The sequence below is a fragment of the Lontra canadensis genome, unplaced genomic scaffold, assembly GCF_010015895.1.
Source record: "Lontra canadensis isolate GAN:19392208 unplaced genomic scaffold, GSC_riverotter_1.0 scaffold18, whole genome shotgun sequence".
In the NCBI taxonomy this organism is placed as follows: domain Eukaryota; kingdom Metazoa; phylum Chordata; class Mammalia; order Carnivora; family Mustelidae; genus Lontra; species Lontra canadensis.
Window position 1 is genome coordinate 5,056,477 of NW_022631012.1, and position 72,089 is coordinate 5,128,565.

At 37.0% G+C, this 72,089-nt stretch overlaps 1 protein-coding gene and 1 long non-coding RNA gene across 4 annotated transcripts; one reads left to right on the plus strand and one right to left on the minus strand.

Moving 5' to 3' along the window:
• Positions 1-6,366: 6,366 nt before the first annotated feature.
• Positions 6,367-28,446, minus strand: LOC116869065. 2 transcript variants are annotated; one of them, XR_004382953.1, is made up of 3 exons: positions 28,146-28,446; positions 26,600-26,682; positions 6,367-6,442 (listed from the first exon to the last, which is right to left on the minus strand). It is a non-coding gene; the product is annotated as an uncharacterized LOC116869065 (long non-coding RNA). The 2 variants fall into 2 exon arrangements; XR_004382954.1 differs by lacking the exon at positions 6,367-6,442 and adding an exon at positions 10,238-10,269.
• Positions 27,607-49,193, plus strand: MYL1 (myosin light chain 1). 2 transcript variants are annotated; one of them, XM_032859898.1, is made up of 6 exons: positions 27,607-27,764; positions 40,101-40,128; positions 44,035-44,178; positions 46,217-46,390; positions 46,848-46,925; positions 49,152-49,193. In XM_032859898.1, the coding sequence occupies exons 1-6, from the start codon at positions 27,645-27,647 to the stop codon at positions 49,178-49,180; spliced, it is 573 nt and encodes a 190-aa protein (XP_032715789.1). In that variant the 5' UTR covers positions 27,607-27,644; the 3' UTR covers positions 49,181-49,193. The 2 variants fall into 2 exon arrangements, with proteins under 2 accessions (XP_032715789.1, XP_032715790.1); XM_032859899.1 differs by lacking the exons at positions 27,607-27,764; positions 40,101-40,128 and adding exons at positions 38,927-39,032; positions 39,823-39,847.
• Positions 49,194-72,089: the final 22,896 nt, after the last annotated feature.

Below are 72,089 nucleotides of genomic sequence, written 5' to 3' on the forward strand. Positions count from 1 at the left end.
ACTCTTACTACATCCGAGGAAAACTGAGTCATGCCCAAAGCTTCACATTCTGAGCAAATTGTGCAGCTAAAAAAAAAAAAAAAAAAAAAAAAAAAAAGAGCGAGAGGGAAGCAACTCCAGAAGCAAGGCATAGGGAAAGCCAACTAGAAGACAAAATGGATTCTCTCTTGTCCTTCCATTCCCAGGAAAATCCTCTCATTCAGAAGACGAAATGGAGATGAGAAAGGGATAGAACAATAACTGTGAGAAGAAACCCAATCTTGGGCACCTGGGTGGCTCAGTGGGTTAAGCATCTGCCTTCGGCTCAGGTCATGATCTCCGGGTCCTGGGATCAAGCCCTGCATCCGGCTCTCTGCTCGGCGGGGAGCCTGCTTCCCCCTCTCTCTCTGTGCCTGCCTCTCTGCCTTCTTGTGATCTCTCTGTCAAATAAATAAATAAAATTAAAAAAATAAAAAGAAACCCAATCTTGCCTGAATCTCCACAACGATACAGGAGTATTGTCATTGAAAGGGGATCCAGGAACTTCGAACAACCCTTGTGCATAGGCTGTATGGTGAGATGAAATTGCTAGAAACTTTGTTTTTAAATTTTCATTCAAGGATGTGAGCCATCCAAATCAGAATAAAGAACTTGAGGAAGAGGAAATGTAAAATTTAAAACAAAGTTGAGAATTATGCAAATAATTATTGCCAATGTTAAGAAATGGTTTTCGAAGAAGATACATAATGAAAGACATAATAGTCTGAATCCAAAATTCCAGATTATATGAACAAATTCGAGGAAATGAGAGGGAGAAGGTGAACGTGTACTTAAGTGTTCAGCTTTCTTAAGGAGAAGCCAGTAGATACTGCTTAATTGTTGAAGTTCATAGTGAAATATATTTGTAACTATCCTGAAATTTACCCAGCAATAGGTGTAAAATTTCGAAGTAACTAGTAAAAAAGGAAAAAATTAAATGACGTAAATGTGATCAATTCTCAAAGACAGAAAGGTTTATGTACATTAGTTTCATTTTTGATAAAATTATAGAGAGATGAAATATACAAAGTTGTTACTAGTCATACTAATCTCCCATCTTTAATGGGGTTTTATTGGAAACACTTAACACTACCAGAAAGTACTACAAGGTTGGCTTTTAGAATATTTTACAATCCTGTCACTTAGCATAGGCATGTTCTGTGAATATTAATAGCTTGATTCCAAGTTGTTCATCAGCAGTGACCTTCAACCATGCTATGTACCCTTTGCAAAGCTTGAATTTAGAGAAAGAGATCTTATAGCTGAGAATCTAATTTCCTCCTTACAATACATAAATGAGGAAACTAGAGGGAATGAGGAGGTGCTTGATCTGTTCTATGGATCATACATTTAGTACTAAATGTTTTTTAATTTAATGATAACCATCAAGACACTTGAATATGATGTTTCTCCAAAATGACATCACCAGAAAAAATTATCCTTCTATATAGCATGGTTTTTATACAATTGTAGTGATCGGCCCTTGAGATTTTATTAGAGGCACAGAGAAATAGACCAAAGGAGCACAGCAGAAATTCAAGAAGCAGATTCTCAGATATATGGACACATATCATTTCTTAGCAATGTTATTACAAATCGGTAGGGGAAAAAATTCACTGTTCAATATCTAGTCTTGAGACATTTTATTATTAATCTGTAAAAAATTATCCCTATATCATATCATACTAAAAATTACAGAAATATAGAAGAAAAGACAAGAAAATATCTTAAAGAACTTGGAAAATAAAATAGTTTCTTAAAACATAGTTTCTTAAACAAATAAATAGTTTCTTAAACAAAAAATACAAACCATAAAAGAAAAGATTATTTCTTAAAACATAGTTTCTTAAACAAAAAATACAAACCATAAAAGAAAAGATTGGTAAATTTGACAACTTTAAAATTAAAAACTCAGGTATGACAACCCGTAAATGAAAAGATATGAATTTAGAGATTTAGAGAAGATATTTACAAGCCATATAAAAATTATTTATATTCAGAATACATAAGGAGCTCTGACAAAAAATCAGAAAAAGACAAAAAACCCAGTCATAAAATGGACAAAGGCTACATACAGACAAGTCACAAATGGTAAATCTGAATGGCCAATAAGCATATTACTAGCAACGCTCAACTTCATTAATAATTAAAATGCTAATTAAAATTAGAAGATATTTATTTATAACCCATTTAGATTGACATACATTTCCAAAGTCTGACTTTTTCAGTTTGGGGTGAGAAATTACAACATCAAGAACTCTCATCGACAATAAGAATGTACAACAGAGGTCCATCTTTGAAGATCAATCCAACAATATCTAGCAAAGTTGGATGCCTGTACCCTATAGACTAGCAAGTCTGTTCTAGATACCTTAAAGAAACTCTTACAGGTATGTAAGGACATATATACAGGAAAAATAATTTCAGTATCAACAGGAGAATCAGTAAATAAATTATGGTGTATTTGCACAAATTATATAGTGATGAGAAATGAACAGAGTAGCATGTACTAATATGAATAAATCTCGAACACAATGCTGAATGTATAACGTGAAGAAGTAAATAGTTTATTATGAGCCTCTATATTTTTACATGCATGAAATACTTTATAATTTTATAGGTAAAAAAAGAATAAAAACATTCATTATGAGTACAGCAAGCAAGCAACTGGGATCCCTTTTAGGTGTGCTCCACAGTCGCTGTTTGAAGCATGAGGTTGACTCAAAGTTCAGGATGGGTCTTATATGAACAAAAATTTCCTGGGAGAGAATTTATATTCCATGTGGCTATGTTCTTTTTTTTTTTTTTTTAAAGCTTTTATTTATTCACTTGTCAGAGGAAGAGAGATCACAAGCAGGCAGAGAGGCAGGCAGAGAGAGGGGGAGGAAGCAGGCTCCCCACCGAGGAGAGAGCCCGACTCGGGGCTCGATCCCAGGACCCCAAGATCATGACCCGAGCCAAAGGCAGAGGCCCAACCCATTGAGCCACCCAGGCGGCCCTCCATGTGGTTATGTTTTAAAAAAATCACCTTCCTTTAAATCTGCAAAATAACCCTGCACATTGAATCATGGCACTTATTGGCACAAGTAACCTGGTAGAGGCTGCATTCAGAAAGTCAGAGGAAGGACAAGAAGATAATCAGCTGGGCTAAATGTAGAAGCCCACTCTCCGCGTGAGTAAGGTTGCAAGATTCAGCAAGTAAAAATGCAGAACTCTCGGTTGAGGTTGTATTTCAGATAAAAAAATGATTTTCTACTATCAATGTATCCTAACATAAAGGTACTCTCCTAACTCAGAAATTCACTCTAAGCATGGCAATTTCTCTCACGAAGTAACCTGGGATAGCAAAGAAGAAACAAAGAGAGAAAGAAAAAAAACAGCACTTGGTTGTCTAACAGAGCTGCATTTGAACTGCAGGTCTCTAGCTCGGTGACTCCCAGCCAAACGCAGAGATCCATTTCCTCAGTTCTTAAGGGAGGATAATATTTATCTTACAAGAGTAACTGGATACAGCACGTGTGAGAACCTACCTGGCTCAAAGAAGTTGCTCAGTACGTAACTTTAAAAGACCAGTTGAACAATTATTAAATGCTTATTAGAACAGTCCCTTTACCTGGCTTTGGGGCTGTAAAGATGAATAAGAATGATTTCTTGTTCCAAAAGAGCTCAGTTTTTTTGTGGAAGACATTTACAAACCACACAAGCAAACAATTACAACACAGCATGCTATGTTCTGTAACTGAGCTGTGTGCAAATGATCTCTCCCTCTTCACTCGTCAAAATCCAACCCTGTCTCTGAGGTCTTATGCACAATGCACGTCTTTCTCAATGTGTCACTCATTCTCCCAGGTCAGAATTAGTCTCTCTGTCTTCTATTTGACCGAGCGAGTTCACTTAGATCACTGTTGTGGAACCTAAATTTCATGGCCTTGGACTATAATTACTCCCCTTTCCTGTCACCTGCCCTAGATCGTGGGCTAAAACATACTTTATTTATTTTTACATCACCCCTATACACAGCATATGGTATGTGTTCAGTAAATGCTTGTGTTGCCTTTCCAAATGGAACTAGGCTACTATTTCTATGAATGCAAATGAACAGTCATGTAACAAAATCCTTTCTCAGGCAATTGCCTGAGGTTTGGAATCCAACTGACACATGAAAATTTGACACACATTTTTTTTGTATTAAGTAACCCAGAAAGAGCAATATGACACACTCCAGGGTAGAAGAAAAGATATGGAGTATGTATTGTGAACAAAAATAAGGTTGTAGAGCAATATATAAAATATGATTTAATTTTTAGAATGCCAGCATTATTATTTATGTTAGGTCATATATAGAAAAAAACTCAAAAAAATATATGCTAAACTATTATTGCTGGGATTAAAATCATGGAAAATTTACCTTTTCTAAACTATGGAATTCTGCAGTATTTAAATGTTTTACAATGAGCGTTGTTAATTTATTAAGGAGAAAATAATAATTAAAAAAAAAATTACCCCAAGGACGTCTGTCATTGACTCTTTTGCCCATTTTTGTTTTCATGTCAAAAATTTTTCTTTTGCTTAGAATACAAATTAAGACTTTTCCTAAAATAAATAAGTGGCAGTAATTCTATTTTTAAAACGAAAAACCAAACGCGTCCCCTGCCTTTCTTCCCTTCTGTATTAGAGACCCAAAAGAAACAGCAACCTTGGATCATGACTCCAGGTCTCATAAAAGGCAAAAACAGACAAAATTATTTCCCACTTTTTTTCCCCCCCATCCTCGTTAGTCTGACATACTTAAGCGCTTCATTTTTTGGTCCGATCCTCTTCACTGTTAGCTGTCTTGCATGCTACACAGAAGCCCTCAACTGGAAGCCAGGGAAGTGCGGTGTTGATTTAGCAAAGGGATGAGGGAAGCAGGCACTTTAGTATTTCCCTGCCTCCCCTGGGAAGGTTAAGGGAGAACTTAATTCAACCTTAAGTGGTGTAAACATCCCCAGACGAAGCCCGGTTAACAGCACTGATGGAAGGGAGCTGGCCGCTGTCTCTCTCCGGCATCCTCCGTGAAGGAGCTGACAGCGGTTCAGGGCCGAGGGCAGCGGCGCAAGCATGGGGTCTGGGAAATGGAACGTGCTTCCCGGGCTGGTGGGGACATTAAAAATTGCCCCAGAACGATCATTCATCAAGGGGTCTTTTCAATACTTAAGGTACTGCTGAGAAAGTATTAAAAAAAAAAAAAGGAAACATATCTCCACTTGAAATGTCCTTGAATGTTCATGTTTAATTTTATTTTGAGAACCTCTTGATCTTGGGACAGCTGCAAAGACAGAGCTTTCCCTTTCTAGCTTCCTGGGAGGGAGCTCAGCGAGCGAGTGCAAACCAGAGCGGAGATGAGCAGCCGTCTCCACTCCCGTTTAGGATCGGGGAGAATCAACATTACCGAGACGTAGCTCCTTCCTACAGAAAATGCCAGGGGAATAAATAGAAGACAGACACGAAACTGTGAACCCCTTTCTTTCGGAAGTGTTCGAGACTTGCTGGGTGATGGCGGTTCTCCCACGCATGCGCGGCGTGTTCCGTTTTCCGTCACTCTTGCCTTCTTTTATTCATCCGTTTCTCTTCATGAATATGTATTAGGTGTTCACGATGTCCAAAGCACTGCTCAGGACCCATGACACCATTTCTCGGATGCTTCACATCCAGGATCACCATGAAGTGGTATTCTGCTTCCACTCACGTGAGAGCGAAGAAGGGACATGACTCCTCCCTTCATCCTGGCTGCGGGCTCTGCTTACTGTCCGCATCAGGCCGGGCTTTGGATAGAATTAGTCTTTAACTAGTTACCTTTAATCTGCACAAACGGATTCAACAGCGGTTAGGACTGTACATGCCTTAGGACTCAGTAAATTTTGAGTCACACTTTCAGGTTTTGTCCTACAGAAAAAAATTAAGAAACCATTGAAGGCAGTGGTTTATAAATGTCACTGGACATTGGAATCACCTGGACATTTCTTTAAAATCCTGATGCTCAGGCTGCATCCACATTACATAAATGAGAATCTCTGGGAAGGAGACTAAGCATCAGCGGTTTTTTTTTTTGGTTTGAGGTGTGTGTTTGTTTTTCACAACTCCTCAAGGGATTCCAACGTGCAGCCAAGGTTGAGAACCAAAGATTTAATGAAACTTGGGACAACTCTGTCTTTGCATCTGGGATTTAGTTTTCCTTATTCCCTACGTGTGTGTTTGTTTGCTATATATCTGATGGCTAGGATGCTGGAAATTTCACTCTGTGTCTATCGGGCTGTCATTTTCTAAAGATCACAGATATTTAGATATAATTATTGGAACTTACAGTGATACAGCCACTCCACGCTAGGAAATGCCAAGCATCAAGACCTGTATTTCTCCAAATGAGGGTAGATCCTCAGAAACTCTACAAGAGACATTCCAAAGCATTTATAGAAATTTAATGTGCAAACCTCCTAAGCACTTGGCTAGGGAGAAGGGTGTAGCAACTACACATGTACAGAAAGAAGCTAGTCACTTTCAGTCACCCTTCCTTCATCTCTTCCTCTATTCCTTTTCCTGAACTCTCTTGCAACACTAAAAAGGTAACCGAAAGAGCAGGAGAGCAAATAATTGAATGCTATACTTAAAGATTATTTAGAATATGTGGCGGAAGCAGTTGAGAAATCCTTAAAAGTCTAATTCTCCCTTTTATGAACCTAGATTTATTTCTTAGTGTCTTTATTTTCAAAAGCCAAAGTTATATACCTACATCAAACATTACAGCCGAACAATATACATCAGGCCAAACACAAATGACCTAATGTAACCAAATCACTTTTAGATATGAAAGTGAAGGAGGACTACATTTGATTTTTTTTTTAAGATTTTATTTATTTATTTGACAGGCAGAGATCACAGGTAGGCAGAGGCAGGCAGAGAGAGGAAAGGAAGCAGGCTCCCTGCTGAACAGAGAGTCCGATGCGGGGCTCAATCCCAGGACTCTGGGATCATGACCTGAGCCGAAGGCAGAGGCTTTAACCCACTGAGCCACCCAGGCGCCCCAGGACTACATTTGATTTTATACAAAATAACCACCTGGATAAAAGGTGAAGTCAATGTTGGAAGCAGCAGAGGTCTATACAAAAAAATATAGAAACTCCAGTAAAAAATATCACATAAAATGTTGTTTGCACACAAGTTGAGCATTGTTACAACTCAATCCTGGTTTTTACCATCAAGTAACCAAGCTTATAGTTCTCAGAAGATTTTAGCACTTCATTGGATTTTTAATTATGAGATATTCTATGCAGTATAAATAATAAAACTCATACATTCATCATCTCACACAAGAAATAACACATTACAACTATAATTATATCCCTTTATCTACCTACTCCAGACCCAATTCGTCCTCTCTCCTTCTCACAAAGAAAATTTCTATCTTAAATTTGGGGGTTTGCCACTTTCATTAATATCATACTTTTACTCTGTTTAGGCCATAAAAAATATGTAATACTGTTTTGCACATTCAAGCCATACAAATGGAATCATATGCTATGTATAACTTCTACAACTTGCTTTTTATCTTTCTCTGTAATGTTTGTGAGACTCATCTATATTGATATATGTACTATTTTATTCATTTTTGCTTCTAGAGAATATTCCATTGGATGCATTATATCAGTACTTCATATTTTTAATGCTTTGTGTTGTCATCCATTTGTGTTTTTACCTTTTCCACTTTCTAAATTTTGCACTATACCAATGCTCAGTGCACATTTTCATGCCATGTGGTTGAGTATTCCTAATATATGTACCCAGGACTGGAATTACTGGGCCGTAGGATATATACAACTCCAACTCCGCTAGATATTGGTAAATTGATCTACAAAGTGGTTATCTCATCAATGAGATATTAAATGGGAAATTTTCTTTAGCAAATCCTATCAGATCTCTTAAATGAGAATCATAATGAATGGTATTCTCATGATATAAAACGTCACTGATACTCCACTGCTAAATTTGGATCTTCCATTCTCTGAACCTTTTAAGGAAAAGCTGGAGTGTGGATATTTTAAAAAACCCAAAAGTATTTTACAGATAAGTAGAATATTAATTTAAAGTAGCTGTGGCCATAGGGATAATATTTATAGAACAGCTTTTGGTGATGAATTATGACTAAGGCAAGTAGGTACAGGATTAGAAATACCCATTCTGTGTATTGGGCATTAAATTTAATGATTGGAATAAACTCCACCAAATGCAAATGCTTTTCCTTTTTTTTTTTTTTTTTTTTTTAAACTCAGAGAAAAAGAAAGGGATAAAACCACCCATGAGTGAAAGTCTGGTTTGTGTTGAGTGGGTTTCGAGTCCGATAGGCATCTCTCAGACGATGCAAGTTAAAAGTTAATGGCATGTTTCATTCTTTTTGATTAAAATTGACGTGTATTTCTGGAGACCGGCAATTGTATACCCAAGTCACAGCACAAAACCAGCCCTCAGGTTCACGAGGGAGAAAATTGATCCCTTTGTTTGCTTTTTTCATCCTCACTCCAAAAAAATTATTTGTGGAGAACCTTTTACAAATTGTTGTTTATGCCGGCACAGGGAGAGGCCTGAGGAGATCTCTGTGGATGCAGATATTGATAATGAGAAGCACAGACAGTATTGTTTTCTGGCATGCAGCTATCTACTGTGGTGTCTCCGTGTCCTGGGAGATCTCTTTATTAGAGGGCTAATGTGCTTATTAGCTGACGGAGGAAAAGAAACAGGATGAAAAACCCCAGAAACCAAAGGACACAACCATGAAGCCGCTTGGGAAAGCCAGCCTCTACGACCTCCGGTGATTCTCGCCTCCTGCTAGTCACACCTTTACCAAGTCCCCTCCCGCAGCAAACAGGCTGACATGAACAACGCACAGTGCCTTGAGAAGAAACAGGTGTGACTCTCAGGGCTAGCTTAAGTCTGTTCTCTTGGATCACTTGCTCTAAAGGAAGTCACCAGCCATTTTGAGAAGACCTTCCAACGGCCGTGCAGAGAGACCCACCTGGCAAGCAACTGAGCCCCCCTGTCAAGATCCAGCCTCGACAAGCTGGCCAGGTGAGCGGAGCGCGTTGGAAATGGAGTGTCCAGCTCCAGCCAAGTCTGCAGGTGACTGTAGCTCGGCTGACGTGACAGACCCCATGAGAGTCTCTGAGCCGAGATCATGCCTTTAAGCGGGTCCTGAGTTCCTGACCCACAGAAACTGTATGACATACTAAATATTCATTGTTGTTTCAGGTTGTTAAGTTTTGAGATAATTCGTTATGCAGCAATAGATAACAAATACAGCGTTGGAAAGACGAAATGAGAGCAACTCCCTTTCTTCCTTTCTCCAAAACTTAATAAATACTTCTGTTTATTTATTTATTTTTTTACGGAAAGAATTAAAACCGTCCCCCTGCCAGGATGGGAGTGGGAGACCTCTAAGGCACCATCCCTTGGGAAAAAACCTAGTATAGCAAAAAGAAAAAATAGCAGCACTTATTCAACAAATATTTACTGAGCATACTCTATGTCAGATACTGTGCTAAGTTAGATAACTTCAACACTAAACAAGAGAGCTATGAATGCTACCTCGTGGAATTTACATTGTCATAACCAAGAGGGACAACAATCAAGCAAATAAGTAATTCAAATTCTTATAAATGCCCTGAGCCCCGTAAATGAAGTATTGCAATATGTTGTGGGGAGTATGATAGGTCAGGCCGCTTCAAGGAGATGACATCTAAGCTAAGATTTGAAGGACAGAAAGAAGACCATCATTGAAAGAAAGGTGGGAAGGGCGATCCAGGGAGAGAAAAGAGTGTATGCAAAGGTCCTGAAGTGCAAAGATGTAATGAATGGACTGAGGAAGGCCAGAATTAAGAGAATCCAATGTGTGAGGAGGAGGGTAGCATGAGATGAGACAGGAGTTCATCCACGTGTTTTCAAAATTCTGGGGAAAACACATCATTGTGAGGAGACCATAAAAATAATTTCACTCACATACAAGGCCTAATTCAGATAGTCGTTCTCCTTCCTTAAAGAAATATTTTCAATTTGATAGAAGAAATGAGCTCAGGGGCACCTCTGTGGCTCAGTTGGTTAAGTGTCTGCCTTTGGCTCAGGTCATGATTCCAGGGTCCTGGGATCAAGCCTCAAGTCGGGTTCCTTGCTCAGCAGGGAGTCCGCTTCTCCCTCTCCTGCTCTCCCGGCTTATGCTGTCTTTCCCTATCAAATAAATAAATAAATAAAATCTTTTTTAAAAAAAGAAACGAATTCAAACCAAACATCAAACTCGAGCACTCGGAACCTGCTGGTTCCTCATTCCTCCCAGTTCCAACCAAAGGTCTTTCAGGCTCCCTGCTCAGCGGGGAGTCTGCTTCTCCATCTGCCCCTCTCTGCGAAAATAAAATAAATTAAATCTTTGGAAAAAGATACCTTGGATTTCTAGCGGCGCTATGGGTTTTCTTTACAGACACACAATGGCAGAGTCTAGTCTTGAAGCTGGGAAAACATACAAAAATATGAATACATCTCAAAAAACGACATTGTAGGAAACACCGCAAGCATATTGGATTTAACAATTATTCCAGACAATAAAGTTTACTTGGAAAGTTTCTGGCACTTCTCAGGGGATTATGTGACTGCGTTGGAGTTTAAAGACCCAGTGTCCTCAGTGTCCAGACTTAAAATTCTGTCTCTGTGTACGACCTTTCAAACTCTGTTTGCCAAAGAGAGAAACTGCAATGTAAAGTCTTAAAATCACATTGTCACACTGCTGGCTGGCGAGGTGTTGAGGGACCTCATGCTATTTATTTAGTCCTGTCGTAATGCCCTTTCCAATCCCAAATTCATTCTTGCCTCCAGAAGATTATTGAGATGGAACTTGTGAAATATGCAGCCTATTTCAACAAACAGCAATCGCCTTCTTCCTCTGCGGTTTCCAGGGAAGGAACAAAACTCACTTCTCCAGCCAGGACACAGGCTCTTGTACACCAAAGCTGCAAGAATCCTAACTGCCAAAAAAGCACCGAGGGGATTTTCATTCATAGAGTGTGGAAGTGTCAGAAGATGCATTTTATGAGGAGTTTAATCTGTGCATTTGAAAGAGAATGGCAGGAACCGTCCCATGGGTCCCGCCTCCGGGGCAGACAATGTTCTCACTCTGTAAAGAATCCCGCTTGATGAGAATCGATACATGTTGTTGGTCTTGACTACAAATAGTTCATTACAAGCTGAGAAAAGGGCCGCTGCCACCCCATTTGCTTTCTGCTCTGCTGTAATGGTCCCAGCTCTCTCCTATGTCAGAAAAGCCCACAATTACTTAATATAAAAGAATGTATCCGGCAATTCAAAGGCTAGAAATCTCAGGCTGAGATTTATAATTAGAGGGGAACAGGTGTCTTGCCTTTTTTTAAGTCCCAGTGCCCGTTTACAGCGGGACAAGCATGCCCTTTGTTCTGTCCCCTCCTCTAGAACTCCTCCAAATGCACGGACTGAGGCTGCTGGTCCCTAGAGAATGTCTAAAGTGCCACAGTATGGCTTCCCCGGAGACATGGATACTCTCCCAAGCCTGAATTAGAAAACCTTGACCAGGACTAGAAGAGACAAATGCATCGTCAGCCACAGGCTATTCCTGTCCCTGCAGTTGCTGCCCATCCTCAAAGTTGGGAGACAGCTACACTCATGCTATCCGAGGCTCCTAAAACAAGCTTAAAACAGCACCCCTCTGACCCTTCAATTCCACTTAATGTCATGCATTCTAGTTTGGAGGATAGTATTACATCTGTCCCTTATTGAATTTTTTATTATAGTATGACATTCATTTGGAAGAGTGAAAAATCCTAAGAATACAGCTTGATGAAATATCACAAAATGAATATATTTGTGTAAACACTGGCTTCTTCACTCTCCATCTCTAGCCCATGCTCCTCTCAGGGGTAATGCCATCAGTCAGATTCACTGGATTTTGAACTTTATATGAATGGAATCATAGAGTACATATTGTCTTCTGATCTGAGTTCTTTAACTCAATACCAGATGACACTGATCCATCTCATTATACATGTATTTTGTCCATTCTTATTGCTGCGTAATATATTATCATATGACTATATCACGCTTCACTTTTCCTTTCCACTGTGGGTGGACATGGGAGTTGTTTTGAGTTTTGTGCTATGAATAGTGTTACTAAGGATGTTTAGGTACATCTTTATAGGTATACACAGACATTTTTGTAGGGTATATGCCTAGGAGTGGAATTACTAGCTTTTAAGGTATGCACACATTTAGAAATTGTTCTTAATGCTTTTGTCCTAAAAGATACTTTGTACTTTCTTTCTCAGAAAAGTATCAACTCCCAGAGCATCCTCTGCCGGTTTCTTCCTGGAGCTCTACTCTCTATCACAGAATGATAGTGGGTACGGGGACAATCATTGCCCTTGGCCCTTCTCAGGAGATGACCAAGAGGCATTCCTGAACAAGAGTCTGACCAATCCATGAGTGTTCTCTTGGTGCCACAACCCCTTTCCTTGAGGTAACATCAATGACCTATGCCCTTCCATGCCATCGTCTGGGATTTTCTGTCCCCTTCATACTCTCCTCTTGCCAGAATCACATACTACAGTATCAGAATTACACAATGAAGCAAGCTCTGAGCAATTTTAATCACTATAAATGTCCTTCCTTGAGAAACCCTATACCCCCTGCCCCTCCAAGGGAGGCAGCATGCTAACCATGTAAAGAATCACGCTGACTTCACTTCCACATGGCTCATCTTCTCTCTCAGAAGACAGGGTTCCAAAGCATGGGTCCTGGATTGCCCTGGAAGTGGCATGACCTCTAACAAGGCAACTCTAAGAGCAGAAGGAGGAAAGTAATACCTGTCTCCTACTTACACAAGGATGGGATTTATTGAGTGTGAAAGAAATAACACTGCTTAAAAACTTAGTGATGAAAGAAGTATAAATATTTTTAAAATTATCTTTATTATCCACTTCAAGTCCCTTAGCTAGCTTGCACTTAAACACCTATCTATCCTAAGAGGAAACAGCTTACGACATTTCAGAACACTTTTGGAGTATCTCATAATTTCCAATTGGTAAGTTATTTATTTGTAATGAAATATTTTCACTCATCCCTTTTAGTCTCATATTAAGAATAGCTGATGACTATTCTCTCGCTATGACACTTTACATAATTAAAATTGCTTTTAAGCCATTGCTTTTCCTTCCTTTGAGTAAATAACACCAAAGCTTTCATCTTTTCAGAACAGGTTCTAGCAGTCCATTCCCTACTCATGGGCATACTCCGAACTCAAATTTTGGAGTTCCAAACTGTCTTAGATCATTTAATTATTGGCAAAATAATTGGCCAATTCGCCAACACCAAAACACATAACATTCTTTCATTTATTAATTCATCCATTCAATAACTAGATCATTGTTTTAAGTTTACTGTGTGTAACCTTGTGATTCAGTATAGAACAAGACAGATGAGTCCCTCTCCTCTCCTCTCATGGAGCTCACTTCCTAAACATATTGGGAAAAAAAAGTAAAAATACACAACTTATTAAGACCATGAAAAAAATAAATCCAAATGCTGACCTCAAGAATGACTGGGACAGGAGCTACTTAAGATTGCATGACTGGGGAAGGTCTTTCTGAAGAGGTTACTCTTAGACTGAAATCTAAATGATCTTGGGAGATGCCATGGAGAGGTGTGTGAAAGGGTTTCTATGCAAAGGATACAGCAATGACAGGCCCTGCATAGGGAACATCACTGAGAGCACAGCATGATCTGCAGAGGGAAAGGAGATGTGTGGGGAGACTGGGTATCCAGACTTGTTGGCTGTCATTAGGAGTACATCTTGCATGTCTCATAGGTAATAATTCCATTGGCAAATGGTCATATATCTAAGTTGTTCTCTGGGTAATAAATCCAAGAGTATGATCCTATCACTATTGTATGCATTATTCCACTTTGTGGTTCCTGGGATTCCCATGGTCTCTCTGCCATCGGCACTGCAACCTCCTTTTCTATCTTAAAGCCTCTCTTCTTCTGAAACATAATCTTCAACTGAATCCTTTTTTACAAGCTAAAATTTAATTCTGTCATACCTGAAGAGCTGAGACATAATACACCTAGTTTTTCACATGTAATTAATCCCCTACCCCCGGCCAATAGGAAGCAATAGTCAAGAGTTTGGGCTTTAGCTTGCATCAAAACCAGGTTCTATTTCTGGGGTTTTTTTTTTTTTTTTTTGACACTTTTACTGTGTGTAAATAGCATATTAGTTCTACCTTCCTGAGTTTTTTTATCTGTAAAATGGAAATTACTTTTTATAAAAGATTTTATTTATTTATTTGAGGGAGAAAGTGAGTGATAGAGAAAGCAAGGGTGGGGAGGAGAGGCAGAGGGGGAGGGAGGGACAGGCACCTTCCCCCACCTCCCCGCCAAGCAGGGAGCCAGACCAGGGCTGGATTCCAGGACCCTGGGATCGTGGCCTGAGCCAAAGGCAAACACTTTACTAACTGAGCCACCCAGCCACCCCTGAAAAATGGAAATTAAACACCTACCTCAGAGTTGTTGTAAGGATTGATGGAGATAATACATATTAACCCCCAAGAGATGGTCATTAATAATAATGCTATTCAAAAAGCAAAAAGCATAGAAATTTGTAGTAAAATGAGAATTTAGATCTTATGCCATTTATTCTCTCATTTTGTGTTTAAGCCTCTGTGAAGCTAAATTAATTGTCAATGGTCACATAGTTAGTCAAAAGTTCACCAAATTTCCCTAGTCAATAGTCTAATAGAGGAATAATTCAACAATTCATCACTTGTTTTAGCTTTGAGATTGGACTTTATGAACTACATAATCATTATTTGAATAAATCACGAAAACATTCTGATACCTGAGGTGGCAAATCATGATTGGAATACTGTGTGGTTTAATAAATCTTATTTTTTAGGACTTGAGAGATTCAGACCCATGAATTCTACTTTTTATTCTATTTGGTAAGTGGAAAAAGTCAGTAAGAAGATATGGTTTTTATATAGAGTATATCTACCAAATGTGGATTGTAATTTATAGACAAAGCTCCGAAAGAAAATAAATTGTAGGTTATAGCCTAGCTCTGGTAGGCAAATTATTGGGTATAGTGGATATGTCAACTAAGGATGAAAATCTAGAAAAGTAGCTGTTCTGGCATGGAATTATATGAAACCCATTTATTTCAAGTGCCTCTCATTGGCAAGTTTTCACATAGTTATCACACAGACATGAACTGAGCTGTGTAAGTGTGACAGAAGTTAAGTCTAAGTCCTAAACCTTAAGTGTAAGTTCAACAAGTAGGCTTTTACATGAACTCTACTTGTTGTACTTCTATTTGACCTTTACCATTGGCTTTAAAATAATTTTATTGTAAAAAAAAATTTATTGTTTATTTATTATGTAAGTAAACTGCAATCACAGAAGAAAAATAGGAAATATAAATAAGCAAAGGAAATTCATCTATAATTTTACACTAAAAAATAACTATTAATTTCTTGCCATCTACACACACACATAAACACACACATTCTTCACATATCTAAAGTAATTCTTATTTTATCTAGAGAGATATATCAGTGAAATTGACACAAACTTTTTAAATGTAACATACTGAAAAGTGATTATTACAAATGAAAAAACATTTCATATGAAGAACTTCAAATTTTCACAATTATTGTTTACTACACTTAATTAATCAACAACCCCTTTTTTCAGGAATGTATAAGGGAGTTATGGCAACAAATTCCATTCTAATTCAACAAGACTTAGTTCCAATATTTAGACAAATACAAAACAAGTGTCTATGTTTTTAAGAAATTATATCTGCAAGGAGCACACATAATAAATTCAGTTACTTGAGCAAAATTGGAGGTGAAAAACAGGGCTAAATACCCCTTAAAAGACACATGGTATCAGATTGGATAAAAAGCAAGACCCATCAATATGTTGCTGGTAAGAGACTTATTTTAGACCCAAAGACACCAACAAATTGAAAGTGAGAGGGTGGAGATCCATTTATCGGACATCAAAAGAAAGCTGGAAATGAAATGAAAACATAATGTCAAAACCTTTGCGATGCAGCAAAGGTGATCCTAAGCAATACAAGCCTTTCTCAAGAAACAAGAAAGTTCTCAAATACACAATCTAACCTTACAACTAAAGGAGTTGGAAAAAGAGCAGCAAATAAATACTAAACCCAGCAGGAGAAGAGAAATAATAAAGACTAGAGCAGAAATCAATGAAATAGAAACCAAAAGAATAGTAAAACAGATCAGCAAAACTAGAAGCTGGTTCTTTGAAAGAATTAATTAATAATTAATTAATAAACCCCTGGCCTGACTTATCAAAAAGACAAGAGATCACAACCAAAGAAATATAAATAGTTATAAGAACATATTATGAGCAACTATATGACAACAAATTAGGCAATCTGGAAGAAATGGATGCATTCCTAAGGATCTATAAACTACCAAAACTGAACCAGGAAGTAACAGAAAACCTGAACAGACCCATAAACAACAAGGAAATTGAAGCAGTAATCAAAAAATCTCCCAACAAACAAGGATGGGATGATTTTCCAGGGGAATTCAAACAAACATTTAAAGAAGAATTAACACCTATTCTTCTGAAGCTGTGTCAAAAAACAGAAATGGAAGGAAAACTTCCAAACTCTTTCTATTAGCCAGCCTTACCTTGAAGCAAAAATCAGACAAAGACCCCAGCAAAAAGAATTACAGACCAATGTTCCTGATTAACATGGATGCAAAAATGCTCATCAGGATACTAGCCACTAGGACCCAACAGTACATTAAAAGGAGTATTCACCACGACCAAGTGGGACTTATTCCTGGGCTTCAACATCTGCGAACCAATCAATGTGACATATCACATAAATAAAAGAAAGGACAAAACCACCTGAACCTCTCAATAGATGCGGAAAAAACATTTGACAAAGTACAGCATCCTTTCTTGATTAAAATTCTTTACAGTTTAGGGATAGAGGGAACATACCTCAATATCATAAAAGCCATCTATGAAAAGCGCACAGCAAATATCATTCTCAATGGGGAATAACTGAGAGACTTTCTTCTAAAGTCAGGAACATGACAGGAATGTCTCCTATCATCACTGTTGTTCAACATAATACTAGAAGTCCTAGCCTCGGCAGTCAGACAACAAAAAAGAAAAAAATGTATCCAAATCAGCAAAGAAGTCAAACTCTCACTCTTCATAGATGACACGACACTCTATGTGGAAAACCCAAAAGACTCCACCCAAAATTTCTAGAATGCATACAGCAATTCAGCCATGCACAGAAATGCAATGAAATGGAATGCACAGAAATCAGTTGTATTTCTATATACCAACAACGAAACAGAAGAATAAGAAATTAAGGAGTCAATCCCTTTTAAAATTGCACCAAAAACCGTAAGATACCTGGGAATAAACTAACCAAAAAGGCAAAGGATCTGTGCTCAGAAAACTATAGAACACTCATAAAAGAAATTGAGGAAGACACAAAGAAATGGAAAAACTTTCCACACTCATGGATTGGAAGAACAAATATTGTTAAAATGTCTCTGCTACCTAGAGCAATCTATACATTCAATACCATCCCTATCAAAATACCATCAACTGTTTTCACAGAGCTAGAACAGATAATCCTAAAATTTGTATGGAACCAGAAAGACTCCAGATAGCCAAAGAAATGTTGAAAAAGAAAACCAAAGCTGGTGGCATCACAATGCCAGACTTCAAGCTCTATTACAAAGCTGTCATCATCAAGACAGTATGGTACTGGCACAAAAATAGACACATAGATCAATGGAACAGAATAAAGAACCCAGAAATGGACCCTCCACTTTATGGTCAACTAATCTTTGACAAAGCAGGAGAAAATATCCAATGGAAAAAAGACAGTCTCATCAACAAATGGTGCTAGGAAAATTGGACAGCCACACATAGAAGAATGAAACTGGACTATTTTCTTACACCATACACAAAAATGGAATAAAATAAAAGTGATATATGGAAAGCCCACAGCAAATATCATTTTCAATGAATGAAAGACATAAATGAAATGAATGAATGAAAGCACCTAAATGAAATGAATGAAAGATCTAAATGTGAGACAGGAATCCATCAAAATCCTCGAGAAGAACACAGGCAACAACCTCTGTGACCTCGGCAGTGGCAACTTCTTGCTAGCCACATCTCCAAAGGCAAGGGAAACAAAGGCAAAAATAAAAGTGAACTATTGGGATTTCATCAAGATAAAAAGTTTTTACACAGCGAAGGAAACAGTCAACAAAACCAAAAGTCAACTGACAGAATGGAGGAGGTATTTGCAAATGTCTTATCAGATAAAGGACAAGTATCCAAAATCTATAAAGAACTCACCAAACTCGACACCCAAAGAACAAATAATCCAATCAAGAAACAGGCAGAAGACATGAACACACATTTCTCCAAAGGAGTAATCCAAATGGACAAAGGACACATGAAAAAAATGCTCAACATCCCTCAGTGTCAGGGAAATATGAATCAAAACCATGATGAGATACCACTTCACCTGAGTCAGAATGGCTAAAATTAACAGGTCAGGAAACAACACATGCTGGTGAGGATGGGGAGAAAGGGAATACCTCCTACACTATTGGTGGGAATGAAAACTGGTGCAGTCACTCTGAAAAACAGTATAGCGGTTCCTCAAAAAGTTGAAAATAGAACTACCCTATGACTCAGCAATTGCACTCTTGGCTATTTACCCCAAAGACAAATGTAGTGATCCGAAGGGGCACCTGAACCCAAATGTTTATAGCAGCAATGTCCACAATAGCCAAACTATGGAAAAAGCCTAGATGTCCATCAGCAAATGAAAGAATAAAGAAGATGTGGTGTATATTCACAATGGAATACTACTCAGCCATCAAAAAATGAAATCTTGCCATTTGCAATGATGTGGCTGGAACTAGAGGATATTTTGCTAAGCAAAATGAGTCAGTCAGAGAAAGACAATTATCATATGATCTCACTCACATGTGTAATTTAAGAAACAAAATAGAGGATCACAGGGGAAGGGAGGGAAAAACAAGATGAAGTCAGAGAGGGAGATGAACCTTAAGAGATTCTTAATCAGAGGAAACAAACTGAGGGCTCCCGAGGGGGTTAGATGGGGTTTGGGTAACTGGGTGCTGGACATTAAGGAGGGCATGTGATATAATGAGCATTGTGTATTATATAAGACTGATGAATCACTCTACCTCTGAAGCCAATAATACATTATATGTTAATTAATTTAAACTTATAAAAGGGGGAAAAAAGAAATTTGAACTACAAATAAAAGGAAGAAAAAAGTTCACTAAGACCAGAGATGCTATTTTTTCCTCTCTCTTATTTTTTTCTTTTTTTTAGAGACAGAGAGAGTGTGCACGCATAAGCAGGGGTGGGGGGAAAGGCAGAAGGAGAGGGAGAGAGAAAAGATTCTTAGGCAGGCTCCATGCCCAGCATGGAGCCTGATGCAGGGCTCCATCTCAAAACCCTAAGATCATGACATGAGCTGAAATCAAGAGTTGGACACTTAACATACTGAGTCACCCAGGGGCCCCTCTTCCTCTCTTAAAAAAAAAAAAAAAAACAACAACAACAAAGGGGCACCTGGGTGGCTTAGTGGGTTAAAGCCTTTCCCTTCACCTCAGGTCATGATCCCTGGATTCTGGGATCGAGCCCCGCATCGGGCTCTCTGCTCAGCCGGGAGTCTGCTTCCTCCTCTCTCTCTCTCTCTGCCTGCCTCTCTGCCTACTTGTGATCTCTGTCTGTCAAATAAATAAAATCTTTAACAATTTAAATAAATAAATAAATAAATAAATAAATAAATAAATAAAATAAAAACCTTTTGATTGTATTCCTGATCTGTATGCAGGGCTCTACCCAAGGTAGATGTAGTGTATACTAAACGCTTGGCATTCAATGAGTAGACACTTGGGAACTCTATTACACATTTGCATTAATATATATCTTTTTCAAAAATCATAAGTAAGATACTTTTACACCCATCCCACATCTAAAGTAAGTAATCCCTCTTTAATAAAAACATCTTGCTCTAAACATAGCAACACATACAACAGGCCCTGTATACTGCATTATCACCAATATAGAAGCATAGAGCTAATCTATAGGCTCTGTCCAGCTATGATACATCCTGTACCTGAAAAATAGAAGTTCCAAGTCAACTCACAGCCCTGATACTGAAATAGAAATTAAAAAATTCTATTAAAATTTGTTGCCAGTTATTCACTTGTCATTTGACACACTTACTTTTCTTAAATCATCTTGCTTTTCATTGTGGATTCAGATAAAACTCGTTTCATTTAAACAATTACGTGTCATTGTCCAAAATGATCTGTTCATCATAAACCCTGGGAAGCAAACATAACTCAGCCACAACGCTGAGTGTTGTCACGATTAAAGAAACCCAGGAGCACCCGGGTGGCTCAATTGGTTAAGCGTCTGCCTTTGGCTCAGGCCATGATCCCAGAGTCCTGGGATTGAGCCTGACATCAGGTTCCCTGGTCAGCAGAGAGTCTGCTTCTCCCTGCTTCTCCTTCTGTCCGCCACTCCCGCTGCTTATACTCTGAGACATTCTCTCTCTCTGTCAAATAAATAAATAAAATCTTTAAAAATAAATAAATAAAAGATAAAGAAATCCAGCCCAAAGAGGAGTTTACACTTTACTCACCTCTTTCTCTCTAAAACATCAAGGAAGTCCAAGAACATAGTCCACTACAGCTCATTATAATTTCCTGTCATCTCTTACTCTATAGCACTTCAAAATGCCCAAGTCCACCATGTCTTGGTTTACCCCTGGAGACCTCCACCCTGTCCTGCCATCTTGGTTCTCCAACAGCACTTGTGTCCCCCACAGGGAGCTCCCCAAAGCTCTCACCTTCCTTCCTAGTAACCCCCGAGCAGCGAGCAGTGTAGTTCTTTGTTTAATTGCATTCCTCACAGCAGCTGATCAGAAGATTTTCTATTTCATCAGAGGACAAATACTGTGGGGTCAGGGGAAGCTGTGAATCTACATATATTACTATTTTTCACATCACAATTGTAAGCATGCAAAACTCACCTCCTTTGATAAATAATAAGAAGCTCTTAGCATGATCTAATTCTCCAGGGCTATACTTGGTTGCCAGGGAAAGATGTAGATATGTGTGTGCACGCCCATGTGCATACCGATGAGACTGTGTGTCTTGTAGGGTGTGTGTGTCAGTGAGCCTGTAAGTCCTTGCAGTGTGTTTGTGTGTGTGTGTGTCTATGTAAAGTATGTATCCCAGAGATCCACAAATTGGGCACAACTGAGAAAGCGAGGAGAGGAAGAGAGAGTGACATTAAAGGGAGAGCATAACAATGAGTGAGATTGTGAAAGTGAGTACCTGTACCTTCTCTTTCCAGATCCCAGGCCATTTGCAGATATCACCTTTCCACTGCAACACACTTAGCCATGACCATTTTAGGAAACGTAGTGACATCATTTTCAAATTCATATCCTAAATCTTGACATCATGCTTCATTGCTCTGCGGCATAATAGGCATAATCTTTCCCTACTGTCCCTGGGTCTACAGTCAGGTTGGATCTTTCTGAAGTTCCCATAACTCCTTTTCTCACCTATCTGAACAGTAGCCAACACAGATAGGTATCATACATGCATATAGAATTACATAGATTTTTGTGAGTATATTTATACATATGGTACCAACTATACATCATATTCTGCAACTTGTTATTTTTATATTTTATTTTATATTTTACAGATCTTTCCATATCAGAATATTTTGGCCAACCTCATTATTCCATAGAATTGTATAGGAAAAAACCATACATACCATGTCAGTTTTTTTTTTTGTTTTTTTTTTAATCTGACAGACTGAGATCACAAGCAGGCAGAGAGGCAGGCAGAGAGAGAAAGGAGAAGCAGGTTCCACACAGAGCAGAAAGCCTGATATGGGGCTCGATCCCAGGATCCTGGGACCATGTCCTGAGCTGAAGGCAGAGTCTTTAATCCACTGAGCCACCCAGGCGCCCCCATACCATGTCAGTTTAATCAAATTTATTGACAAGCATTCATGTTGTGAACTTCCTATTAGAAACAATACGGTAGTACCATCCTTGTTCAGACTCCAGGTTCATAGGTGTGAATATTTATAGTTAGTGTTTCCCAAATCTAGCTTCACATTAAAAACGTGTAGAGTGCTTTCAAAAATACCACTGCCCATGCTCCCCAGCCCCTACCCCCACTAGACCTAGTTAAATCAGAATCTGGGAGTGAGCCCAGACATGGGTATTTAACAAAATCTCCCCAAGTAATTTTAATATGCAACCAAGGTGGAGAATCATTACTAATTATGAAGAATTGGAATTGCTGATTTGAAGGGTCTATACATTTTACTTTTGTTTTTTACATTCTACATTTTGAATGCATTTTGTAAATGGCTAAATAATACACCATTGCAAATTCTGTAATATCATTGCTTCTGCTCTAAGTAAAGTTCTCAGGAAATCTGAAAGTATAAAGCAAGTACCTTCCTTTACAGAGTCTCTTTCTAAGCTGAAATAGCAGCTTCTCTGAAATGCCTATATATAAAGTTAGTGTTCCCCCACCTCACGTCATTACTTTCAAAGCACTGGATTGGTTTTCTTTGTATCACAGGTATAGCTCCGAGATGTTGCTGGTTTAGTTCCAAACACCCAAATAAAGAAAACATCACTACAAGTGAGTCAAATGAGTTTTTTCTGTCTCCTGGTGCATATGAAAGTTATGTTTACACTATACTGTAGTCTATTAAGTTTCAATGACCTAATGTCTAAAAAAAAAATACATATCTTAATTGGAAAATACTTTATTGTTAAAAAACTGCTAACTATCATCAAAGCTTTCAGCAAGCTGTAATTGGTGAACACAGATCACCATAATAAATATAATCATGAAATATATTCTATATATATTATATATAATACTAATATTATGTATTATTAGTATTATATACATATTAGTATTATATATAATATATTATATATATTAATATAATAAACATGAAAAGCTAAAAATATTGTGTGAATTATGAAAACATGACACAGAGACACAAAGTAAATGGTGTTGGAAAAAATGGTGCCAGTAGACTTGCTCAACACAGGGTTGCCATAAACCTTCAATTTGTAAAAGAACAAAACAAAACAAAACACACATAATATCTTTGAATCATAATAAACTGAAGCACAGTAGAATGAGTATGTCTGTCCTTGTCACAATGTGCAATCATTTCCTGAGGTTGATCATTGTCTTCTATAGCCCCTAATCTCCAACAGAAGTCCAAGAGAACAGGAACCCAATCTGTCTTGTTCACCCAGTAATTCTAATGCCTATTATAACAGGACCTAGAGTATACTCAATGGTCAATATGTGGAGAATAAATCAGTCCCTGTGGTTGTCTAGTCAGTGGTTAAGCATGTTAGGCTGTGGAAAGGACCAGTAAAATGAAGGAGAAATATTGGTTGTTCTCATTCCCCAGATCTAGCATTTCCAAACATAAAACGAGTATTTCTTTTTCTCTTTATTTATAATTTAATTTAATTTTAGTTCTAGTATAGTTAACATAAAACAAGTATTTTACCTTAGCCAAAAGAACCTACAAACCTGCACTATCCTACAAGAAACAGATAAATGTGTGACAAGCCTTGACCATGTGGTTAAAAAAAAACAAAGAAGTCAGAAGGTAGACTATGATGAACCACCTTTAGTAATAAATTTGTCCCTTCTCCGCCATCCTCCTGCTTTTGGAGAACATCTAAAAAAACTTACACAGCAAGTAGTACGGTTAAGCATGAGGAACACTTGGAAGATCTGGGCATGGAGGGCATCAGCTGTCACTGACAACAGGATTCCTTAGCTGTTCCCTTTCTTTCCCCTTATAAGTAAGCTTTGTCAAATAGTCCTATAAAAAGGAGGGGTCAAGACAGCAATTTCCTTTTGATCGTGATTATCACATTAAATTGCTCAGGATCATAGTCTCAGAAGGCCTTTAAATTCTTCTTTCTCCACCTATAATTTCTGTGTATAACAAATAACACCTCACCAAACACCATATACATTATGTCCAATAGTACTAACCATTTTTTAAAAGGACTGTGAACATGTTTAGACTTTCCTTCTATATCATACCTGACTAAAACACAAGGAATGTTGACTAAGTGGGAATGAGATCTTACATTTCTTATATTTGAAGTTTCAGGGTGACTTGTTTTTACATTTTTTAGACTTTTTTTAATTAATTCTTTAAAATTTTAGATGGTTCTAGGTTTATGGAAAAGCTGAGGGAAGTTCCCATGCACTCCACACCCAGTTTTTCTACTGTTAGCAAGTGTATGGTACACTTGTCACAAGAAACCAATATTGATACACTATTTTTTTTAAAGATTTTATTTTATTTATTTGACAGACAGAGATCACAAGTAGGCAGAGAAGCAGGCAGAGAGAGAGGAAGAAGCAGGCTTCCTGCTGAGCAGAGAGCCCGACGCGGGGCTCGTTCCCAGGACCCCTATCCCAGGAACCTGAGATCATGACCCAAGCCGAAGGCAGAGGCTTTAACCCACTGAGCCACCCAGGTGCCCCTATTGATACACTATTAATAGCATAAAGAAAAGTCCATGCTTTATTCATATTTCTACCTAATGTTCCTTTTTTATTCCAGGCTTACTTCTAGGACACCGCATTACATTTACCCATCATGTTACTTTAGGCACCTCTAGCCTAAAGGTTTCTCAGTCTTTCCTTGTTTTTGATAATCTTGACAATTAAAAGTACTTGTCAGGAATTTCATAGAATGTTTCTCAATTTAGACTTTATTGATGTTCTTCTAATGATTTGACTGGATTATGGGTTTTGGGGAGAAACCTGTCAAACACTACCTCCACAACATGATCAAGGTTAATAATTGATATAATAGTAATATTATATCAATATCATGTACCCTTGTATATGATATGAATGGCACCTGTACCTTTGCGAGCTCTACTCTTCAAATAGAAAGTGCTATGCCAACATTTCTACTTCTGTAAATTCATAAATCCAAGATATATAATTGATAACACAAAGGGATTTAGATATATAGTGAGATCAAGTCATTTCCCTCTTCATACAAAATAAAGTATTTTTATTTCAATTTTTCTTTTTCCTTTTTTTTGTTTTTGCTTTGTTTTGATTTGCTCAGAACACAAAAAGCCCTTTTATATGTATGTCTGTTATAGATTTTAAGGGATTTCTTACATGGAGCAAAGTATTAAAATAGACGTTGAATTAAAGTAAGAGCTTACCCATCACTCAGTAATTGAAGAAAAACCCCATTTATCCTTTGATAGCCCAAAGGAAAGCAAATTGGTGGATATATTTCTGCTATTTAAAAAAGTACTTCTATTATAAAACATAACATTATTTTTAAAATTCTAATTATTTACATTTGAAACAAGCAATGTACCTAGAAAAATATGTTTGGATTCTTCCTGACTGTTCTATATGTGAGAAACAAGTACCAGTAGCTAATGTAGGTAATGACTGAGTCCTTGGTGTAAGGCAGCAAAGGAAAGAGCTAATAAAAACGGTTCTTCCAGGGCGCCTGGGTGGCTCAGTCGGTTAAACTGCTGCTTTTGGCTCAGGTCATAATCCCAGGGTCTTGGGATGGAACTCCAAGTCAACCTTCCTGCTCAGTGGAGAGCCTGCTTCTCCCTCTGCTGCTCCCCCTGCTTGTGCTTTCTCCCTCTCTCTCTCTCTCAAGTAAATACATTTTTAAAAAAATCTTAACAACAACAACAACAAAAAAAGCTTCTTCTGGACCTACGTGGATAATATAATCCAGTACAGTCTAGTAAGGAGACTGTTCTTGGGGTCAGATGTAACTTAAATAAACTATTGATAATATGGGAGTCTAAATGTAACTTCGTTGTAATATAGGAATAGTGACCTTCCCCAAACTGGGGAATGCTTTTATATCAGACCAAAACAAAATGGAAAATGGATAATAAATCTATATCTGTAAACACAATATTCAACAATTAAAATATAAATATGTATTTACATATATACACTTATATATGTATGTGTATATAGGTATATGTGTGTGTGTGTATATATATATATATATATATGTGTGTATATATAGATATACACCATATGCTCTTATATATCTAATTATCTAATGTATAAATATGCTCTTTTAAAATCCCAAACTAGCTACTGGGTTTTGGGGGAGGTTTTGTTTTGGCTTATTTTGTATTTTTGGTTTTTTTGTTTTTACTAATTAATAACTACTCATTAATTAAATACCCCACAAGTTAAAACAACAGAGGTGAAGATGGTACAATGGTTAATCTTATGCTTCTCTAATATGAGAATCTAGCTTTGCAAACTGAGGAACCTAAAGACAGAAAAAGAAAAATTTTTAAGTTACTCACCAAAACTCACACCATATTGATAATTTAAGTCCTTTTCTCCTATATTTCTCTGTCCACTTAGATAAAAAGGATATCTTGTCTCCCTGGTATGGATAAAAAAAAAATTCAGGAGATCAGTAATTAGGCTTTATGCCATTTAGGAAGTAAAATAAGTATCAACTTTGATTGACAGTTATTTTACTATTAGAAAAGCTATTTGGCAAGAAAGTAAATCTTGCTGTCATTCCATTCCATTTCATTTCATTTTTTCATTATATAAAGAAAATTAAGTTATATGAAGTAGTTTTGAATTATTTTTCTTTAGCATACAGTTAATTACAATTAAAAAGAGAGAGAGAGAGAGGCAGAGTTTGTGCTCCCTAGAAGGGAAAGCACTTTAATATTTGATGGGCTCTCCTTATACGTCTGCTTTTTATTTTTAAACACCACCACCACCTCTTTGCTGACCAACAACTTCTTGCAAATTATGGCAAGGGGGGTGCGGAGCATGAGCAAAGGAGCTGAGTGAAAGTTGGTGATACTCCTTGCCCAAATTCCAAGTTGAAATCAAATCCTTCAGTAAAGTTTCTTAGGCATGAAAAAAAGAAAAAGATTTACAACTTCAGCAGAACTGTAATTCTACCAAGAAAAAGTATCAGTCAATCTACTTTACTGTCACCAAAGGATCTGAACCTGACTTTGTCATACTTCTTTCTCCTTTATATATGGAGGTGGGTGGGGGGTGGTGGGGGAGGCAAGAGGAGTTTAAAAAAAATTGATGAAGCCCTGACCCTTTAGATTCCATTTATAGTCTGAGCCCGAATGCCATCCCCCTTGACTAGCGAACTGTCCAATCCAGCTGCATGTGTCTAGATTCTATTAGGCACTAAGTGAAATATATATGCATGCCCTTATACCATTTAACACTCTGGGTCCACCTTCAAAACACTGGGCTGTGGATCAACTGAAGCACCGGCACACTCCTCTTCCAAGAATCATTTTGACAGGTTCTTCTGGAGGTGCTCCTTTAACTTTTTTTTTTTTTTAACCCATTGTTTTAAACAAAATGGCACCAAAGAAGGACGTGAAGAAACCTGCTGCTGCAGCCGCCCCAGCCCCTGCCCCGGCACCTGCACCTGCCCCAGCCAAACCCAAAGAAGAAAAAATTGACCTCTCTGCCATTAAGGTAACTAAACAGGTGAACAGTTTGGTCACTGAAACATCTTTCAACAGTAGGAAACTCTAGGAACTTGCAAAGGGGTATGTTTTTCACCGAGAGAGACAGCGTTACTACATGGGCTGGTCGATTGGAGGAGAAAAGAATCCTGACTAGAAAACAAACTCCAGCGTATAACTTCAGTTAAATCCCTATGAATAGGATATTGTCTACAGAACCTGTATTTGCTCTCATGTTTTGTTCTCTGGTTTTCTTTTTTCCCTAAATGGTCAGAGTGCAATTTAGGGATAGTAAGTGCAAAGGTGTTTTACCAATACACAAACCGGCGTTTTATTTTGTTTCATTTTGTTTTGTTTGAAATAAAATCTCTGCGGAAACTAGACCCCTTACCTTAATGCTGCATCGAAAGGACATTTTTCACCCCTGCTTGTTTCCAAAAGTTTAAAAAACAGCTGATGACCCAGTTGTCCTGGCTGCATTTATTGGACAGCTGCTGTATTTCATCTGAAAAAGAGAAGATTTTTGCAATTCAAGTTAGTTCCCCCTTCAGCTTCGCTTAATAAAATTTGATACAACACTAAATTAGATCTCAGTGCAGACAATTATGCACTCAAGTGTTTCAGTGACTATAACTGTCATCTTGTTTATTTATACACAGTATTTAATTCAGAATGTGTGAGCTGCTTCTAAATGGAACTAACCCCCCAAATACAATAAAACTTGGTTATATGGCTTTTAGCTTATGTCTCTGAGCTCTTGTATACTGATCTTTAACTAAGCAGAATGTGATTGATTTTTGCATCCACACTTTGCTGTGATCAAAGTTCTCAAATGCCAAAAGATGATCTACTTTTGGGAAAATGACACAGTAGATGTGCCTGTTACCCCTCAGTGTTGTGATCTCTCAAGTGCACCTTCTCCTTCACTGGGGCTGGACTGGTGAATGACAGTTTGAAAATCTTTATCTAATGAATTCTGCCTTACATGGAAAACTAATGGGTGAAAGGACCTATTAGGTGATCTTCTCTCATAAGCCAAACGTTCTGTACATAATAAATCTAAATTTTGCTAACTTAATACTGTTTAATTGTAAAGACAAAGCTGACCTATAAACAATGTTTCATTGAGTATTTTAGTATAATCATGGATTTTTAAAAATACTTCTGACATAAATATTGACTTGGATCACACTTAGATATATTTCATGACATTAAATAAATACATTCATAATTTTTATAACATTCTAGTTAAACATGAAATTTTATGTTCCAAAGTGGGAGTGGATTATCAAATATTTTATCTTGAGTTTGTAGGTACCTACAGTCACATTTGAAAAAAGCTGGTCAGAGAATCTAATATTGGTTAGGAGCTATTCCTAATGAATATCCACTTAGGAGGAGAAATGTATGTCAGATCTTCTACTAAATGGTTTTCTACCTAAAAGACTGCATATAATTCATTAAGAGGAAACCAAATTTTTCATCTCCAGCAATTCTAGTTAATGTATCTTTATAGATGCACATCGACTACATTATACAGTGAACGTGATTGTGGCCATGAAAATAATTCCAAACATCTGTATTATTTGACTCTCCACTCTATCCTAAGATAGATACATGAATCAGCGTCAAAGCTGTTCCTCTGTATTTATTGTGATTCATAAGACAATATTACCTCTTTGCATCTAGGATTACAAGCATCTGTAATGGGAGAAAAATGTGCCTTCTTAAGAAGAAAAAGAAATTTCCCACTAATGAATATAGGCATTAATTTTCTTCCCTGAAGAAATACTAAATACTATATATATATTGAGTTTGGCAGTAAGAAGTCTCCAAGAAAAGACAAAATATCACTTTTTTAAATACAGAAATTAAACTGATTAGTTGTTCACAGTCAGCAGAGAAGTGATGCTCTTTTAAAACTTGAAAAATTGGTTTATCCTTTAATCTGTATGCTGAATGAGTGCCAGCATGGCTAATGTAGCTAGCACAACTACACAAAAGAAGAAAATACTCTTAGGATGTCTCTGTAGTGATGAGACTAGTTCATTACAGAATGAGGGATGGGATGGATCCTGATAAGGATGCAAAGTAAAAGGAGCAGTTAAATGAATGTAGAAGAAACAAGAGGAGTTTAAACTTTATGGTTCACTCTGAGAGCCTACTCCTAATAGAGAGAAAACAAAAAGAACAAGATTGAAGCTAACATATTTTTGTAAAGGGATTTAAATGCCTTCAATGATTTGCATTCATCAATATGAATTCAGTGCACATTTATAGGTATTATAACCAAAGAATGTGGTACAACTTGAGAACCATATAAAATTTAATTTCATCCCAGTAGGTAACAAGGCTAATTAAAATGTACATTAAAACATTTCATATTATGATGCTTTTAATCACTTAATGATGTTTCTAGATATATTACCTCATATAAGATATAAACTTCTTTCAAGCAGAGAAAATGAATTCTAAAGAAATTAATAGAGCTGTTATATGTGTTCATTAACTTTCTGAAAACTCGATAAAGAACAAAATTTAATTGGATTTTAAACTTTCTTTTATAAATCATATAAGATGAGAAATTCAGCTGTCCTTTAGACTTTGAGTAATGCTGAAGTGTAGGGGTGACTATCTTCGCATAGGACTACAATCTCAGGAATAGTAATATTTAATTCCTCAATACTATTCCTAGCTAATATCTGTTTTCCATCATATAATAGACCATGTTTAATAGCCATATATTTAACCATAAACTCTGAACAATCTTTAATATTGTTAATTAGTTTTATCAATTTCTTTAATGTGCTTTCCTACCCATTTTCCTAGTTTGTTGGTTATTTAGAACATTTGTTCAATTGTTCTAACATAAAAACTTTGATATTCATGGAAGGAATGCTTACCTGATGTCCCATGCCCATAGATGTTGTATGAGTATCCTTTCCAAAAACACAAAGACTGCCGATATTTGAATATTAAAGTTGCTGTCCTGGGTGGTTCTAAGCACTCTTCGCTTTCAGAGAGCTGACACTTCCAACAATTATGCCCAGGATAAAGAACAATGCCTGATAAAATCGCCAGTGTAGGAATTAAAATCCACCATGAGTATAGTTGCAGGTGCAAACACAAGAATTAACACCTGCTGCCCAACACTTCAGCCAAGTGTTGAAATAATGAAAGAAAATAAGAAATGAGATGGCCGTGTGTCTAGTTTTTAAAAGATCTTCAATGTGTAAGTAAATGTTTTGCATGATGCATGTCTTAGGTGATATGTCAGGATTGCTATGAAGTGATGAGATTTGGAATCGTGTCTTTTCTTATGGTGCTTAAGTTCTAATTCTTGCTGTATTCACTGTAATTCAATCAGGTCATCTCTGACTAGATACTGCAGGCGATATTACAAAAAGTGGTAAAGGTACAGAATGCATTGACAGAAACTCATCCAATAACAAATCTCAACAATTTACCATACAGTCGGGGAGATTTAAACTTTCAATTTACTGGGTAATGTGGAAATAGAGCATTCCCACTAAATATATATGTTTACTGATGGGTATTCAGTGGAGGCAAATATTCTGTATATATTGCAATACCTGACTTGTTCTGGTCCAAGTATAGGGTTGTCTGTGTTAATCTACAAATTCTTTTTTCTTGGCTCTAACAAGGCTAATACAAACCCAGTCCCGCTTTGAAGAATTCTTGGGAAAATCAAGTGAGGTCATGGTTCATGAAAGGCTTTGAAAATTATAAAGTTATTTGTAATATAATAATAAATATTCACTGAGAATTAACTCTGTGCCTTATTACTTTATTTAATCCTTACAACATTATTTTGAGGGGCGCCTGGGTGGCTCAGTGGGTTAAGCCTCTGCCTTCGGCTCAGGTCATGATCCCAGGGTCCTGGGATCCAGCCCTGCATCAGGCTCTCTGCTCAGTGGGGAGCCTGCTTCCCTCTCTCTCTCTGCCTGCCTCTCTGCCTACTTGTGATCTCTCTGTGCCAAATTAATAAATAAAATCTTTTTTTAAAAAGCCAAACAAACATTATATTGAGGTTGTTTTTAGCCTCATTTTGCAAGAAAAGAAATTGAGCCTAATGAATTTCAGTAATAACTAGTAGGTGATGGACCTAGGATTTAACCTCTCAGGCCAAATCTGGAGTCAACTGTAGTAATCATATCCTAAACCACCTCCTGTTTATGAAGAGAAAATTACTATTAAGGATGCGTGAAGAAACGGTGCTTGGGTGGCTCAGTTGGTTGAGTGACTGACTTTTGATTTCAGGTCAAGTTATGATCTCGGGATTCTGGGATTGAGCCCCGCAAAAGGCTCCACACTCTGCAGGGAGTCTGCTTGAGGACTCTCTGCCTCTCCCTCTGCCCATCCTCTCACTTGCATTCTTTCTCTCTCTCTCTCTCAAATAAATAAATAAATAAATAAATAAATAAATAAATCTTTTTAAAAAAGTGTGTGAAGTAGGGGTGCCTGGGTAACCCAGTTGATTAAGTGTCCAACTCCTGATTTCAACTCAGGTCATTATTTCAGGGTTGTGAGATCAAGCACCATGTCATGTTCCATGCTGGGCTTGAAGCCTGATTGGGATTCTCTCTCTCTCCCTTAGTTAAAAAAAACAACAACAACACCTAATGTGTAAAGAAGCCTTTTTTTATTCAGAAGGGTGTGAAGTAGAGTGGATCTCGTATCACCCTGCACATCCCTGTGTAGCCAGTGGAGGGAGTGACAGGCACATGTCAGAGCAAGTTCACCTAGACTTTGACCTTGGCAGTCCACTACTCTTCTGTTCTCCACAGCTCTCCCCTGTCTTTGCACATGTTGCTGACAGGTTGAGTGCTCTCTTTTACAGCTAGAAGGTGGGAAGATTAGGAACCCAGAAAGACTCCTAGTCACTTTGCTCCAGCTTCCTATAAAAGGTTGTACATGGAACATGGATATTTAAAAAAAAAAAAAGGTTGTTATGAGAGTAGATTAGTTAGTAGTTGCCTGCGATGGAGCTGGGGGCGGGGTAAAGGGGTGAAGGTGGTCAGAGGGTACAAAGTTCCAGTTATAAGATGAATAGTTTCTGGAACCTAATATACAACATAGCGAGTATAGTTAACAATACCATATCGTATACTTTAAAGTTGCTAAGAGAGTAGATCTTTAAAGTTCTCACCACATAACACACACACAATATTTTTTAATTTAAAAAAACAATGTGACATGATGAATATATCAACTATCTTTATTGTGGTGATCATTTCACAATATCAAAATCATCAGATATCAAATCACGTTGTACGCCTTAAATTTACCCTATGTTAAGTCAATTATATCTCAATACCGCTGGAGAAAATAAACTATACCAAAGTATTTTTAAATGCTCTTAAATGTAATGAAACAGACTGAATTTTTAAAATAATTTTCATTTTTTAAATAAAATATACATCATACCAAAACAGGACCTCCAAATTTTGCCATCAGGCTAATATTTTAACAAAGGTATGGGATCTCTATTTTGCTTACAGATAGATAGCATGATTGAAACTGGGATGAAATATCAACCATATGTCATTTAGAGTGATATGTAGGAACATAAGTCCACATGTATAACAATTAAATCTTAACCTTAACTAGCTAGAGGAAAAGAAGTAGAAAAATAATACATATTGTCCATTTCTGATTAGAAAGAATGGGCGAAAGCATTTATAAGCTGTCTCTAAGTTTTCTTTATGTAATTTTAAGAGTTTGGTTTTTTTGAGGCACCTGGGTGGCTCAATTAGTTAAGCGTCCAACTCTTGATCTCAATTTAGGTCTTGATCTCAAAGTCTTGAGCTCAAGCCCTGCACTGGGGCTTGTGCAGTGGGTGTGTGCACTGGGGGTTCTAAGCTGGGTGTGTAGCTTACTTTAAAAAAAAGAGAATTTGTCTTTTTTATACCCCGGCCTTTCGATAATATGAATTCATTTTTACTATAACTGTAATGTGACAAATTGCAATATCAAGCCATGTGCATTATGAATATGACCTCAGGAGCAAATAAAAAAAATTATTTGAGACTACCACTAGGTATCAGTATCAAGTTTCCACTCTCAAACATCTATGATGTACAAGAAGAGAACAGGTGGAATGGAGTGGGAAAATGCTAAAGGACATTCTGTAACTCTCTAAAATTGTATTTTGAATTACATGTAACTGGATAATGTCTTTGCAAAGTAAAATGCAGTTTGGAAAGGGATAGATATGCTCGCCGATTAATAGTGAATAGCCCTTTTAATTTTAAAGATAATGAAATCTTTGCAAGACAAGGAGACCACAAAGTGACAGTGCCAAATTTAGACTCTTGACATTTTAATGTTGCAAATGAACCCCCTGGCAAGTTGTCTTTAGAAGTCATTCCATAATTACCCAGCATTAAGCACCATCTGACTCATGGAAATTATGGAAAGGATTATATTTAGTCTGCTGATCCTACACTTTCTTCTGCTTCTCCTCATACTGAAATACTTTTTGTATGTGAAAATAAGATCTGCTACAGTTTGTTTCTCCATCAACTTCTACAGTTTGTTTCTCACTCCAAATCAGAATTTGGAGGGCAAAAATTGCAATATACAAGTAGTAGTGGCTTTAATTATATTAGTTAAAAATTTAAATTATATGGACGATAAATCCTTGCTTTTCTGGTCATAAGTTAATGATAGTGAGTCGAAGCCAGAGGGAAAAAATATACACTAAAGATAAAACCACAACTTATTCAACTTTATATTCCTCCTTCCACTGGGGCAAGTGAAGTCTTTGTATCTAATAAGTGCTCAATGGTACATTGTCTCTTGTTTATAAGACATCTGACTCACTTGAATATAGTGTTATGAAATTATATTTTAACCCCTTCTTATCTAAATTCCTTCAAAATAATGAAAAATCTGAAGATGTATAGAATTAGGTCACATTTTAAAATTTTTATTAAAATTCACTTGGGCTTCGCATTAATTCTTGCAGGTGTGAATGGTGTTATTTTAATAATTCAGCCTTGGTCCAATTGCACTGAATTCAGTTGACTTGTCCACACTTTCTGAGCACAGAATTACTCACTTCCCTTTTATGTTCAGATCAATGTATCCAATTCAGCCATCTATTCTCTCTTATAATAGACAGGCTGAGCTGGTATTGTATTCTTAATTTCTTGTTGTTCTTAATTTCTCCTTTTTATATCATATTATAGTCACGAGCCTAAGTATATCCTTTGTTAAGGTAAGAAACAGAAATGCAATGAAAAATATATATCTCCTTTAAACTAAGTGAGTTATTCTGAGGCACAGAACTCTTTATTTCCAAAAGAGTATTTCTGCTGGCCTTTTATGGTGAGTCCTGGTAACTCTGAGATTAGAGTGAAAATTAATAATCTAAATTTTCTTTAGGATTTGTATATATCCTAGGTCTTTAGAGGCCTCTCTTCTTGGTATTAAATTAGAGAACATGCCTCAGTGTTTTCTTACTTGAATACTAGCCCTGGTGAGATTAACTTCTTTAACTTAGCCTTACCAGTCATTAGCTTCATTCTGTGTTGCAGGCAAGATGAAGTTGTTTAAGGACTACAGTCTGTGTCCCTTCGTCGGGCATTTTCACTCAGTATTCAATGTCACAGATCTCCTAGATGCTAAAGCTTAACATACAGCAATTTCAGAGCCTATTTGATTAAATTAATTTTAATATTTTCCCTATAAATTAATTCCTTCTATATACCAGAAGCTTTATCTTGTTTTTAATCAGTTAACCGAACATCATGATTACTGTAACCATCTGTAAACACTGCAATAAAAATCCTTTTCAGTACCACCAATAAACTACTATTTACCTAAATCCAATACCAAAGAGCACATGAGTCACAAACATGTGATATGTAGTTATTATACTAACAGTCTAATATAGGTATCAAGCTAAATGGAAAAGCCCCATGAAAAAGCAAATCAAGTGTTGGCAGATTAGAATTTCTGATCATAAGCTTTATATAAAATGTAAGGAAATATATATTACTTTATATAAAAGTGATAAAGGCACATATATCAATAATTCAAAATGAGCAATGGGTGTGCCTAGTATGTGCTTGGCAGTTCTAGGTGCTGGACGTGTAGAACTGTGGGAGATTATATGCACCTTCTGCAGAATGGAAGCTCTTTGAAGGAGATAAAGAAGTCTCTTCCCTCGGGGAACATATATAATATTCTAGAGGAGAGCTCATGTTTGAAGGAGGAAGCTACTATACATGCATTCTAACGATTTTAATTTATTGCAAATCTGTTGAACTAATATAGGCAAGGTATTTTTCAGCTCTATGGGGAATAAAATATAAGAATAAGGCAGGGACAACACTCTAGATGGCAGGAACATATTGGGGTGGGCCCATGTCCAATTTGCATCATGGACAAAGGTAAATGGCTTTCAGTAATAGCCTGGCTTTCTGGAAGTTTACAACCAGGAAGGTTAAACATCCTTCAGTTGGAAGAAAAGAGCTGAGTAAATAGAGAGAAAAAGTTCTTTCAAGAGGAGAAGATTTTACTAGGACTTTGGATAGTTAATTTCTAAGAAACAGAGATGAGAGGAGAGCATTCCAGATAGAAGAGCCTTGAATCTAATTTTTAAAATGAAATGATGACACAGCAAACTGAGTCCAAAATCAGCTGATATTTTGTATTTATATCATGCCTTGGTCAAAGAGCTGATGACTTCATCACTACAACACCGAGAAAGGGATGCAAGAGAAACTTTTCATCATTTGTGAGTGTACCAGAGATAAAGTAACATTTCCCATTTATTCTTTGAGCACAGCATTCATGTCTTTTATTTAAAACTATAGTTTATTCCCTAGGATGGACTACACTATAGCCTTTTGTACTGTTGTCAATAACTTGCTTACACATTTACTTTGATTTTCAATAGGTACAGAAAAATCTAAACTCTGATCTTCTCTGTGGTAAAGATATACAGAGAAAGTAGAGTGAAATAATTTGACAACTGCTTGCCACTTCTATTTTAATAATAGCATACCTTTACATCATATCCAGGTGGTCAGGAATAGCTTATTTATAGCATAAATACAACTTTTTAAAAATGACTTTCTAGTTTACTCCATAGATTTTGTACAAATTGTCCATATTTATACAAATTCGAGGACACACTTTTCTACTCAAAAAAAAAAAAAAAGAAACAAAGAAAAGGAAATGAGCATTATGTAGGGCAAAATATAGGCATTCTGTAGGGCAACTTTGATGGATTTATTTTGTATTATTTGTAGTTATTAATTCTATTAAAGATCTGTATTAGTTCTCAATATTAATCATAGGGCAATTCAAATTTAATGACACAATACATAAATGTAACTACAAGTCTAAAAAGAACACAAAGAAACATGGTCTGCTCTCATGGCTTGAATTTGAGCATCAAAAATCGTGAGACTCCAGGATTGATGGAGGGAGGTGGGCAGGGGATGGGCTAAATGGGTGATGGGCATTAAGGAGGGTATGAGCTCTAGGAATTACACGTAAGTGATGAATCACTAAATTCTACACATGAAACCAATTTTAGCATATATGCTAACTAACCTGAATTTAAACAAAAACTTGAAGGAAAAAAATCATTAGACTCCAAGTTATACAATTATCAAAGATGACAAATTTCTACTTCTGTTCTTCCCTTCCATTCCTCCTAATAACTTAAAGCACTTATACATTTTTCTATTAACTTCCATTTCTCATAAACTCTCAAAATGTCTTTTTATGAAAATACATTTTCCTGGGCAGTAATATTTTTTTAAGTTATGTTTCTAATCCTCCTTTTGACCCAATGAGATTTTTTTCACTACTTGTAAACTTTAGACAAAAAGTAATATGAAAAAAAAAAAAAGTGATATGCATTTAAATACTGATTTCTTCCTAAATGGCTTAAGGGAAAGCTGCAAAGCATTCATCTGCCCAGCAGGGAGAGACTTCATGCTTGTGGTGACCATTCCTTTAAATACAATTGCTGAGGGTGTCTGGGTGGCTTAGTTGGTTAAGCAACTGCCTTCAGCTCAGCTCATGATCCCAGAGTCCCAGGATTGAGTCCCCACATCAGGCCCCCTGCTCAGTGGGGGTTCTGCTTCTCCCTCTGACCCTCTCCCCTCTCATACTCTCTCTCTGTCATTCTCTCTCTCAAATAAATAAATAAAATCTTTAAAAATTAAAAATAAAATAATTGCTGAGACAGCACTTAAGTCAAAATTTATCTCCAACATTCTTTATACTTATAACCTGCTTTAGGTATGAAGAACACTAATAAACATGTCGTCTGAACATTAGTGTACATGCTAGGACTGATCTTCCTAGGACCACTTTTCACAGTACCATTCTAGGAAGAGAGTTGCCTCCTATTTTCAGGTAAACAGCCATGAAAACCCCTTACCAGCCAATTCCTTAGCCATCTTTAAAATCCTCAAGTATAAGTTGGCATTTGACAGCTGCTGCTTTGGGTCTTTCTGGAGACCAAGGGTGGAGGATAATACACACCCCTCACGTAAAGAAAGCTAAAGGAGAATGGTGGAAATGGAGTCCTAAACCACCACTGGCTTAGATACACTCTCTATGCCTCAGAACACAACTTCCAAAAGAGTGGTCTTTAATGAGAGCCTTCAAGAACAGACCACATTTTCACATGGGTGAACCCTAAGAAACACAAAGAATACGCATGGCCTTTTCAAGTCTTCTGCACTTGACCCCAAAGGACAGAGCTCCAGAGGATGTTCCTTCTGTAGTCTTTGCCATTTGAAACCCCAAACCAGTCCCATCCAAAAAATTCCATTAAATACCAAAACTTGCTGACTTGCGGTTTGCAAAGTCCATAATTCACCAAGAGAAGGGGTCAGCCTGAGTGTGAGGGAAATTCTAAGCTCCTCTGCCACTGAACAAGGAAGAAGCTTCTTAAAAGAAGAGGCTCCAAGAGACCATCTCAGGGATGAAGACCATAAAAGTACTGACAGGCTTCGGTCTCATTATGGCTGTCCAATCCCAGGTTCTGGTTGCCTAAAAATAGCCCTCAGGGTTCAGAGCCCTCCTTCCTTTTGCCCTAAGAAAGCTAAAGAACTCTCCAAGAGGAGTGGCCGTTTGTCTCTGAAACCTGATGCTAGCTCTGAGGTCACACCTTCGCCAGCAATAAAGGCAGCCTCAGCAAAGGCGTCCCCACTCAGGGACTGGAGCGGCCCTCAACTCACTCTTCAGCTTTGCCGCTGTTCCGCAGCCCAGAGGCTCTGCCATGGTGGGTCCTAGGAGAAAATGGTTTGTCTGTTATAGGAGGATATAATCGTGAATATGATCTTACTGAGTAGAAAGGCAGTCAAGGAACAGAATTGAAGAGAGAACATATTCGGTATTATAAGACTATAGAATCTGTGTTTGGGTTTTTTGTTGTTGTTTTTTTGAGGTGGGGTGAGGATAGAAGACATTAATTCGAGCTGTTATGCTAACTGAAAATAATACACCTTATTCTCCAAAGCAGTACTTTATGCTTCATTAACTTTTGCTATATCATGTAAGGTTTATTATATCTAGTTGGGGGGTGAGGGGAGGAGTGGGAAGTGGAAACTGCTAGTATAGCAAAATAGTATTCCTTTAAAAACAGTCTGATGAAGGTAGCTAAAATTTAAGTAACCTACTTCTGGCACATCAAGCAAAAACCTACTAGTTAAATAGAAGAAAGACTCAAGGAAATCTTTTTAATGCAGTATATCTATATTTCTGAATGCAGGGTATCTGTATTAGACATATCTTAAATACATCACAGGCTACTATATTATTCCAGGAAGTTATTTGACTTAGCATTTGTGAAATCATTGATTCATTGATTAAGTTACAGAGAGATGTTCCCTAACTATCTTTTGCAATAGTGTTTTTCCTAGATTTGAAAGTATCCTAAGGCAACCTTCTTATTCTATGACACCTACATGTCTTCCTAAAAATCTCAGAACAGAAAGCACTCATTCTTCTGTCAATGCATTTGAAAGAGTACTAGCTGTTTCTTTTTTTCTCCCTCTCTCTCGCCACTGCAGTCCTTCAGTGCTGACCAGATTGCTGGTAAGTGAATTGAGCTTCTCTACTCCACATGTAGGCAGAACACTGCCTTGTTTCTGAAATACCCCTTATTTCTAAGGCATGTTACTGCGTGGCTCAACCTGTTAGTGTCTAAGCTATGCCTGAAGTCTGAAAAGTTGGCTTACTTTTGGAGCTTACTTTGAAGATTACTCAGGGAATGAGCCTGGATACACTTAAAAACCAGGACATTTTTGTTTGGTTAAAATATTCTTTGTGGTTAATTTCTTTCTAACAGATCGAGTTCTCTAAGGAACAGCAGGATGGTAAGTTTAAAAGATACAGTTGTTAATATATGCACACTCATCAAGACGGCATGTGAGAAAACCGACTCCTTTGGGATGAGATTAGCTCTTCCTAACTATCCCCACTGGTGTTGCCACTCTAAATATAAATGCTCTCGATCATTCTGTTTTCTCAATGAGAACCCTTGCTTATAATCAGTAATCAAAGGTTTAAGCCAACAAAAGACAGATACCATAAATTAGGTCCTTGTGTTCACTGATTTCTAAATAAAACCATTTTGATACAGTAGCCAATACCATATATATTACCCCAAAAAATGTTGTAGGTTATGAATGGCTAATCTGTTCATCAAATCCCTAAAGAAAGATTTGGCAGGTCTGAATTGTTCAATTTAGAAAATAATATTGATTGTGAAACTGCCCAATTGCCAAATCTACAAAATTTCATGGGCATGATAGTGAGTTGAGAGAAGCAGATGAAGTGGATAAGAATAAAAATGAATTCAGAAACAAAGAAAGAGGAGTAGTTTGTCATAAAACTGCAAGGAACATTGGACATCTCCTGGTCCATATTTAAAGATCAAGACAGGCTCTCGAAGAGCTGACAGGGTTTGCTCAAGGACCCAAAGTATTAGTAACAGGATTGGCATCTGGTATAAGTTTAAACTAATGAGAAATTTCATAAAAACAGTTACTAGCCAGAAGACCTCAAACTCTTAAGATTCAAGAGAATCTGAGTGGTTTCCCTAACACTTCCACTCTTTCTCCTTCAGGCCTTTGGATCCAAGAGATGTGCCCCACAGGATGTGTTAATTCTCTAGAAGTGTAGGGGAGAATGTTTCATTGAGCCAAAGTGGCCCAAATTCGAAGAAACGGAGACAGAAATACATCTCTAGAAGGGAGGGGGAGAAAAAATTTAGTTAAATGATAGCATCTAAATTAGGATATTAGTCATAAAAATTACTATGTATATATATGTTATGATATATAATATATAAATAATTATAAATATAGGTGTTTGATAAGTACGTATATAAATACTCAGTTCTCTACCTAAAAAAATTCCACATTTTCAGTTTGTTTCAATGTCTAGAATATTCATGTTTGGACATCAATTAAGGAAAAAAAGGATATTTGCTCTAGTAGAGACTCACATTTATCTACATCATGGCTGATAGTCTCATGTCAAGAGATTAGGTGATTTGATGGCTCAGAACTCAAGAGCATTTGAAATTATACTACAAAGGGCTATTTTTTTTTTATTGGAACCAGTGGTAATTTTACTATAGTTTGTTTGACTCTTAATGCATTTTTAACTAGTGATGCTGCTACATTATCAGCTACTGCAACCCAGTCCTTGAGATATTTATCTCAATTATAGTGCCATTTTGACTATGTCAAAGCAACAGAAGACTTAAAAACCCTTGCAGGGACAGAAGGACTTACCATTGACCATTAAACCTATAACTACATATATGAACTAGGTTTTAGGTAGAGAGGTTCAGGAAATGTTGGTGTAGTAGACTGGTTTTCTCTTGTGCCAGGAAAACAAACGGAAGCATTTAAAATGTATATGTAAACACAATGCTTTCAGAAATGAATGAAAATTTCCTCTGTTTCCTTCCTTGTTCAGTCCTTAAAGAGTTTCAGTCATGGCTGCTCTATTTGAAAGTATCACAGGTCCCAAGGAAAGAGGAAAAAAAAAAGAAAATTACCCATTCTAAAGGTTTATGTCCTATGCTGTCCCGTAGAGTTGCCACTTGGCCACATGTGGTTATTTAAACTTAAATTTTTGTTAATTAGAAATAAATACATTTAAAAATCTATTTTCTCCGTTGTGCTGGTCATATTTTAGTGCTCAGGAGCCACAGGTGGTTTTGGGGAAACCCAGATCTAGAACATTTTGATTGTCATAAAAAGATCTAGAACAGTGTTGGTCTAGCCAGGGACTGTCAGGTTTTTTTTTTTTTGTAAAGGCCTAATTGTCAAATGGCAGACTTTACTGGGAGTACAGTCTCTGTGAAAACAACTCAACTCCATCACTGTGGTATAAAAACAGCCATAAACAATACATAAGAGAATGGGATGTTTTCCAACCAAACTTTATTTTACAAAAGCAGGTGACCAGCCCCTAGGTAGTAGTTTGCTAATCCATTATTCTAAACTCTTCAAGGGAATAAATCTTAAAAATCTGAGGTAGGAAGAGCAATTATCTTTCTGTCCTAGGTGTTTAAATCAATGAAGGATTAATGTCAGAGAGATTCTGTTACAGCCCATAAAATCCTATTTCTATATCTGCATCTGACCAGGGTAAAAGTGAGCCCACTGGGCAATCTGCATGGAAGCCTGGAGCCAGTAACAAGAATAGTTCAGTTTCACATGTCCCTTAGAAAGATGAAAAATAATATTTGAGTAATGACCCCACCATGTCTACAGCATGCTTTTTAGTTTAGGGGAATGATCTTTTATAGTCAAATTGCATAGAATCTGAAGGGGAAATTTTAGCAAACAATGGCGACATGATCTATAGTTGATTGTGAATATAATGTCTGTGCAACCTTAGATCAAGGGCCGGACGGATGCTAAAACAGGGTACTTTGCTGAGAAATCTATCTAGATGGATCTTTGGATCTGAGGCCACTAATGGCCTAAATACATTGCTTTCAGCTCTACCAGTTCCTTCACAAATGGTTTTTTGAGTGTTGCTGGGATTAACTCCAACAAGTTGCCATCAGTGCTTTTGGGTTCCCCAGAAAACTGAATTATATTAAGTTAGGAATTCCAGTTGAAATGTCATTTCTGGACCCTTAATCCATGGTAATATCTTTTTCTGTCTCTTTGGTATACACATCTTAATTCTTTGTTAACATAATTATGAAAGGCCAAAATTTTTCCATCAACAGAGAAGGACAAAATTTAGGGAAAGATAGCATTAGAGTAATTGTGATAAAAATAGACAACAGTAAAAATATGTACTTACATGTACACACATATAAGTACAATGAGACCTAGAAAAATCTGAATGAAATTGGTGGAGTCTATCAATGTGAACATTCTGGTAGTGATAGTACACTCTAACTTTGCAAAATGTTACTACTGGGGGAAACTAGACAGTATTTAAAGAGATCTCTGCATTTTTTCTTAAAATTGCATGTGAATTTATAATTATCTGCACAAAATTTTAACTAAAAAATATATAATTAAGTTCTAAAGTTAATATAGCAACACGTTGTCATATGTATTATCTGAAAAAAGAGTAAAGTTTAAGAGATTATCATCATGATAGATCCAAACAAATATTTCCCCTTCTGAAGTGATTACACCAGGAGCCTATTAAAGTCATACACTGGTTAAATGACACTCTAAAACTTAGAAGTTTGTTTCTCTTTTCTAATTTTTTTTTCCCTGAAAAATGAAGTTGCTCCTGAAGATAACTAGTCAAGAGGAGAGTCTAGGAAATTTGTATTTTAAGAGGAGGTTTTCCTAAATAATTTGAGAAATCTGGGTTAACCTCCTATAACACAACCCTGATTGAACATTTGTTTTCTTTAGATTTTATTAACTTTCTTAATTATGAAGAGTTCCTAAGATTTCTCAAGACCTCAGACTTTCTTAATCCAGTTCTGTTTCCCAGGCAGATGAAGGAAATATGAATAAATATGACAAGGAGCTTCAATTTCCACATCTGATTAATAATAATATATGATTTGAAGTTGGAAAAGGTTTTAAAGCAGTCCCAAAAAGAAATGTCGAAAAGGATGGTCAATGGCAATTTTAGCTAGGAAAAGGGAGAGTCCAAAGATAATTTGAATGGTTATAAAAGTTGAAAAACAGAGGAGAATGTGAACTGGATCCTTGATGAAGTTAGGGGTAATTTATAGTTCTGAAGGAGAAAAAAAGCATCCTAATGCCTCTTGCTTCTTGCAGAATTCAAGGAGGCCTTCCTCCTGTTTGACAGAACAGGTGAATGTAAGATCACCTTAAGCCAGGTCGGTGATGTCCTTCGAGCTCTGGGCACAAATCCCACCAATGCGGAGGTCAAGAAGGTGCTGGGAAACCCCAGCAATGAAGGTAACCAGATTTTCCAAACAGCTGGGAAGCAAGCTTATTTACACACATGAGAGAAAGAGAGAGAGACAGTCTCTGTGTGTATGTGTATGTGCCCATGCACATGTATGTAAGAGAAAGAGAAATTTATTGAGAAATAAGGTCCACAGAAGAGACTTTAATTTGCTCATGATGGTAAGTGTGTTTCTTGGCTGTCTAGAGTCTCAGTTTTTTCCTCATAAAATAAGTTGACCTTCCTTTGAAAATTTGTAAGCATGATAAAATTTTGTGCTAATGAAATAATACCTAAAGCTAACATTGTCATCATCATCATCCTACCTATGTTCTTCATTTAAAGATTAATGACTGAAATAATATCCAAATCTGCACATTTTTTTCAAACCTTCAAAGTCAAAAACACATTTTGACAAATATGGTAAATATCGCTAAAACACAACACACTTTGTAAGCAACTCAGTAAATTACAAAGGCATGATGACAAAAGCCATGGAAATAAAATCTCAGTGCTCTCAGGAGGCTGAAAATACCTGCTGACTTGGCCCCGTGCTCTGTCTGTGATCATCTTAAAAGTAACTTGGCTCTTTTAATTAAGAATCGACAGAATGCCATGGTAATTAAGAGTATTTTCTATTTCTCAAGAATTATAAGAAGACTTAAAAATCTAAGTCCAAACCTGCATTCAGTACCCCGAAGTAAATCCTGGGACAAAAAGACAGTGAGATATGTAAGGGGCAACATCACAGCAGTCATTTGCTTGATACAGTAATCTAGTTATTAGTCTTCAAAAAAAATTTTCTGATGCCAATGGTTCATGGCAAAGTATAAGCATTTATTGGAGAATACCACCCTGAATAAAAAGGACGAGACAACACTGAAATTTTTTCAAGTAGATATTTGGGCTGTTTATCTTTGACATGAGGGAAAAAAAGAGTGGAAAGCAAAAGGCAAATAATCTCATTTTCCCCTTGATAACTGAAAAGACTTCTCCCTCGTTACCAAAATGGGGGGAGAGGAATTTGATTTCAAAGAAACCCATCTCTAAATCAATCTGCTGGAATTTTTCTCAAACTCATTTTCTTTAGAGGAAAATGTCCAGGTAAATCACGCAAAAGTTAGCTGTGAGCATGAGACAACAGCCAGATCTTATTCTGTAGATGCCACTTTCTAACTTAACAAAACATCCATCTTTTTTAGAATTATTAAGTAAATGTTCATTTGTTCAGTGTTCAAATTTGATCTTTTTAATACCATTCCATTTTTATTCTATGAGGAAAGACTAATAAAAGAGAATTTTGGTTTTAGGGTTACTTAACTTTATCCATTCACCTCCATCTGGATAGTCTGTTTGATACTTTTGTTGTGAACCCAATCTACCTTACCATAATGAAGAAAACCTTACCATCCCCAGACCTCTAAACTGCAAAGAAGTCAGGAAATCACAAGGAATTTGACATGCACACTCCTGTCATAGGCATCTTGTTAACGTTACTTAAAACTTAAAGAAATTGAAGGCTCTACAAAAGCTCAGGACAAAGGAGGCATATATTTTAAAGTTAAGTTTTACTGTATTTATATGCTTATGGATTTGTTGTGTCAGTATATATTTTCCATTCCTTCTCTACTATTTATAGAAAATATTAAATTGACAATACTAATAAAAAGTAGCTAACACTTATTCAGCACTCAGTTTGTCCCAGGTATTATAATAAATTTTGCAGGTGTGATCTCATTTAGTGCTCACACTAAAACTGAGGAATCTCTATTTTACAGATGAAAAAGTTGAGGTACAAAAGGATGAAGAAATCTGCCCATGATCACATAGTTGTAAATGGTGGGTTGAGGATAAAAGCTTAAGCATGAGGACTCCAGAGCTCATGCTATTATCTATTACTAATTTTTTGTCATCAGCAATTTACCAACTGAAATTTAGGCTATATGAAGATATTTTAGATCCTCTGGAATGAACTTTCAAGCTTAATTTGTGATCCAGAAGTGACATTTTATGGTAGCTAATAACTTTCCAAACTGCAATTTCTTCCAGAGATGAATGCCAAGAAAATTGAGTTTGAACAATTTCTGCCCATGATGCAAGCTATTTCCAACAACAAGGACCAGGGCACTTATGAAGACTTTGTTGAGGGTCTGCGTGTCTTTGACAAAGAGGGCAATGGCACAGTCATGGGTGCTGAACTCCGCCATGTTTTAGCCACATTGGGTAAGGAAAATTTATTTCAGTGGACTTAATAGGGCAGAATATACAGGAAAGGGCATGACATAGGGGGATCAAGCTCTAACAAAATAGGTAGGGGGGAAAAGCTACAAGATGAAAAAGAACAGTCCAAAATTAATGACCATTTCCATTGGCCTCAGTGTCAATGAGTTTGTTTTGGGGAAATGGTTAGTTTAAGATATTAGAAACGAATAAGTAAAGTAAAGCATCTTAGTTCTTATAGAGTAGAGTTTAGATGACCCAGGGATAATATGTATTTAATTCATTCACTTAAAAACAATCCACTGACAATGTACTAAGTACCAGAGGAACAGAATGGGCTTGATTTCTATCCTCCAAGAGCTTATTCATAGTCTCTAGGAACCCAAAACTGATCACTTATGATGGAATTTAGAAAATAGCCTCTGGCCTTTTTTCTGAAAAAAGGGTTTTATTTCCTCAGGTGAAAAGATGAAAGAGGAGGAAGTGGAAGCTCTGATGGCAGGTCAGGAAGACTCCAATGGCTGCATCAACTATGAAGGTACGATTTCACATGCTCTGTGCTTATAGCAACTCTCAACTGATTGTGTTATTGATAGACTCCTTCTGATCTTGAAACAACTTCTTTGTCTCTGCCTCTTTTATTGAATATACCCATGTTCTTTTTTTAAATCATCAATCAATTACACAATAACTCTAAGAAGATATCCTCTAAGAATCTCACCATATACCTAAGATTTTTATTCCAGTGGGCTTTGACTCTCCTATGCGTTGTGATACAGCTTAAAATGTGTTTTCATATGTATTTTTTCTTGTTAGGTCTTTATAAAATCTCTGTAAAATAGACAGGGTTTGTATCAGAATAAAGTACAATAGAATATTAAAGTTGGAGAGATCTCAAAATCCTTTACAGTAAACAATTATGAAAATGAGGAAGTTGAGGGCCAAAGAGGTCTACTTACTGAGTGAAGGCCAAATCATTAATGAAAGGGCTGGTGCTAAAATTTCATTTATCTCCTTGTCTGGTTTTGCTTAAATCAAAGTTATCTCATGGCCGACCATCTATATCCTGTTACCAAATTACAGCAGGCTCACCAAGAGGGTCTGAAAAACAACACACCCCACAAAATAAAGATGCAAAATAAAATTACATGATACAATTTATGAATTTTAAAATTTCCAATAAATTGAGAAATGTATCTATCCTCCCAAAAAGACTAACCTGGCCACTTTTCAACAAAGCTATGCTGATAGCTTTGATGTAAGTGTAGACTTATAAGTCTAATGACTTGGGAAAAAGTAAGAAAAGAAAAGCAGAGAGAGGGGGAGGGAAGGAAAGGAGGGAGGAGGGGAAGAAGAGGAGAGGAGAGGACGGAAGAAAAGGAAAACGGTCAGCTAAGCACATCTTCACTGACGATCTTGATTAAACTTTACTTTTTCCCATAAATAACATTTTACATTTGGTTATTGCTATAAATACATGACATAAAAGAAGAATCATTCAATAAATATTGTTTGGACAAGTGAAGAGTCATCTAGAAAATAAAATCAGACCTGGATCTCATATCAGAATAAATTTCAAACGGTTCAAAAATTTAAATGTAAGAGCTAAAAGCATAAAAGCCATGGACAAATTATTTTATAACTTTTGGAGTGGGAAGGTGTTTCAAACACTGATAAGAACCCAGAGGGCATTACAAGTTTTGATAAATGCAACCACAAATTTTTTTAGCTCCATATGGCAAAAGCCACCAGAAGCAAAGTCAAAAGACAAATAGCAAACCATAAAAAAAAAGCAATCAGTATCAGCAAAAGCTCATTTTCTTAATTAAAAAAAGCTATCATAGATTAATAAGAAGACTACAGCCCAATGGAAAAATTAACAAGTACATAAACAATTTGCAGAAAAAAAAATAAAATTATCTATAAATATAATATGCTAAACTTCACTACTATAAAAAAAATGCAGATTTCTACATGGAGATACCATTTTTCAAAAAGATAATTGCCAAAGATTAAAAGTCTGACAACACTTTGGGTTGAGGAGAGGGTGTAAGCAGGTAATGTCATGCATTCCTGTTGGGAATATCTATCATTAAAATCCCAATATGGTGGTATAGTACTAATAATTCTAGCAAATCTACATCATGCAATGTGGTTTTTAGATATGCTTGCACTCAAGTGAGATGAGTGATACGTGGTTATTCGTTACTGTGTTGGTAAATATTGGAACAATTTAATGTCTACCAATGTAAGATGTATCAAAGAGATTCTGGTATACCTACAAAATGAAATTCCCTACAGTGCCCCCCACCCCCCAAATGATAGTCTTGTTTACGGTCATTCAGTTAAAAAGCAAATGCAAAAGAGTTTGTGGAGTATGCCACCATTAGGGTGAAAAATGGTTTTAGAAATGAATATTTGTATTTTCTTATACATGCATATTAGCTTCACCAACTTTGCTGTAAAGAGAAACTAGGTAGAAGGGAGACAGTGGTGAGGAACATTTCGTTTTTGTTACAAGCCCTTTCATACTCTTAAAAGAAGTTTTTATCCATGCGAATGTACTATTTCTTCAAAAAATGAAGTTTACAAAGTCAGGGGAAAGGCTATGAACCCAGGATGAAGAATAGTGGACTGTACTAAACTTAAAACAATAAATGCTCCTGTTACAGCTAAGAAAAATTAAGATTGAACTTACTTGCTAAATCTCTCTTTCATTAAACTTGATGGTCTTTAACTTAAACTGTCTGTATTATGCCCACAGCTTTTGTCAAGCATATCATGTCCAATTAAATGGAGCTTTCAAGGTAAATACCCTTTTGTTTTTTATTATATAAGGCTTTCTCAATATTGTGTTTTTTTAAAAAATTCAACAGCTTCACTTTATGTGCTGGAAACATAATTAGTATTAGCTTTTAGTTAAAATTTATTTACATTAACCAGAAAATATCAACTCCTTTCAATTCAACTCCTGAAATCGGTTACTTGGAAATAGAGTATTTTGGGGGCGCTTGGGTGGCTCAGTCGGTTAAGTGTATCCTTCGGCTCAGGGATACTGGGCTGGGGTCCTGGGACTGATCCCCACGTCAGGCTCCCTGCTCAACAAGGAGCCTGCTATTCCCCCTGCTTGCTTGCTGGCGCTTTCAAATAAAACAAACTTTAAAAAAAAAAAAAAAGAAAAGAAAATAGAGCATTTTTGTATGAGTATAGAAGCAAAAATTTCTAAGATCTTTGCTGCCGTCTATAAACCTTAGTTGTTTTTTTTTTTAAAGATTTTATTTATTTATTTGACAGAGAGAGAGATCACAAATAGATAGACAGGCAGAGAGAGAGGAGGAAGCAGGATCCCTGCTGAGCAGAGAGCCTGATGTGGGGCTCCATCCCAGGACCCTGGGATCATGACCCGAGCCGAATGCAGAGGCTTTAACCCACTGAGCCACCCAGGTGGCCCCTAAACCTTAGTTTTGATTGTACCGTAATTTTGCAGTGGAGATTCAACAAGCCAGAGACTAGTTAATGAAGTTAGCTGGAACGTCACACTAATAAAAGTATGACCCTAATTTCTCTGAATAATTGATAGAGTTTTTAACAATTACGGCTCTAGAAAACCAGGTTATCACAGCTTGAAGTTAAGCACTTGCATCTAGATTGTTACAAGTATGAAATGGCTTACCATCAAGTGCTGGTTCGTTTGTGCTTTTTCTTCTTTTGCACTTCACTTTATTTCCTCCTCAGCTTTCTCTCTGAAAAGATGCAATCAACATTTAACTCAATTTCCCTTTTCCTTTCCAGATCAAGCATTGTTTATGAAGACTGGCTGGAACCTTATTGCAATAACACCCATGACTTAGTGTCCAGAACTGCTTACCATCACTCAGAAGACAAAACAACGTGGACCGTTCTAGACTGAAGACTCCCTTTATGCATTTCACGTTCCTCTCTGAATTGTATTCATACCACACAAACCAAGTGTCTCCTGCTCTACACGAGAAGGATAAATACTGACAACCTCAAATTCAAGCACTACTCTTCATTTTCCACTAGGGGTCAATGAACAGCCTTAAAATACGAAATCAATAAATAATTTTGGTCAGTCTGGAATGCTCTAGTTGCATTGTGTTTTTTATCTTCCTGCTTAGAGAAAGTAATTTTTAAATTTTCAATTGTTTTGTTACTGTACAGAATATGGATGAGTTGCAAACTTTTAGAGAAAAAATCACCGCAGTCTACATACCAAAAACAAACTGAATACTCATCATCGTCATCATCACTGAAAAAGTGAGATAGAGAACTGAGGAAAGTCAGACAGGATCCCAGACATCTTAATATGAACTATCCAGGTAATTTAAGATTAAAGCAGATTTTCTCAGTTTTGTGTAAATCGTCATATATGTGGGTTGACCTTATCCCTTCTAGTGACAATCTGGCCTATTCATAAGAAAAAGGCCTAATAAACTATTGCTTCTTCTCACTGAATGTCCTCAAGGTTAAAATTTAAAGTGACCTTTCAGCAGTTATTAAAAAACAAACAAAACAAAACAACAACAACAAAAAACTTCTGCAGATAAAATTATTACTCAGGAACTCAAGATCCTATTAATATTCTCTTTCCTGCTATGATCCCTGCTACCTTGCATATCCATATTCCTGAATTTTGGTTCAGTCTCTTAATACATGTCCTAAGTGGTAAGACCAATGGTTAGGAAAGTTCAGAGGGTAAACTTACTTTGCCATCTCATAATGCTATCATGTATCACTTTTTCTTTAGAATAGAGGCAGAATTTGCAATAATCAACTATGCAAAAGAGAGGAAGTGATAAATAGTTCTTTCACTCTCCAAAAAGACTTCTATAATGTATAGGATTATAGAATCTCTAAAAAGTACCTGCCTGCCTATCCATTTTTAGAAGCTGAAACTTCTTCCTGTTGTTGGGCGCTTTAAGTCAATGTGCTCCTACCATCTTTAGTGAAGGTCACTCAGAATCCAGCAGGCAACAGCTTCAAATTGACCCATGTTTTTGTAGCCAAGATAATGTTGAGACATCACAATCCCTCTTTTAAGGAAAATTCATCATGGCCTTAAGATCCTTAAGGTCATGCTTGCCCAAGAATAGGATTTGGAAATTTTGCATGGCACTGTCCAATACGACTTGCAGTAAAAACGGAAACATATATATATGTACATTGTCCTATTTGGTAACCACTAGCCACATGTTGCTACTGAGTACTTGAAATGTGGCTAGTGTGACTGTGAAATTAAATTTTTAATTGATTTCAGTAGCTAAATGTGCCTCATGAATATCATATTGAAAAGCATTAGTTTCAATATATATCTATATTTGGTTGTTATATCAGGCAATACAAAATGTTTTTTAAAAATGATGAATGTTAAAAAAAATAAAAAATAAAAAATAAAAATGATGAATGTTCACCATGTAGAAAAGTTGACTGGTATAAATAGGCCAATCATAAAAGACTCATTTTTGTTTTGGAATATGTAGCTAAATTTCACATCATCTACTTCTTTAACATTTTTCAATTAGAAAAATGTGATGTCTACAAGGTACTAACTTTTTAGTCTCAAGCTTCAGTTTTAATGCTTTTCCCTCAAGACCTTATAAAACTGTTTTAACTCCCAGTGGAATAACATCTTGTACACTATCATGGGACTTAACCTTATTAAATTACCATGTGTGAAATGCCCATAACTCAAGTAGTAGCAGGTGCAAAATAGAGTAGCAGGCGGAAGAGTGACAGTAATTTTAACATCTACACCAGCTGGCAAAAACGACAGGTGCTTAATTCTTCAGTCTTTAAAAATAACTTTTGAAAGCCCACGCTGCATAAGCAAATATTTTCAAGTTTGTTTTTTTAACTACCTTCAAGTTACCTCCCTGAAAAAATGTAACATACATTTTGGGCTTCAGAGTATATTTGAAACTTAAGGCACAGGAACTTAATTTATTCTCCTCTATGAATAAAATAAATAATGATTATTAAATCAGGAATAAAAATTGATATTTTAGACTTCATGGTAATATTTCTCAAGAAACATAATACCAAAAAGAACTCTTAGCATATCTTTTTCTAACTATATTTACATGTCTCTTTCTATACTGGCAAATGTAACTTGGAACTTAATAGAATGCAGAAAGAATATCTTCCTTAAAATTCTAAATCCAGTGAAAACCACTGATCTGTAGATTTATTTGTCAAACCATGCTATACCCTAAAAGAGAAGAGGAGATTAAACAGCAAGTATCTGGAGTCCAGACTAGAGAGTTTTGCTCCTTTAAATTACCAAGATAACTGAAACTAAGGAAGAACAAAATGATGGAGTAATTCAGGCAATGATCTCAATTTTACAGTGTGATGAGTTAAGCCCTGAGCACACAGAGATAGACATGAGAAGGCACAAAGCTCAGACTTTTCAGGGACAGATCTTGAGGTTGCCCAGAACTACTCCAAAAAGAATAGCAGAAATACTCCTCATCTTGAACTTTTGAAAAACAAGAGCAGTAAATTCCTTTGTCAGTGATCACATAGGTGGCAAAGAGAAATTCCGGTAGCAAATAAATTGGGCTTTTCTTCCCACCCTCAAAAAGGCAAAGATTATCCTTTCCTATTGTCTTCCTCCAACCAGAAGGAGAAATCAACTCTCCTCATAATATTCATTGTGTAGGGTGATAATAAGTATAACCCTATTAGAATAGTATTAGTCAATTATCAATAATGCCTGGTGGTACCTTAAAAAAAAAACCATGAATTTAAAAGTGAAAAGCAGAAATATATTTGGGGGACATATTTTTAGACTTAAAAAATATATAAAAGACAACCCCTAACTTGTATAAAAATGTACTTTATGGTAATCATTTGATGACAACTGGTGAGGTTCATTTGAACTGTACTTCAGCAGAAACGTCCAAAGAGCAAACACGGGCTTACTCTTCCTTGCTTTTCCACCCTCATCAGTTAGATGTTCTTAGGAAGAATTCAAGCATGCCATAAAGGACAGGAGCTTTAGAGTCAAGGCTTAGGTTGAAACCTACCATGCCTATTTCTGTAGCAGCAATAGCTGTGGGACCATGTGGCAATTGCTTAAACTTTGCAAGACTCAAGTTTGTCTTCTACAAAATGTCTTTTTTTTTCAAATTTACTTTTTTTGGAAATGTAATTGATATATAACATTGTATTAGTTTCAAGTGTACAACATGATTTGGTATTTGTATATATTGCTAAATAAATAGCAAGTATGTTATATTATAATGTGTGCTATATAATAATAATAATAATATACATATGGTATTTATGTCTATATAAAAATATTTACATATTTATTCAGTAAACTTATTATTAAGTTTACTTAATATCATTTACCTCGCATAGTTACAAACTTTTTCTTATGATGAGAACTTTTTTATTTTTAAGATTTTATTTATTTATGAGAGAGTGAGTGAGAGAGCAGGAGCAGACACAGAGGGAGAGGGAGAAGCAGACTCTAACCCCAGCACCCTAGGATCATGACCGAAGCCAAAAGCAAAGCCCCATCCGCCTGGGCCACCCAGCTATCCCAAAATGATTTTTAAAAGGATTATTTTATGAATTAAAATAAATTAAGAATGTGACTTATTTGGCACGAGGCAAGCACTTGAATATTTTTCTTCTCAGTTTCTTTAGTACTATCCCCTGGGTTTATATGAAGTATTGGGTTAAATCTTTAATAACTCCCTATTGCCTAGAGGATAAAATTCCAAGATTATCAAGATACACAAGACCTCTGAAGAACTTTTTTCAGTTTTGTCTCCTGGTATTACCTCTTAATTACTCTTCCTCACAATCATGCTGAATGGTATAGTGCATAAGAGCTCAAACCTTTCTGTCACATCCTCGATGGGTAACTTTGATTATACCCTACCTAAGATAGAATTCTCAGGAAGCCCTGCTGTGAGAATGAAATGAGGCAACAGAGAGTGACAATCTAAGAGCTATTTATTGTAAAATCTATATAAATGAAATGGTGGCTATTATTCTAATGATCACCTCTTGAAACTGTTATGAAAGTTCCTATTTAGAAAAATTATTTTACATCATCTAAGAGTTTGCTCCCTTATCACCTCTTTCACTGACCTTTCCTCACCTCATCCACCCACATATACCCACCAATGTGTGGCCTATAGCACCCTGTATCTATTATGGTACGTATAACATAGCAAAATTATTTGTTTGCATCACAACATATCCGTATCCCCACAGTGTAAAACAGTGCCTGACACGTGGTTGGCACTATTTGGTATTTTTAAAAGCATGAATAAATAGTTGAATGAAACTATATCTAATGTCTTCCATTCCCTTAATCTTGAAGATTGAGGAACATGTCCTATTGACATTTGTATCCTGAATGTTTAGGTGAGTAATAAAACTCAACAGGTACTCAATTCACTAAAAGTTAAGTGAATGTATTAATGAATTAATGAACATAAGAATGTATTAATAAACAAAAATGCCTATAATTATAGGTAAGATAACCCTGAAGTATATAAACACATTCTAGAATCAGACAGCAAATGGGTACAAACTCCTTTCAATTGGTAGTGTTTGTATGAAACACTTATTTTTAAACCAATATTATGTAGCTATGCCCAAGTTCAACAGTAAAGAATGCTGTGATGGATTAGCATTAAGAAAATTGTTGTGGGCGCCTGGGCGGCTCAGTAGGTTGGCTTTGGCTCAGGTCAGTATCCCAGGGTCCTGGGATCAAGTACTACAATGGGCTTCCTGCTCAGCAGAGGGTCTGCTTCTCCCTCTGCCCCTCTTCTCCCTGCTCGTGCTCTCTCTCTCAAAAGTAAATAAAATCATAAAAAAAAAAAAAGTTATAACAACAACAACAAAAAAGAGTTGTTGTGAGGTCTGCCATAAGATAGGATGGGTAAGTAGCGACATGTGTGCCGTGAATTTGCTCCTCCTGAGAGTCTACAGAATTTTCTGCATCAAACAGTCCATTTCAATGTCAAATATCAGGTCAACACTGAACTGATCACATCTTAAAATTGTTCATGTGGACCCTGTTCTATCTAGGCACATCAATGAACAAAACATAAAAACACAGCAGTCCTCGTGGATTTACATTCTGTTGGTGGGAAAATTGGTAATTAAACAAATATATAAATAAATAATATAGGAATTTAGAAGGCTATAATGCTATAGAGAAATTGAAAGTAGGGAAGAAGGAATGGGGAGCACAAAGGGAAGGGGAGGACAGGGGACACCAAGACCAGGAATGACCAAAGAAAGCTGAGAAAAAACTCAGAATAGGCTAACCCCAAAATTTCATGTTTTTAATTCCAAAAAGGGTTTCTTCACCATTGACAAGTAATCCGAATTACTGCTGTATTTTTCCCTTGCCAATATATGAGTTCAGAATTTATCTGTCAAATTCCTTAAGTCGTAACCCCTGACCATCTCACGGCAAATAAAACCTACTCATATTTAATCCAGTAAAATTAGTGCATCTCTGCAGTTGATTTTGGTCTCAATATTCCAAATTCAAGTTCTATAAGTTTTAGCAAATAAAACACAATAAAACTTTACACTACAAACTATACACACACACTCAAAAGGCTGAGAAAGAGATGCTACTGATGGTTATGTAGACAGGCATAATAACAAGATTTTCGTTTGTTTTCATGTTATCTTTACTCGATGTAGGCATTCTTGACTTTTCATAGCAAGGGTATATCGCTTTTGTGATCAGTAATTAAAAACAAAATAAATGTTTCTTTTAATTTTGAAATCATATAATGGTAATAGAACCAATGTGAAAAGGAAGACAGAGCAACAAAAACTTTTTTTTTTTTTTAAGATTTTACTTATTTGTCAGAGAGAGAGAGCACCGGCAGGGGGAGCAGCAGGCAGAAGGAGAAGCAGGCTCCCTGTTGAGCAAGAAGCCCAATGCAGGACTCTATTCCACAACCCTGGGATCATGACCTGAGCCAATGGCAGCTGCTTAACCAACTAAGCCATCCAAGTGTCTCAACAAAAAACACCTTTAAAAGACAGGTTACTTACAAAAAAGCTTACAAGGAAGTTTAGGGTTTGTCACTGCTGTTGTTTTGGAAAGGGTATCCATATAAAAATTCAATATTTAATGAAAATTTCCACATAACTACCAAATTACTCAGTTTTCATTTTTTGTTGTTGTTGTTTTCAGTAAACACACACACACACAGCAATGTTCTCCTATAATTTCGAAAAGACAGGGAGGTAGCTATTTCTGTTAGGAAGTACTTTGCAAGAAGGTTCAAGTTTTCATTTCTTTTGAGAACTATTGTTAAATAAGGGGTTCCAGGTTTGTTGGTTTCTTTGCTTAGTTTTTGCTCCCATAATATGATGTGTGCACTATCCAAGATGAAAGTATAGTGGCAGACTGCTTTCACATAAAACCATTTGATTTGCCTTTTGCCTTGGCGGTCAGGAAGCTCAGAACAAACTTAATGTATTTTACAATTCTCCCCATATAATGATTTTTTTCTCTTATTTACACCTTTTTAAACTTTACTTTTAACTGCCCCATCGAAAATGCTTTTACTTTAAGCCATATCAATCTGTTTGGAAAGCTTGGTGGCATAAACTATAATAACCATATTGATAGACTTCATGGTTTCATCTTTCCAGATATAAACTTTATTTACTATCCATGAAAATCAACTTCCTGGATCAAATAAAAAGATGATAAAATGGCTCATAAGGTTTCTGGACATCAAGCATTTTCTACCAAATAATATTTCAATGAGTAATGTATAGCTAAATCAGAAACAGATTTAATTTCCCTTGAAATTCACATGGCTTTAGGCTAAGAGTTTAACACATATTATTTGCTGAGTTTGCTAAACCCAGATAAAGAGAGAATTACCTAAAGTTTTCTAAACAACCAAAATTCTCATTTTTTCCTGTTCCTACTGAAAAAAAAAATCAAAATTGACAAGGTTCAAAAAAATATAACAGAAATTATGAAGACCCCCCTCCAGGAGGGTAATAATGACGATAAAATGGACTCTCTTACTGTGGGTGCCCTTACTTCAGAGACCAAGCTGGCACTTGAAAGCCCCTTCATAACAGCCTATATGGAACCAGGATTGAAATAAAATCCCATGCCATCTTTCCTTGATTGTGGCATCATCATCTCCTCTGTATGTTATTTCTCTTTCAAACTATGCTAAGCTTGAATACAAATAAAAAAAGAAATCTGTACCTAATACAAACTTGTTTCCAGACTCTTAGGTAGGCTTAGAAGCCAATCTTTTCTTTGTGTCAAATTTCTGTACTTTATATTAGAGAGGTTGTTGAAAACAAGAAACAGTTACCCCCATTGACCAAAACGACATCCTCTTGACTCTTAAAGGGAGAGAGATTAAGGATTCATATATTTTTTTCTTTGAAAAAAGAAATTTTTTCATGTTTCTTTTTGAGAACTTGTCTTGGACAATGGATTTTTTTTCCTAATTTCATGACAGTGTAAAACCTATAACTGATTTTTTTTTTCTTTTCCATGATCTGTGGGACACATTTGCAACCCCCTTCCAGCAACTGTGCCAGAAAGACTGTGACAAGAATTTCTGTGTATGAGTCTTTGAGGTTCAACTTTTGTACAACTTACTGTTTTAAACAGTATTCAGTGACAGCTTTAACCACTTCTCATATGCTGAACTAATGGGATGGGTGTTTGGGGGAGGTTGTTTTGGTTTGGTTTGGTTTAGTTTGGTTTGGTTTGGTTTGGTTTGGTTTTTAGCCACTAGTTAAGTAGCTACTTCCTCCTGTCTCTTTGTGTCATTTCCTACCAACTAATAGTTTACCCTTGGCCAGCAACACTATTTGAGTTTGTGCAGTAAACAGCCTGCACCTCCATCTTTCTGGAACTATTTGAATACTTACTGCATTTTGTACATATTCTATAAAAGAGAGTTCAAAACTGAAAACTGGAAGTGTTTATGATATTGATAGAAAGCACAGACTCCATAAATTTAAAACAAATCAACAGAGATGGAAATTAGTAAGCATATCAAAGGAGCAAATCAGTCTCAATTCCATACTCACGTGTTGGTTGACTAGATATTTGATTGTAAAGTAAAAGAACGTGTTGAAATACTGGAAACTGGTATAATGCAAATACTGTGACTAAAAGGCAAGGAACATTCCTTTTATTATGAAGCTCTTTGGGTCCACACTTGCAATACAGCTTTTGTACACACTTTATAGTAACTTTATCTCTTTTGCTTCACCTATTTTGCTTTTATTTCCCCTGTACCTAGCTTGTTTTGCTTTTATTTTTGTTTTTGTTTTGTTTTGTTTTGTTTTTCCCTTGATAGCCTATTTGGTTTACTACACTTGCTTTGGTAAGCTTTCTCATCCTTTCTGGAGTGAGGTAGAATATACAATTATAAATTAAATATTTATTGAATAAATGATGGTTTGGGGGCGCCTGGGTGGCTCAGTGGGTTAAAGCCTCTGCCTTCGGCTCAGGTCATGATCCCAGGGTCCTGGGATTGAGCCCCACATCGGGTTCTCTGCTCAGCAGGAAGCCTGCTTCCTCCTCTCTCTCTGCCTGCCCCTCTGCCTACTTGTGATCTCTGCCTGTCAAATAAATAAATAAAATCTTTAAAAATAAATAAATAAATAAACGATGGTTTGCATACTGCTTTAAAAAGTACTAAGAAAAGTTATTTGCACTTGTTTTATTCTTTGGCCAGGCTGTTGCATTAGAAGGTTATGGGCTAAAAAGCCAGAAAGATTTAGATATGAAATTATACGAAACTTAAGATATGAAATTATAAGAAGCTGGATTTCTGTTTCCTTTTCTATAAAAACAGGGAAGAAACTACCTTCCAAGGACTGGTAAGGATTCCGCAATCTTTCCTGAATGTGGCATATACAGTAATTATTCCATAAACTACTATTCTGATGACCATGTGGAGGTTATGGCTCTATGTTGTAAATTTTGCCTCAGGTAATACATATATATTTTATAGGTAATATATTCTATCATATAAATATGACTAGAGGGCAATATATTTCACAGCAACCATCTCTAATTTCTCTGATTAACTTTTCTTTAAATATTTGTGATGAATTCTCTCCAAAAGCTTTCTTTGGAATTGAATATAAAACGTGTTAGGGCATGGGAATGCCTGGGTGGCTCAGTCGGTTAAGCACCTGCCTTGGACTCAGGATCCCAGGGTCCTGGGATTGAGTTCCACATGGGGCTCCTTGCTCAGTGGGGAGCCTGCTCTCCCTCCGCCTGCCATTCCGCTTGCTTGTACTTTCTCTCTCTCTGACAAGTAAATAAAATCTTTAAAAACAAAACATTTTAGAGCATGAACTATTGTGGGTTTTACCTTAGTTACTCACCCACATTTAGGGAGTTACCTGGTTGTCTTTCGTCCTGAAGATACATGTTACTATATTGACAGGGATAAAATAATTTTGGAAAGGAAAATATAAGAATTGGCCTCTTAAATACCTATAAAGGCATTACAATGGCCTGTCTGAAAACAGGAAGAATTAAAGTTGGTATCTAGTGACTCGGAGTGGTACAGAGCGACAGAGCCAAGCTGAGTTTGCAGAAAGAGCCCCAAGCAGCTCTCTGACAATGTCACTGCAATGACCCAAGCCTTTGAAGTGGAGGAGAGTGGAAGTGGGATTAGCATGTTTCAAAAAGCAGGATAAAAGCTCTCCTCCTCCAAGGAAAAAGTCCCAATTTACTTAATTACTGACACTGATTATCTCACCTTGCAAGCTCTAATTATGTAAAGCAAATGCATTGGTGGTTCTCTTTTAATAGTGCTATTTTGGAACAGGATGACCATTAAATAATTTATAACTGGAGATGGTCTCTGTTAGGAAGACTCTGATCCAATGCACATTGCCTCAGACAGGGGACAAAGTCAACAAATGAAGGGACCATTTTTCACAACTTCCAATTTCCTCGTTTATTTAACTAGGCCACTCATGTTTTATGTAATGAGATGAAGAAGACTATATTTAGTGGGATTTTTCTTGGGAAGAGTGATATATATGGCTTTAAGAAGCATTTTAATATACTGACTGGAAGTAACAGGAATGTTCTTATTGCATAAGACAAGACCCTGGAAACGGAAGGCTGAGGGAGCAGGCGAGGGTTCGTGTCCGGGGTACCGGGCAGGCCAGGCCCCAGCGGACAGGGCCAGGTAGGGAACCACAACAGGCTGAGGAGCAAGAGGTGTCGCCCTCGCTGGAGCCTGACTCCCGGAGGTATTCCTGGCGGGGTTCGGATTTGATGCAGGAGGGAAGTCTTGCAACAGAGACTCAAGAAAAGTAGTGAGACTAAATGAAGCTCTCTCCCACTTCCACCCCATCAAGGCCAGCACACCCAAAAGCATGGTTATTTTTGGAATTTTTTAATTCTTTTTTTGTTGTTGTTTAAAGATTTTATTTATTTATTTGACAGACAGAGATCACAAGCAGGCAGAGAGTCAGGCAGAGAGAGAGGAGGAAGCAGGCTCCCTGCTGAGCAGAGAGCCCCAATGCGGGGCTTGATCCTAGGACCCTGAGATCATGACCCGAGCCAAAGGCAGAGGCTTTAACCCACTGAGCCACTCAGGTGCCCCAATTTTTGGATTTTTTAGGATAACAATTTTTGGACTACTTAGGATAACGATTCCTTGTTATCCTACCTACTTCCTAGAACAAGACGATGATGGCTGTTTGGTTATGCCATTGTCTTTTTACTATGGCATGCCATTGTCTTTTTACTACGGTATGCCATCTCTCTCCAAAATTAATTACTAAACCAAATACCGAAAGAACTTTTCTAAGTGATTTTCTCACCTCCCAAAAAGTCATTTTCCTCTTCGTTGAATTTGACCAGTCAGTTAAATTCTAAAGCCTATTATTCGTGCATCACTTATGCAATGAACCCCCCCATCACCTCCTTGTCAATTTGCACCTGTTCAGCTAGCTTGCTTTTATTAAAGTTATTTATGGGGTGTGGAAGATAGTTCCTTCTTATATTAGGAATTAATTATAGGATCAGTTGGATGTGGCTTGTACAAAAGTATCAAGCCTATCAAATTTTCTTTCTCAGAAAAGAAAAATATTATATTCCTGTAGGAATGAAACTGGGCCAGATATTTTTTTCTAAAATTCTTTTAATGTTTGACCTCAAGCAAAATATTAAGGATGAGCTACATTAAGGAATGTATCTCTAATGTTTTATTTGTGTAACCTGAGTTACTCCAGGCTTCTCACCAGATTGTGGGAACAGATGGGCAAGTAACAATAGCAAAAACCCAGACATCACTAATGTTTCCTCCCCCCTAACTTCCTACCTTGTTAAGGCAATACCTCTGAGGTCCGACATGGGGTACTGCCTCACTCTGCCCCCAGAAAGTGTTTCTGGAAGTTTCCAGGCCTTTTTCATAGATGTGCATGCAAGTCCTTCCTGCTGAACTTTACCACTGCCTTTCTGAGCACCATGGACCTTAGCTTGGTGGCACCTGCTAAATATTACCAAATCTGTTGTGTACTTGCCACTTTCCACAGGTACCTACTGGGCACTAATCTGTCTGTTGGACACCTATAATTTGCCACTGTGCCTCTGCTGCATTTGGCCCTGCCTGCCGGGCACCACTATCCCTTGCCCTCTCTGAGTCACTGAAGTCTCCTAATTGTCAATGCAACAAAGTTTTCTATTTAAAAGGACAGTGTCACTCTCTCCTTATATTAAGTTCTATTTAAGGGTCCCTACACACTGCTGCTAATATGGTCAATACTCAATAGTCTAAATGAAATTAGTTCTTACTTAAGCATAATTTTATAACCTCCCCCAAATAGGGCCTGTATGGGGGACTATATAAGAGAATACAATTTGTGCCAAATGAAGAGTCAACTAAGGGTTGTTAGTGCAGACATTTCCGACCAAGCTACTGGTGAGGGACTATAAGTCCCTGGAAGAGTCCCACAAGGGCTATATTATCTTGCAGAGCCTCTGAGCTTTGTACTCCTGGGGCTACATCTGACCAAAGGAGGTACCTTTCCCTAGTTTGTACAATAATGCTACAAGGGCTGGCAGCAGCCTAGGGCACGTGCGTCTATTTATAATGGGGTTGGGGCAAGGAACCAAACCAAGTGACAGACACTGCACAGTTTCAGAATCACCCTTCCCTCCACCTTCTCAGAACCAAGAATCATGGCTTTCTTACTTCATCAAATGCATTGTACACAACTACATTTTTCTTCGCTGACTGATCTTGGAAGGTCCCTAGGTCCTTGTGCAAAGGAGCTTCTAGAAAGGCCTCTCACCTAATTTACCAGATATGATCAGACATAGATTAGTATCCCTTAGACAGAAGCCACAATCCTACCATCATTAAATAGTCCTGTATGGTGTCTTAATGCTTGATGTAATTTTTCATGAAATCATTTATGAAATAATATTTGACAGTTCAAATCATAACTTGATCCATAAATTGAAGTAAGAATATTGCCAGATATTAGCTACATTGCCAGGGTCCACATTCACCTTGGGTTTGCATTTTTCTGCCCTTAAGATGGGCCAGTCCTGGACACAGGGGTAGCACCGAGCATAGAGGTACAACCTGTTCCTCCACAAGTCTTTAAGCAACATTTGGTGACTTGAGAAACACTTTGATTTTGTGAGAAGAGAACAAAATTCATCAAAAGGCTTAGGTTCTAATTCTAGCATTATCACTGGTTCTGGCCATGGCCAGTTTTCTAAGCCACAGAATAATGGTAAAGTCAATTCTGCTTATTTCACGTGGTTGTTATGAATAACTAATGAAAATATTTGAGAAACTATGAAAGCACTAGATAAATGTAACACATTGTTATCACCTGCTATCCACAAGGACCTAGAAAACATTTTATGACAGGCTCTTCATGTAATGATGCTTACTAAAAGGAGATATTGTTTAAATATACAAATAGAGAAAAAAAGACATATATACATATATCTGCTCATTACTGCATCACATTTTCAAGGAGTACTTTACTACAATTAAATTTCAAAAGATAATTATTGCTTTTATTTAAAAATTATTATATACTTGCTAATGTCAGTAATATGCATGTGTATAAACAATTCATCTCCTAACTTCATGATACATACGAAAGAAAACCAAAGGGGCAGTGCCAAGCCCTGAGTCCATATCAACTAGCTATATGAATCTGAGCAGGGTGCCATGAGTGTTACAATTTAAAGAAACAGAATCAATCAAATACTTTAGCTCAGTCTTGCCAACAGATAAAGTAATATATTACCTAGAAAAATCTGGATTCTTTCCTAAGACTTGCTGTAGATACCTTTCTCATTTCTCCTCTGGGTGATTAGAGAAACAAAAGAGACAGAAATTATTCTAAAAAGAGGTACTCTGGTAGTTGAAAGAGGGTTGAGCAGGGAGCCAGGCTGTTTGTGCATGAGAGGTGGTAACAAAGTACAATTAAAAAAACTGAAAAACTAAAACAGAGAGGGGCACAGATGAACAAAAGTCCAATTAAGTGAAAGAGTACTCACTTACTTCTAACGACATTTTTAAAAATCGTTATCTTAATGGGGTGCTTGAGTGGCTCAGTCAGTTGAGTTTTGGTTTTGGTTCAGGCCATGATCTCAGGGTCATGATCTGGAGGTCATGAGTTACAGCCCCAAGCCCAGCCCCATGTCAGGCTCCATGCTCAGTGCTGATTCCACTAGAGATTCCCTTTCCCATCTCCCTCCGCTTCTGCTCCTCCCCCTGCTCACTTGCTTTCTCTCAAATAAATAAATAAAATCTTAAAAGAATATATTTATCTTATTTACTCATGTATGAAAATAATTCTTTTTGCTCTTGTATGTAAATCTTTTTGTATTTCTTACATATTAGCTCTGAACGTCCACAGAGTCAAGGCAAAAGGAAAACAATGGACTACATCACTATTGTCCCCTACTAAAAGGAAGCATTAACAATTCTTCGGGTAAACACAATAGAGTTTATGGAACCCATTCCCAAGGAAAATTATGTCAAGAATGTGGGGGGGGGGGGACTTAGATAAGGATAAAATAATAAGACAAATATGTGCAAAGTATTAAAAGTAGTTTCTAGTCTGTTAAATGTTGGGAAGTCAATTGGAATACCAGTCAATTGTTGGTGTTAAACAAGGCATGAAAGTAGAAAGGGGTTCTTTGTGTTTCTTTTCAATTGGATACTATTCTTCTCCTACAACTCATTATTCATTTCTAAGTTACGCAACCACTGTTTCCTATGATACTTTTGGGGTGTGTGTGTGTGTGTGTGTGTGTGTTTCTTTGGTGACCTAGCAGGGCTTTTGTAAATTTTTTATTTTTGTAGATTCACCTGAAGTTGCAAATAAATATACATGGAAGTGTCATGAATCTTTCATTCTTTCTCCCCCAATATTGACATCTTGTCTCCTTACTATACGATAACAAAACCCAGGAAATTGACATTAGTGCATTCCACAGCGCATATTCAGATGTCCCCCTTTATACATGCACTCCTTTGTGTGTGTGTGTGTGTGTGTGTGTGTGTGTGCATGTGGCTTTATGCAGTTTTATCACATGTGTAGCTTTATGTAACTACCACCATGAACAAAATAGAAAACTATTTCATAACCACAAAACTTCCTCTTGCTACTCCTTTATAACCACGCACTCGTCCCCCTATATTTCCAATCCTCAATCTCTATAATTGTGTTATTTCAAGAATGTCATAAAAATGGAATCATACAAGATTGGCTCTTTTCACTCAGAATAATTTCTTTGAGGTCCATCTTGTTATGTGTATCAAATTGAGTTTAAAATCCAAATGAAGTCATCATTTTTCAGATGTCTCCTTTGAAAGTCAGTCCATGTAATTATAAATGTTTATCCTCATTTGGTAGAAAAAATTTTTTAGATGAGGCAACTATTTTTCAGACGTGATCCTATTATTTCTGTCTTATTTTAAGTAATACTGTTCTTTATCTATTCAGATAATTATGCTCAGAACATCTGACTAGCTACAAAAAAAAAAATCTTATCCTTATATAAGCTTTCTAGATCAATTGGTTCAATGTCTTACATTACAGTTTATTAGCGTATTCAGCTAAACTTTCTATTGCCAAAACTCTGTGCTTCGTAAGGAAAATACAGGTTACTTCACAAATATTTCATCTGAAGTTAATGTAACAATGATGGACAGCAACATTCTTAAAATAGTTTGTGGCAGAATGAACAACTGTTAATCTCTTAGAAGAAAATGCCTTTGAACAGTTTGGGGGGTGGGGGCGGTGAGAAAGTATATCCTCAATCTCTTTAAGCTCCCTTCATCTTCTTGCTGTAACCGAAATTTGACCTTCCCCTGAGAATTCTATTTCCCTGCAAGTAGTACTTATTTTCTTTCCACCCTGAAAGGTCTAGAGATGAGGTGAGCCACTTCCAGAACATTCTCTCTCTACCCTAGAACACTCCAGCTTTAAAATTCTTGCTATCAAGCTACATCAGCTGCTGTCCCTCCTTGCTGTAGTCATCTACAGATACCTAGGTCACTTCCTCTCACAAGTATTGAGGATTCATATATTCATCCAAATGATCCTTCTAACATTTTGACCTCACAGTATCATGGTCCTTTCCACGCCAAAGATCTTGTCCTCTAACCCTGTCTCAGCCACCTACTCACATGGTCATGCCCTCAGACATTGCTATTACCAATCACTTATACACCCTCCAAAATCTCAAATTCCAACTTCCTAGCACTCCTTAACTTTCTACCTCACCCTCGTTGGTAGTTTGATCCTAACAACTCCGCAATCCATAGATCATATTTCCATTTGATTTTCCATTGTCTCTCATCCTTTCATGTCCTCACTTCACACTTTATCTGGTTCAGCTTCCATGATCTATAAGTTTTTTTAAAGATTTATTTATTTTAAAGAGAGAGAGCACACACACACGAACAAGGGCAGATAGAGGGGCAGGGAAAGAGGAGCAGAATCTTCAAGCGACTCCCCACTGAGTGTAGAGTTCAACATGGGGCTCAACCCCAGGACCCTGAGATCATGACACTCAACTGACAGAGCCACTCAAGTGTCCCTCCATAATTTATAATTATAATTACACCCCTGCAGACCTCTTCAATTTCTGCCCCTTTTTTGTTGTCTATTGTACTCACATGGCCAAACCTCAACCTTGGTGAAATACATCACTCAGCCTACTTTGTAACGCCTTGCACAGTAACACCTTGTACAGTTGAGAGTGGCTGGGAAAAAAGCGTGGTGACTGGGCTCAATTTAAATTCATATCCTACATGACCTTGGTTTAGCAAAACTATTACATTCCCCTCAGACATTTACTTTCTCACTCTTCTAAATGATTATTTCACACTTTTTCCTCTCCTCTCAAATCTGGAACACTTCCTATCTCATCTCATTCTTAGAGGATGCCCTTGCTTCCTATTTCACTGACAGAATAGAATAAATCAGAAGAGAGCTTCCATAAGCTCTCCCCACCGTTTTACCAGCCTACATGCATCTGCGCCCATACACTTTGCCTTCTCTCCAGTTACTATGAAAAAGCTGGCTGTGGCTCCTTATTCACTCCTACATGGATTCTATCTCCTCTTGCCTCCTCAAGGACATAGCTTCTTCAATCCCTCCACAACTGGCATTATTAATATTCACTTTCTACTTGATCATTTCCATCAATATATACACTTGTAATATGTCCCATGTTCTAAAAAACTCTCTTGATCCCACTCTCCTCTCCAGGTCTTCCCCCATTCTCTGCTGCCCTTTACAGAGAACTTACAAAGCATTGCTTCCACTCATTGTCTTTAATTACTCACCTTTAATTCTCCCTTCGGAACCCACTATGCTTTTACTGCCACCACCCCACTAAAACTGCTCTGATCAAAGAAACTATTTACCCTCCCTTCATAATTGAATTTTCAGTTCTCAATTTAACTGATCAGTTACATTTGACAAAATTGATTATTACTCCTCCTGGAAACACTTACTTCAGGACTCTGCACGCTGGTGGTTTTCCTTCTATCTCCTGAAAGTTCACATGTTCTCATAAACTTAGTCACTGGTTTTTCTTCACTCACTTCCTAGGGGATCCCATCCAGTCTATAAACTTTAAATACCATCTATGCTAATAATTCCCAAACTGATTCTCCAGACTAGTTCTCTCCCCTGAACTCCAGGCTTATAGATCTAAGTTCTGGTTAACCTCTTCATGTGGATATTTCAGAGTTACCTCAAACATGACATGCCCAAAAATAAAATTCTGATTTTCCCCTCCAAAGCCTCTTCCTCACACAGTATTCCCCAGTGAAAAACCCTAGAATAACCCCTCATTGGTTGTTTTCTCTCACTTGTCCCATCCAGTCTATTAACAAATCTTGCCAACTCTATCTTCAGAATAGACTCAAATTCTGACCTCTTTCCTTTAAAGCTAGCACCTTGATTTTCAAGTTATCATAACTCAACTGTCAGCAACAGTCTCTGAATTCTTTTACCAACTTCCATTCTTACCCATCTTATAATCTGTTCTCCACAACATAGTCACAATTATCTTTTTTTAAAAATATAAGTGAAATTATCTTACCCCCTGCTTAAAGCTCTCCAATCCATTTCCAGCTAACTTGGAATAAAAGAAGACGACCTTACAATATATTATAAGGTCTTACATTGTCTGTGTCCCTCTTCATCCCTTAATCATTTTCCTTTTTTTCACATTCTTTTCTTGCTATTCCAGTCCCCATTATAATTACACCCCTGCAGACCTTTTCACTTTCCACCCCCTTTTGTTGTCTATTGTATTCACATGGCCAAACCTCAACCTTGGTGAAATACATTCTGCACATTCTTACCACGTTTCCTGAATAAGCACATAGGGTCTTGACATTTGTTATTCCCCTACCTAGACAGCTCTTCACTGGTTACATTCTTGGCTCACTACCTTACTTCCCCTGAATCTGCTCAGATGAGGCCTAGCACTACCACCACCTTGACCACCTATCCTTTTTGTTTTGCTTCATTTATCCCTTTAAATCTTACCATCTTCAGATATATCATCATTTGTTTATTAATTCTCTCAGCACCTGCCTCCCCCAGAAGAATTTAAACTTCCTAAGAGCAGGGACTATGTTCTGCACCTTGAACAGTACCTAGCACAAAGCAGTTGGTCACTATTTACTGAAAAATATTTGTTGTTTATTTATGATACAAAAAATATAATAGCCACCCAAGTTATCTTTAAATATAAAAGAAATGTGTTTTATTGCTCTTTTGAGTTAGAATTTGTTTGGGTTTTAAGGAACTTTAAAAGAAATTTTAAGAGTCAAAAGTTGTAAAATTTTTCAGGTACCTGGTTAGCTCAGTTGGTTAACCGTCTGCCTTCAGCTCAGGTCATGAGAGCAGGTCCTGGGATCAAGCCCTACACCAGGCTCCTTGCTCAGGAAGGAGTCTGCTTCTCCATCTCCCTTTTCTTCTCCCCCTTCTGGTGCATGCATAAGCTCTCTCTCTCTCTCTTTTTCTCTCAAATAAATAAATCTTTTTAAAAAAAGATTTTTAAATGGTATTCATTGACATTCAAGGGAATTTATTTGGACATTATCCTCAACACAAAGAACTAGAGGAAAGATATTTAATATCCCAGATTGATTTTTTAAGTTTATTATGAAACTATTTCAAGCATACAGGAAAGTTGCAAAAATTGTACAAAGAACTCCCATGTATATTTCACCATATTTATACTCGTTAACATTTTTCTTTTCTTTTTTTTTTTTTTAAGATTTTTATTTATTTGACAGACAGATCACAAGCAGGCAGACAGGCAGGCAGAGAGAGAGAGGAGGAGGAGGCTCCCGGCAGAGCAGAGAGCCCGATGTGAGGCTCTATCCCAGGACCCTGGGATCATGACCTGAGCCGAAGGCAGAGGCTTTAACCACTGAGCCACCCAGGCACCCTCGTTAACATTTTTCTACATTTACTTCATCATTCTCTCCCACGAATGCACAGAAGGGACTAAGCTACAGATATACCCCTCCATTCCTGAACACTTCAGTGTACGTGCTGGATTCTTAACACCTACTAATTTCAAATGGAAATAATAAGTTAAAAATATCACTAATTGGGACCCCTGGGTGGCTCAGCCATTAAGCGTCTGCCTGGGGCTCAGGTCATGATCCCAGGGTCCTGGGATCGAGCTGCGCATTGGGCTCCCTGCTTGGTGGGAATCTTGCTTCCCCCTCTCTCTCTTCCTGCTTGTGTTCCCTGTCTCGCTGTGTCTCTCTCTAACAAATAAATAAATAAAATCTCTTTAAAAAATACCAGTAATTGACTACATGGAGTATTACAAGACCACAATGTAATTCTTTCTAACTTTATGAATTCAGATTTTTAAAATAACACATACACTGCATTATTGTGACTCAGTTTCTTCATGAGCAATGTACACTCTTTACTTTAATCTTCTTATTAAAAAGTATAGAAATACCGAATAATATGAACTAACTTGATGAGCTTGAGCAATAAAGGGACATATTCTGAAGAAAATACTTGAAATGGAGCTATTGGTCTTATATATTCATATTGCTACCAGAAAAATAAGTACAGATAATATATTTTGGATGCAGTAGGGGGTGACCACAAGGTTCTAGGGAAAAAAAAAAATAACAACAACAGCAATCCTTATAGCAATTTCCAAGTAGAGGAGATTATGTTGTACAGAGGCAAAGGAGATCAAAAAGAAGGAAGCATTTGAGCTGAACTGAATGGCTCGGGTTCCAATAAATAAGAAAAGGAGAGGAGGCCACACCTCACAGAACACATAGCAAGAACAAGGGCCCAAATACCTGCATGCCTCTGTTTATAGTAGCAATGTCCACAGTAGCCAGACTATGGTAAACTATGGTGTCCATTGACAGATGAATGGATAAAGAAGATGCACACACAATGGAATACTAATCAGCCATCAAAAAAAATATCTTACCATTTGCAATAACGTGGATGAAACTAGAGGGTATTCTGCTAAGTGAAATAAGTCAATCTGAGAAATTAATTATCATATGATCTCACTCATATGTGAGATTTAAGAAACAAAGTAGAGGATCATAGGGAAGAGAGGAAAAAATAAAGCAAGATGAAGCCAGTGGGGGAGAAAAACCATAAGAGACTCTTAATCACAGGAAACAAACTGAGGGTTGCTGGAGAGGATGGGGGTGGGGGGAAGGGATAACTGGGTGATGGACATTAAGGAGGGCACATAAAGAAATGAGCACTGGGTGTTATAAACAGCTGACGAATCAATGACTTCCACCTCTGAAACTAAAAATACATTATATGTTAATTAATTGAATTTAAATTAAAAAATAAAATAAAATAAAAAGAATAAACTGCTTAAGAGGGGAAAAAAAAAAGAACAAGGGCTCAGGGTTTTTTAAAAAAAAAAAAAAGTGAAGTGTGTACCCAGGGAGCTTCAAAGAGACCAGTCTGGTTGGAACAGATGTGTACTGAAAGACAGCAGCACAAGAAAATGCTGGTGAGAGAGGCAGGCCTTACTAAAGAAGATCCTGAATATTGGCCTATTGGTTCTGAACCCACTGAAAGTATTTGGGCAGAGAAGTGAAATGAAAACCACTGAAGGTATTCAAACAGAAACATAAAATGCTCCAAGTGGGGCTCTAGGAATATTTTCAGAACAAGAAGACATTGAAAAGCAATTCAGAGGGTACAAGCTATACTAGAACCACTGGGAAAGCAAAAGTATTAAAGTCTTATCAAATGAATGAGAACAAATCAGTTATTAGCTTAACCTCTTGGGCTTAGATATCTAAAAAATGGTTAAGAGTATTGTAATAAATCAGGAACCCCCTTACAGGTTAATCTTTATGAGAAAGGAGAGCACATCATCTTTGTTCAACAATGCCTGTATCCCTTGTGTCTAGTATCCGTGGTCCCTGGTGATCATTCCGTCCATATGTCTTCGAAAGGTGAACCAGATTAATTTAGGGGAATAAATTAAAGGATCACTTTAGGGCAAAATAAATTTTTCAGAGCACGTAGAAATAACCACCAGACAATTAGAAATAAGGAACTGAGGGGCGCCTGGGTGGCTCAGTGGTTTAAGCCTCTGCCTTCGGCTCAGGTCATGATCTCAGGGTCCTGGACTGAGCATGGCGTAGGGCTCTCTGCTCAGCAGAGAGTCTGCTTCCCCTTCTCTCTGCCTGCCTCTCTGCTTACTTGCGATCTCTCTGTCAAATGAATAAATAAAATCTTAAAAAAAAAAAAAAAGAGAGAAAGAACAATCTTGGGAGTGTGTCCAACTGAATTGATCTAAAACTTATTGAATGTTTTTAAATATACTTAGCTCTAGTAATTAAAACATAAGATACCGTTTCTCACCTTCAACGTGTTAATGGTTTATTAGACTAGAAATCCAAATTTTAGATCAGAACTTCAAGGAAAGGAATGCACGGAAAAAAGACAGAACTTGTTTTTGTTTTTTTAAGATTTTCTTTTTTAGGCTCTACCCCCAACACAGGGCTCAAATTCATGACTCCAAGATCAAGAGTCATATGCTCTACTGACTGAGTTCCCCAAGCATCCAAGTTAGAAGTTTTAGGTCAGAAGATTTAAGAGCACCTATTCAATGGGTGGAAGGAAAAAGAAGAAC

Excerpts from the sequence above, each read along its gene's own strand:
- MYL1 (XM_032859898.1), top strand. The coding sequence starts at position 27,645 with ATGGCACCAAAGAAGGACGTGAAGAAACCTGCTGCTGCAGCCGCCCCA. Across the intron at positions 27,765-40,100 it reads TTGACCTCTCTGCCATTAAG|ATCGAGTTCTCTAAGGAACA; the intron begins GTAACTAAACAG and ends TCTTTCTAACAG. Across the intron at positions 40,129-44,034 it reads CTCTAAGGAACAGCAGGATG|AATTCAAGGAGGCCTTCCTC; the intron begins GTAAGTTTAAAA and ends TGCTTCTTGCAG.